This window comes from Suncus etruscus, chromosome 13 (assembly GCF_024139225.1).
Source record: "Suncus etruscus isolate mSunEtr1 chromosome 13, mSunEtr1.pri.cur, whole genome shotgun sequence".
Lineage (NCBI taxonomy): Eukaryota > Metazoa > Chordata > Mammalia > Eulipotyphla > Soricidae > Suncus > Suncus etruscus.
Window position 1 is genome coordinate 77,591,075 of NC_064860.1, and position 72,089 is coordinate 77,663,163.

Here is a 72,089-nt window from a genome sequence, read left to right on the forward strand (position 1 = left end):
TACTCCTAGCTCTGTACTCAGGAGTTACTCTTGCAGGCTCTGAAGACCATATGAAATGCTGCGAATGAACCCACATTGGCTGCATGCAAACAACTTACCAAAGTCTTCCCTATTTTTTGTTGATAATTTTTATTATTGAAGAAACATTCTATACAATAGCATTAATAGTCATCTTTCTTTTTTATCTGCCTATTGATTTTTAGGTAAACACATTTAATAGGTGATCTAAAATTAAATGTAGATAAATTGAGTACACTGATGCAATCCAAACAAAAATAAAAATACAACTGAATAGGAGAGAGATTTTATTGGTGAAATACAAAGAGCTGGGGAACATAACTACTAGCCAGGCTATAAAATAAATCTCAGAAAGAGTAAATGAAAGTGTTGTTTACTACCTGTTAGAGTTACAGTATCATTAACAATGTCTACAAAATAGCTTAAAAAAGTAAAATTAAAGAGAATTGAATAGAAATTTTGCCAGAACCCAAACAAAGAGTGAAAAGTTTCAGGATGTCTCCATCTAATGCTATTTCTACTTTTAACTCTCAACAAAAAATAAGTAATTTTCATCATACCCTTCATCCACAAAAGTTAAAAGTAAAACATTTGTGAGAGATTATTTACTTTAAAGAGGCATAGAATTATTAAAAATAATAAACAAGAAAATAAAATTATCTCAGAATAATATACCTCAATATAAAACTATCATGAGTTAACTACAATCCAAATTAAAAAGTGCAATAGATAAAATATGTCAATTATGAAGAGAATTACTATAGTTGATAAAATGTGAAGTTATGTAAAATGTAAATAGTAACTAAAACATTCTAGAGTAAAGCAAATAGAAAATAAAAATTATTACATTTTACTAAGCAAAAATAGCAAAAATCGAAAAACAAAATTCCAGACTAGAAATCGAACATCAATATTTTAAAAAGTGAAATTAAATATAGTAACAAAATAGTGTGATGGGAGAAATCCAGTATTTTTAATAAGTGAATTTTTCTATTTTATGAACCAGCAAGTATACTGTTAGATACACTAAAGAACAATATAAATACAATTATTGAGGTCTCTTTCTATGTCATCCAGAAAATAATTTAAAATACATCTAGTAACTTAAAGATATCAAAACACTATAATGATATATGAAAATTTAGTAGACAATTACCATTTTATAATATTTTATTGATATATGTAAGTTATAAAATGCTAATTTTAAAATATTTTATCTATAAATGATATTTGAATTTCAGTATATCTCACTTAGCTTATCACATAACTTAATTTTGCTATCTTTAAGTATGTGTTAAATGGATACCTTATTTTTTAATTTTCTTTAACTATTTAAATAAATTTTTAAAAAGGCTACTATAGTTCAAATCTGAAAAGTGAACATGATTATGGGATCTGAGATTAAGTTTCACTAAAATGTTTCTAAAACTGTATTAAGGTTCAAAATTAAATAGCCAGAGAAAAATATTACAAAACAATCCATTGGTTAAATAGTGTCACTAACTTATATTCTAATTACCCTTACTTTTGAGCACATAGATAAATACAGAAATAAGAATAGTGGGGGCCAGAGAAATACACAATGGTTAGGGCATTTACTGTGCACATAGCTGACCTGAGTTCAATCCCAGGCTTTCAGGAATGATTTCTGAGCACAGAGCCAGGAGTAACTCCTGAGTATTGCTGGATGTGGCCCACAAATCTAAAAAAAAAAAAAAGTTTAGTGAACTGGAGTAGTAAATAGCAATAAGTTCTGACAGCTGTCTTCTTGCACTTCTTAATCCTTTTTTCTCTTCCTTCTTTGGGCATTTCAGCCAGAAAAACAGCAAAAATCTAAAGATATGGATAAGGTAAAAAATTATGTACAGAATTTAAAAATTAATGCTGCAGGGTTTAAATAGATGATAGTTTCCTTTCAGTTAGAAGAGAGTATGATATCCTTAGTTATATGTTTAATTAATTAGAATGTATCAGAGACATCTTACAAGGCTTAAGAAACATTTCTTTGCACCTTGCTGAGTGCAGGTCTATCCCTGACACCACATATGCCCTTCAATCATTTCCATGAGTTTTTTCCTGAGCTGTGAGCTAGAAGTAACTCTGAGCACTATCAAGAATTCTTCCAAATTAATTATATTGAGAACTGAGTACTTAGGACCATATGACTTAGTAGAAAAATTAAGTGCTTTTTGACACTTTCTTATTTAAAATTGCTCATATAATGTTGACATTAAAATCTCTCCACTAAAAATAAATTATGCTTATAATTTGAATTTGTTAACAAGATAATAGAGCCAAAATTAAGGAAGATAGCACTGTCAACTAATTTTACTTTATCCTAATTGTTAGCTCTTTAAATATACTTGTGAAATATACTTGCATGGGGCCAGAGAGATAGCATAGCACTAGGGCATTTGCCTTGCACATGGCTGACCCAGGATAGACCTGGGTTCATTCCCCAAGCCAGGAGCGATTTCAGAGTGCAAAGCCAGGAGTAACCCCTGAGTGTCTCCCAAATATATACAATTATTAGTTTTTTTAAATGTTAGATTACGATACTTGAAATTATTTTATTAATAACACACACAGAAAATATAAGTCCATGTTAGAATAAGTATTTCGACAAGTCTGAGGTATAATTATTTATAATTGCTGCATGAAAATTATATAGCTTTTAATTATATAAAATTATCATTGATAACTATATTAATAAACAACCATAAAACAACACAATTATATAAACTTTGTCTAGAAATTATAAACTGCCCAAATGAAATTTTTCATCATACAATCATGTCCTATCCATGTCAGAATTTTCCATTATGTTCTGGGATTCCAACATTGTTAATTTGTCAAATACACGTAGTGATTGTCCTTTCAGTATTGGTTATGGAAAAGGTGAATAAGAATGTGCCGAAGTATGTTGAAAATGTTGAAGCCAGGTAGAAATCTATTTGTAATTATAATGAATACATCACTACATCTATACCATTCTTTGTATATGTCTTGTGAATATGATATAGACAGAAACTATATGTATAGCCTACATAAGACTTAGCTGTAGATTGTAGTGATAAAAATTCAGTAATAGGTCTTTGCACAAAGTGTTTAAGCCACCTTGGGGTGACTGGTCAAGCAGCTAGTAATTCAGTGCAAGCATAAGAGAACTGACATGCTTCTCTGATCTTGTGGTGAGGGGAAACAAGGAAAATCTTGACAGGAGTAAGGGCTATGACAACTGCACACAGCTGGACTTGCAATACAACCACCTAAAATATCTCTCAATACTTGGACTTAAAAAATACTATAGGTAATTTCTAAATACAACATTAAATAAGTACAAAGACACTTTGTGTGAGTAATTTTAGAATAAAAACGACACTGAATTGTGACAAATAAGTATCTGTTTCTTAAAATTGTTAATTTTATTTTAAATGTGAGAAAGAACTTTAAATTTATAATAGAAAGACCTTTGCATTCTAGACTTGAGCATGGTGTAGCACTATGGCATAAAAAATATCTTACTGGTGCTGTGATAAAATATCCAAATGAATGAAATAGAAAAACATTGAAGTTGAATTTTAATATTAAACTTAAGTGAAACATAGAATGAAAGTATATATATATATATATATATATATATACATATATATGTGTGTGTGATATAAAATCTGTATTGTGATATTTGAGTTTTTGCATTCATTTTTGATTTTTTAATATTTTATTTATTATCTTTATGGTAGAACTTAATGGCTAGGGCTGACAGCTTTCTTCGGTGTGTATAAGATCTACAATAATCATATCCAAACGCTGATTGATAGTGCCATTTCAAGATAATAAAACCCGCTTATCTTCCTCTAATCTGCTACACTATTCTCTTTAGCAAAAACCATAGTTTTCACTGGGCAGCATTTTGCCTTTTTTTTTTTTTTTGCTAGTAGTACATTTGCTTTAGTTATGTATATTCCATATATGCGTGAAGCCATCTGGAAATAATCATTCACTTCTTTATTTTACACAATGTATTCACCACAAATTCCAATTCCTTTTTCTATTAACAATGATTTATTAAAGGTATTTCACATTCCACTAATTAATGACTGAAATTGAGTTCAGTTATGAGGACTATAGGAAGTTTATTTTAGTCTCTCTTGAGTATTCTGTCTGAAGTTCATTACTATTCTATCTAGCTGTGAAGTTATTTTACTTCAGAAGGGAGTCTCAGAGTTATCTATTGCTAAAAATACTTATGTCTTAGGTTATCATCCTTTCTGAGGAAGCAATTGTCTTTTCTCTTATAAAAGCGAACCTATTGTTAACATGTCTTTTAATTTTCACTGAGTCTTTTGTCAAATTACAAATTACAGGTAAAGACTGAGACTTGCTAATCAAGCTGCTTACCTCCAAGGAGACTAACAACATGTAATGAGCAATGCTTACTCGTCTGAAGAAAAATTTCTGAGAAAAGCATTTAGAGTAAAAATCCATACTTACTTCACTTTTATTTTATATTTTTCATGTTAAACATTTGGTGATTATAATCATAATAAATCCCAATGAATTGAAGAGTAGCTCACATCTAAGATTGAGTAAAACAGGTACTCCTCTCCTACAAAGGGGTTCATAATATGTTTCTAAAACCCACATTAGTTTCATCCTTCTTCAAAATCTCATATAATCAATACTATTCCAAAATGAAATGGGCATCAAAGTCTCTGTCCTTCAAGAATCACAAACATCATATAAATATAGCAGCTTAGGAGACAGAAAAAATTTACTGTTGAGTGAATTAGCATTAATGAAGAATGTTCAAGCAGTGGAGTTAGAAATATCAAAAGAAGTTTTCAAACAAAAAAAAATCAAGGCCAAAAAATGGAATCATTATCAAGTAGGCTAATCAAATAAAGTTCAAGAAAGGACAATCAATAGGTAGACCAGAGAGGAATAAAATTGGTTGTATCGAGCAACATTTTTTAAAGGGTACATGTGTCAATGCTCAGTGGTTACCACTGGCTCTGTATTCAGGAATAATTTCTGTCATTACTGGGGACCATATGTGATGAAATAGATCAAACCCAGGTTAGATGCATGCAAGGTAAAATCCCTTTAAGCTTTGCTATCTCTCTAGCAACTATTGAGCTATTGAGCACTTTTTATGAACTTCAGAAACAAAATCAGTGATTGAGGAGAGACTTTAAATGTTTCGACTTGTAAGTTGTTCTACTCTGAGTACTAAGCTAAATACCTCAATATTTTTTCTGAAAGTTCATCCATACAATTGCCAAATGATTGACTAATGTTTCTGACAAAAGTTATTCAGTACCCAACATATGAGTTATAAATGCTTACATCCTTTACAAAGAATACTTGCTGCAGAGAAACAGTGTCTATCTGATAGGTTGTTACTGTCATAAAACACTGCTTCCTATCAGTGAAAGCCAGTATAAATAAATGAATCGGAAAAGGAATCAGTGCAGACTACTGGGAAGTTTCAATTATCACTGTACTTCAAAGGACAAATATACAAAATCCACTTAGAAGCAAACAGGTCTTTTTTTTTTACATTTTATTTAAAACATTGTGATTAAAAAGTTATTCCTGATTGTTTATAACTTTTTTATATAAATATCTTTATTTAAAAACTTTGATTACAAAAGTGATTGTAGTTGGATTTCATTCATGTAAAGAACACTCCCCCACCACCAGTGCAACATTCCTATTACCAATACTAGTAGAACTTCTTAAGAAAAATACAGGTCTTTTTTTTTGGGGGGGGGATACACCATGCGACGCTCAGGGGCTACTCCTGGCTCTGAGCTCAGAAACAGATCCTGGCAGGCTCAAGGGACCATATGGGATGCTGGTCCGTCCCAGGTAGTCTGTGTGCTAGACAAATGCCCTAAAACAATGCTATCATTTGACCCCTTTTTTAATTTTTTTCCTGATAAAAAATTGGCTTACTTTCTTATCTAGATTTTTATTGATTACTAGTTATCTCATTCTTTGTAGCAAAATATGATTTTCTAGAAAATGCATGTACAAACCCAGTAAATAATAATATGTAATTAATTTTCCTTTTATCTTTTTAACATATCCTCACTTAGACTCTTACCAGGAAATATAACTAAGTTTGATTTGAAATGGTACACATTACTTAATAGAATGAAGCATTACCAGCAAAAATGAGAGTAGTCAAGACATAGGGTTTATATATTAGGGTTTTGGAAAATTGTTGTCATTAATTAGTCATATCAATGAGTAGTATCAATATGTTCTTCATTGTTGTGTATGTAAATATTTTGGGGGATTACTATGTTGCTCACCCTAAACTGATTAGGTGATTGTGCCCTACCCTAGGGTGTGACCTGGCATTCTGCCCCCACCCTAGGGTAGGACCTGATTCTGCTTTCACCATTGGTTGATATCTGATCCCACCATTGGGTGGGACCTGATTCTGGAGTATAAAAACAGGAGTCTGTGGAAGGCCGGGAGCTTTTTGGCTGGCTTGAACTGAATCTGAGTCTTTGGACTCCAGTTTTGTCCATACGAATAAAGCAAATATTTCCACGAGCCTGATTGTCTGCGAGCTGTTTATCCGCCGTTTCACCTCAGAACCGTGGGCTAGACTGGGTGGCAGACGCGTACTCCGAGCTGAAAGAAAAGGGCCTCATTCTCCATCCCACCATCAGTCAACCTCTTCAGGGGCTGACTTGCTACATAATGGCGCTCGAACAGCCTGAACCTGGACCCTCAATAACTGTAAGTGAAATACTTCATTGGAAATTTCCTATGCTGACCATCAAATGGTTTCTGTGGTTAGTCATGTGGATTTTACCACCCTTAGTCTTACGCATTGGTGCTCTAGTATACAAGTGGATCATTCCATTTTGTTTAAAACTAATTGGTTTTGATCTAAGGACAATCACTGCAGTTGGATGGTTGTGGTCTATATTTCAAATGAAAAGTGTAGTGTCTCTAGCCATCATAGTTTGTGGAATTTCTGTGTTGACTAACGTTATTATTATGAGCATAGTTATTTGCTGGTATTTAGGAAATAGAAAGTGTAGAAATGGTGAGGCTAAAACCAGTATAGATAATAAGGAAATTTATCTGACAAAAACTCAGACAAAGGTGCAGGCTGACGAATCCAGCCCCACCATCAACAATATAGAAATTTTTGCTGGAAGAAAAACAACTCAGAATGTTAAGCCTGATTCTAGTGAATTGCTTGACAGTAGTGACTCAGATAATGATCAATCTCCAGTGCTAACTCCACGAGGAAGGCCTCCTTCTAGTCACAAAATTGAATCGCAGAGCAGAGCAGATTCAAACGATGAACCACATGCTCAGTCTCAGAGCTCTATTCAGAGTAATTTTGCTAATCAGGCCTTATCCCCTATAGATGGGGTAAATGTTTCTAACTATGTACCCTATCAGATGGAAGAATTAGATCGGTTTAAAAGAGCATGTAAAGAACATGGGCCAAAATCGCCATACAGTGTGGAGTTATTAAGACTTTGGAGTCATAACTCATCGTGGACTTTGTATGATTTTAAAAGAATCGCTGAAATATGCCTGTCATCCAAACAGCGAACTGAATGGGAAATGTACTATTCAGAAGGCGTAAAAGCTAAATTATATAGTCCGGATGGTATGAAAAAGCAAGTGGCAGGTGTTACTCTATCGTATAAATTATTGATGGCAGAAAATCAATTTGCAAATATTCAGACACAAGCAGCTTTACCTAAGGAAATCTTAAATTTAATTAGGGAGATTGCATTGTCATCATGGGAAAAAATTGATTCTAACAGCATTGTTAGAGGAAACTTTTTTTTTCCATATCTCTCTCATTCTCACCTCTTAATTTTTTTTTCTTCTTTTTTTTTTTTTACACCACCCATCACCAGTGCAACATTCCCATCACCAATGTCCCAAGTCTCCCTCCTCCCCACCCGACCCCCGCCTGTACTCTAAACAGGTTCTCAATTTCCCTCATACATTCTCATTATTAGGACAGTTCAAAATGTAGTTATTTATCCAACTAAACTCATCACTCTTTGTGATGAGCTTCCTGAGGTGAGCTGGAACTTCCAGCTCTTTTCTCTTTTGTGTCTGAAAGTTATTATTGCAAGAATGTCTTTCATTTTTCTTAAAACCCATAAATGTGTGAGACCATTCTGCGTTTTTCTCTCTCTCTCTGACTTATTTCACTCAGCATAATAGATTCCGTGTACATCCATGTATAGAAAAATTTCATGACTTCATCTCTCCTGACAGCTGCATAATATTCCATTGTGTATATGTACCACAGTTTCTTTAGCCATTCGTCTGTTGAAGGGCATCTTGGTTGTTTCCAGAGTCTTGCTATGGTAAATAGTGCTGCAATGAATATAGGTGTAAGGAAGGGGTTTTTGTATTGTATTTTGTGTTCCTAGGGTATATTCCTAGGAGTGGTATAGCTGGATCGTATGGGAGCTCGATTTCCAGTTTTTGGAGGAATCTCCATATCGCTTTCCATAAAGGTTGAACTAGACGGCATTCCCACCAGCAGTGGATAAGAGTTCCTTTCTCCCCACATCCCCGCCAACACTGTTTATTCTCATTCTTTGTGATGTGTGCCATTCTCTGGGGTGTGAGGTGGTATCTCATCGTTGTTTTGATTTGCATCTCCCTGATGATTAGTGATGTGGAGCACTTTTTCATGTGTCTTTTGGCCATGTGTATTTCTTCTTTGTCAAAGTGTCTGTTCATTTCTTATCCCCATTTTTTGATGGGATTAGATGTTTTTTTCTTGTAAAGTTCTGTCAGTGCCTTGTATATTTTGGAGATTAGCCCCTTATCTGATGGGTATTGGGTGAATAGTTTCTCCCACTCAGTGGGTGGCTCTTGTATCCTGGGCACTATTTCCTTTGAGGTGCAGAAGCTTCTCAGCTTAATATATTCCCATCTGTTAATTTCTGCTTTCACTTGCTTGGAGAGTGCAGTTTCTTCCTTGAAGATACCTTTAGCCTCAATGTCCTGGAGTGTTTTACCTACGTATTGTTCTATATATCTTATGGTTTTGGGGCTGATATCGATGTCTTTAATCCATTTGGATTTTACCTTCGTACATGATGTTAGCTGGGGGTCTAAGTTCAATTTTTTGCAAGTGGCTACCCAGTTTTGCCAACACCACTTGTTGAAGAGGCTTTCTTTCTTCCATTTAGGATTTTTTGCTCCTTTGTCAAAAATTAGATGATTGTATGTCTGGGGAACATTCTCTGAGTATTCAAGCTTATTCCACTGATCTGAGGGCCTGTCTTTATTCCAATACCATGCTGTTTTGATAACTATTGCTTTGTAGTAAAGTTTAAAGTTGGGGAAAGTAATTCCTCCCATATTCTTTTTCCCAATGATTGCTTTAGCTATTCGAGGGTGTTTATTGTTCCAAATAAATTTCAAAAGTGCCTGGTAACTTCTTTGAAGAATGTCATGGGTATCTTTAGGGGGATCGCATTAAATCTGTACAGTGCTTTGGGGAGTATTGCCATTTTAATGATGTTAATCCTGCCAATCCATGAGCAGGGTATATGCTTCCATTTCCGCGTGTCCTCTCTTATTTCTTGGAGCAGAGTTTTATAGTTTTCCTTGTATAGGTCCTTCACAGTTTTAGTCAAGTTGATTCCAAGATATTTGAGTTTGTGTGACACTATAGTGAATGGAGTTGTTTTCTTAATGTCCATTTCTTCCTTATTAGTATTGGTGTATAGGAAGGCCATTGATTTTTGTGTGTTAATTTTGTAGCCTGCCACCTTGCTATATGAGTCTATTGTTTCTAGAAGCTTTTTGATAGAGTCTTTGGGGTTTTCTAAGTAGAGTATCATGTCATCTGCAAACAGTGAGAGCTTGACTTCTTCCTTTCCTATCTGGATTCCCTTGATATCCTTTTCTTGCCTAATCGCTATAGCAAGTACTTCAAGTGCTATGTTGAATAGAAGTGGTGAGAGAGGACAGCCTTGTCTTGTGCCAGAATTTAGAGGAAAGGCTTTCAGTTTTTCTCCATTGAGGACAATATTTGCCTCTGGCTTGTGGTAGATGGCCTTAACTATATTGAGAAAGGTTCCCTCCATTCCCATCTTGCTGAGAGTTTTGATCAAGAATGGGTGTTGGACCTTGTCAAATGCTTTCTCTGCGTCGATTGATATGATCATGTGATTTTTATTTTTCTTGCTGTTGATGTTGTGTATTATGTTGATAGATTTACGGATGTTAAACCAGCCTTGCATTCCTGGAATGAAACCTACTTGATCGTAGTGGATGATCTTCTTAATGAGGCATTGAATCCTATTTGCCAGGATTTTGTTGAAGATCTTTGCATCTGCATTCATCAGCAATATTGGTCTGTAATTTTCTTTTTTCGTAGCATCTCTGTCTGGTTTAGGTATCAAGGTAATGTTGGCTTCATAAAAAGCTATTTGGAAGTTTTCCTGTTTTTTCAATTTCATGAAAGAGTCTTGCCAGGATTGGTAGTATTTCCTCTTGAAAGGTTTGAAAGAATTCATTTGTGTATCCATCTGGGCCTGGGCTTTTGTTTTTGGGCAGACATTTGATTACTTTCTAATTTCCTCAATAGTAATGGGTGTGTTTAGATATGCTACATCCTCTTCATTCAATCGTGGAAGATTATAAGATTCCAAAAATTTATCCATTTCTTCCAGGTTTTCATTTTTAGTGGCATAGAGTTTCTCAAAGTAGTTTCTGATTACCCTTTGAATCTCTACCATATCAGTAGTGATCTCTCCTTTTTCATTCCTAATACGAGTTATCAAGTTTCTCTCTCTTTCTTTCTTTGTTAGTTTTGCCAGTGGTCTATCAATCTTGTTTATTTTTTCAAAGAACCAACTTCTGCTTTCGTTGATCTTTTGGATGGTTTTTCTGGTTTCCACTTCATTGATTTCTGCTCTCAGCTTTGTTATTTCCTTCTGCCTCCCTATGTTTGGATCCTTTTGTTGAGCACTTTCTAATTCTATGAGCTGCGTCATTAAGCTATTCAGGTATGCCCCTTCTTCTTTCCTGATGTGTGCTTGCAAAGCTATAAATTTTCCTCTCAGTACTGCTTTTGCTGTGTCCCATAGGTTCTGATAAATTGTGTCTCCATTGTCATTTGTTTTCAGGAAGGTTTTGATTCCTCTTTGATTTCATCTCGGACCCACTGATTATTCAGTATGAGGCTATTTAACTTCCAGGTGTTAAAATTTTTCTTCTGTGTCCCTTTGTAGTTTATATATAATTTCAGGGCTTTGTGGTCAGCAAAGGCAGCCTGCAAAATTTCTATCCTCTTGATATTATGGAGATATGTTTTGTGTGCTAACATGTAGTCTATCCTAGAAAATGTCCCATGTACATTAGAGAAAAATGTGTATCCAGGCTTCTGGGGGTGGAGTGTCCAGAAAGGGAGGAGCCACTGAACTTCGCTGGATCTCAGATGCCAGCACCCTTCTGCCTCTCTACTCTGCTGTCCTGCATTTTTGGCCTGATTTCATCCTGGGTGCAGCCCATCTGCCAGCCTGCCTTCATGTGAGCCTTCTGTGGAGGTGAGTCGACACGCCCAGAAAGGGAGAAGCCAGAGGAGCACGGTTGCTCTGCTCCCCTTCGCGACGGTGCACAGCATTTAGCCAATGAATACAATCACAACACGTAGAAAAACACGCAGTACTAGTGTGACAATGGGGAAACAACATGGGCCAGTGCCAGACATAGAGAATGAAGATGGCAACTCTGATGACTTGAACATGATCAACCACCTAGTCAGTCTCTCAGATAAGGAGTTTAGAGTTGCAATATGGAACATGTTCAAGAACTCAAACAAAGTATAGAAGAGAAAACTAAAAGAATCAGGAGAATATGAAGATAGAAATGAGAAAACTCCAAACGGAAATTTCAGATCAAATAACAGGTCTGAGAAACTCAGTAGATGAATTGAAGAAAAAACATGTTTGAGATTTCCCACAGGTTAACAGCAGCTGAGGATAGAATCAGTACACTGGAAGATGAGATACATAACAATTACATACAGCAGAAGAAAGTGGAAAAAAGCCTCAAAGCAAATGATCAAACAATGGAAAAATTACTCAAAGAATGGGAACAGATGAAAATAGAAGTCTATGATAAGCTCAATAGAAACAACTTAAGAATCATTGGAGTCCCAGAGACTCAGGAAGAAAATCTCCGGGAAGAATCAACAGTCAAGAACATCATTAAAGAGAAACTACCAGAAATAATGAATACATGTGATCAAATCCTGCATGCCCGAAGAGTGCCAACTAAAAGAAACCCCAGAAAAAAAACACCCCAAGACACATTCTAGTCACAATGACGAATCCCATAGATAGAGACAGAATTCTGAAAGCAGCAAGATCGAAAAGAGAAATTACATTTAAGGGAACATCCTTGAGATTTACTGCAGACCTGTCACCAGAAACACTCAAGGCCAGAAGGCAGTGGTGGGACATAGTGACAAAACTCAATGAAATAAATGCTTCGCCTAGAATACTGTACCCAGCAAAACTCACTTTTAGGTTTGAAGGAACAATACATAGTTTCACAGACAAACAACAGCTCAAAAACTTCACAGACTCAAAACCATTCTTAAAAGAAAAACTGAACGGCATACTTTAAGACAAGGCTTACCAACAAACACACCAAACTTTAATATAAAGATGGCAATAACTCCCAGGACAATTCTTTCTCTCAATGTCAATGGACTAAATGCACCAGTTAAGAGACACAGAGTGGCTAAATGGATCAAAAACTCAATCCAACCTTCTGCTGCCTACAAGAAACGCACCTGAATAGTCAGAACAAACATAGACTCAAAATAAAAGGCTGGAGGAAAATCATCCAAGCAAACAACACCCAAAAAAAAGCAGGAGTGGCCATATTAATATCAGATGATGCAAACTTTATACTTAGGAAAGTAGTAAGGGACAAAGATGGACATTTTGTATTAATCAAGGGATATGTACAGCAGGAAGAAATCACCCTCCTAAACATATATGCACCGAATGAGGGGCCAGCAAAATATTTAATACAACTGTTGACAGATCTGAAAAATAATATCAATAACAACACAATAATTGTGGGAGACCTCAACACGGCATTGTCAACACTAGACAGGTCAACCAGACTGAAACCCAACAAGAATATACTAGACCTGAGGAGAGAAATGGAAGTAAGAGGCCTAGTAGATATATACAGGAAACTTTTAAAAATTACCCAAGGCCCTTATGAGTCATTTGCAGAGTTTGTAGGTAAGATTAAAGATGCTCTGAAGTTACACGTGGAAGATGAGGAGATGAGAAACTTCCTAGTAAAATCTTTGGCCTATCATAATGCAAATTCAGCCTGTAGATTAGTATTGAATACATTAATGAAAAGTCAGATCTGAATGATTACCTTTATGCCTGCCGGAATGTCTATGTGGAACCCCAACCCCCACCCCACTTAGACTCAGTACAAACCTTCCCAGTTACCAAGGGAACAATGCCTTACTCCCCTCGGGGACAGAACACTTTCCGGAAACCAGGTCTTTGCCCAAAATGCAAAAGGGGTCACCACTGGGCGAAAGATTGCAGATCCAGAAACCTCATTAATAATAACCTAAGTAGAGGTTTCAACACAGTCCCCAAGAGGCAAATTGCCTGCTACCATTGTGGAAAACAGGGACATATCAAAAGAAATTGTCGTCTCCTTATAAATTCAGCTCCTCAAGAACACACATACCAGATGCAGGGAAACGCCCACAGGGCCTCCCCCCAGGCCCTTCCTAATCAGGGGCAAAGTTCACAGACAATAATCCTACCAAGCCCAGCCCGAGAAAATTCATCACGATAAGGGAATTAATCCACTCCACTTCAGGAAGTGCCGGATTAGACATATTATGCCCAAGGACATTACTATTTACCCAGGAGCATGCCCTTATATGTTAGAAACTGGCATTGTAGGCCCGCCACCCCCAGATACTATGGGTTTGATTCTTGGCAGAAGTTCCCTCAACATAAAGGGTACATCAGTAATCACTGGTGTCATTGACTCAGATTCCATGGGAGAAATCATTGTAGTTATTACTGTACCAGTTACATGGACCTTTAAAAAAGGAGAAGCGATTGCCCAGATAGTAATAGCGCCTTATGTCAAATTTGGGACTTCAGATAAGACTAGAATTGGAGGTTTTGGAAGCACAGATCCGGATGCTGCTCAAAACCCAATCGTGGCTCTGGTTACTAAATGTAAAGATGAACACCCAATGATCAAACTTCACTTGGAAGGCAAACCCTTTGATGGAATGATAGATACGGGTGCTCAGGTTACCGTGATTTCTGATAAAGAATGGCCAGAAAATTGGCCTTTTCAGGAAATCCCATATTCCCTAGAAGGAATAGGAGGCCTGAGTTCCTGTCTGTTGAGTACGAGGACTATACTATTTTACAGCCCAGAAAATCAAAAAGCAATAATCAGACCTCACGTGGGCCCATTTTCACCATCCCTGTGGGGCCGTGACCTACACAAACAGTGGAAAGCAGAATTCCAAATCCCATTAGCTCCAGAAGAGCCCGAACCTTCTTTTGATTTAAAAACCAAAAAGTTTTAGTGGGGGCCACTACCGTAAAAACACCAGCACCAATAAAAATAAAATGAAAATCTGATGAACCAATTTGGACAGGTCAGTGACCCCTTAAAACTGATAAATTAAAGGTGCTGACAGAATTAGTGGAGGAACAGCTAAGTTTAGGACATATTGAACCATCTTTTTCTCAATGGAATTCACCTATATTCACTATAAAAAAGAAATCCGGTAAATGGAGACTTTTGATGGATCTTAGAGCTATAAATTTATCCATGATACCTATGGGCATATTGCAGACTGGTTTACCATCACCTGTAGTTATTCCAAAGGAATGGCCACTAATTATAATTGATCTGAAAGACTGCTTCTACCATATTCCTATCCACCCAGATGATAAAAAACGTTTTGCATTCTCAGTTCCTTCTCTCAATAATACCCATCCCTGCAGACGTTTCCAATGGACTGTTCTCCCCCAAGGCATGCTGAATTCCCCAACCATGTGTCAGTTTTTTGTAGATAAGGTTTTGAGCCCTGCTCGTGAAAAATTTCCTCAAGCCATGATATTTCATTATACAGATGATATCTTGCTCACAATGAACAATGAAACAGATTTACGGGAATTATACTCTTATGTTACTGACTGTTTACAAACATCAGGACTGAAAATAGCTTTAGAAAAAATACAGATAATGCCACCGTATCAATATTTGGGTTTTATTTTGGACCGGACGTCTATACGTCCACAAAAATTTTCTATCAAAAAAGAAAACCTCAGAACGCTTAATGATTTTCAGAGACTTTTAGGTGACGTAAATTGGCTCCGCCCTGCACTAGGAATCCCAAATGCAGAGTTATCTAATCTGTTTAAAACGTTGGAGGGTGACCCTGCTTTAGATAGCCCGAGAAATTTAACAACAGCTGCAAAAAATGAATTGGACATCTTCTTGAGCAGATTACAAAAATCGTTTCTCTCAAGATTCATCCCAGGAGAAAAGGTATTACTGTTAATCTTCCCTACTATAGAAACCCCCACAGGGGCCTTGATGCAACAGTCAGGACCTTTGGAATGGTTGTATTTACATAACAAACAACCTCGCTCAGTTGTCCCCTACTTGCAACTGATTTCAGAGATTATTATCAAGGCAAGACTCAGATCTATATCTTTACTAGGTTTTGACCCAGATATAATAGTTTTGCCAGTACCAAAAAAGGAAATTGAGTCAATATTGCCAATTAATGAATCTCTACAAAGGGCCCTCTCAGATTTCACAGGAGAAATATCCTCCCATTATCCAGCAGGAAAAATTTGGGACTTTTTAAAGAAAACTCAGTTTGTTATTTCTTCAATTGTTCGGGTTTCCCCTATTCCCAATGCCAAGGTTTTTTACATTGATGGATCCCAAAATGGAAAAGGAGGAATAACTGGAGACAACATTAATATGACCATAGATACCAAATATAAATCTGCACAGAAAGTTGAATTAGCAACGTTAATTTACCTATTAGAAAATGTATCTGAAGCCATGAATATAGTTTCTGATTCTTTGTATGTGGTAAATTTATGTCATGTGATAGCCACTGCATCACTTAATGCTAATAACCCGATCATACAGGACTTACTTAAACAATTACAGCAGCTTCTTCAAAAACGAACTGAGCCCATCTTCATCACGCATATTAGAGCCCACTCAGGTCTTCCAGGACCTATGGCTCAAGGAAATAAAACTGCTGACTTGCTAGCAATGCCTGTATTTAAATCACCTGTAGAGGAACATTCAGCCCTACACACAAATGCTCGCCGTTTACATGTGAATTACCAAATTCCATGGAGGCAAGCTAGAGAAATCGTAGAAAACTGCAACGTATGTGCACCGTTAACAGAAAAGACTCACATAGCAGGAGCAAACTCAAGAGGCTTACAGTCTAACGAACTTTGGCAAATAGATATAACTCAAACATATTTATTTCCAAGGAAACCTTATCTTCATGTTGTGGTGGACACTTATTCTCGGTTTATGTGGGCAATTCCCATGTCTTCTCAAAAATCTAAGGCTGCTTGTAGTTTTCTTTTACAATGTTTCTCTGTGATGGGTATTCCATATTCTATAAAAACTGATAATGGGCCAGCCTATGTTAGCAAAACTTTTGAATTTTTTTGTAAGGAATGGCAGATAAGACATCTCAGAGGAATTCCTTACAATTGTAGGGGACAGGCCATTGTAGAAAGGACTCACAGAACCTTAAAAACTCAATTGCAAAAAAAAATAGAAAAAGAGGTTTACCACCAACAGATTTGCTATCTTTGACTCTTATCACACTAAATTACTTTAACTTACCCCAAGGGGAAAGTTACACTGCAGCGGAAAGACATTTTAAAGAAGATATTCAGAGACAAGAAACAACCCATAAACCTATTTGGATCAAGGAGGATGAAAAATGGATAGCTGGCTATCTTCTCCTAAGAGGAAGGGGTTATGCCTATGTTTCTATAAATGGTGACCCTCCCAAGAAATTTTGGGTTCCATTACGTCTTGTTAGAAATCGGGCTAGCACAAATGATCAGGTTCAGACTACAAACTCCCCTTCAGAGAAAAAACAGAATACTTCAGACACTAACAGCAGTAATATTACTGAGGTCTCTGGGGCAGGGAACGATTTAGCTGTCACACACCATACAATGAGTGAGACTGATGGTAGTGATAAACCCTTACACTCCGAGATGCAAAAGGAAAGACAGGAACCTGTCTTAACTGGGCTCCAAAATATAGGAAACTCTTGCTACATGAACTCAATATTGCAATGCTTGTATAATATTTCAGACTTAACTCAGTATTTTTATAAAGATTATTATAAAAAGGATATTAACAAGAAAAATCCGATGTGGCATGAAGGTAAATTAGCCGAAGAATTTGGTCGGCTCATCAAAACCATGGGAAATGGATTTCATAGATATATTAACCCTGAAAGCTTCAAAGTAACAATTGGTTTACTTAATGACCAGTTTGCTGGACACAATCAGCAGGATCCTCACGAACTACTGATGTTCCTAATAGAGGTATTACATCAGGACTTGCTTACTGTAAATCTAATGACAGACAAAACTACACATCTCATGGGAAATGAAAATTATGAACAATTTAGTCCAGAACACCAAAAGGCTCATAAATCTATTATTTATGATCTCTTTCAAGGACAATTCAAATCTATACTCCAGTGTCTCACTTGCCACCAAAAGTCTGAAGTTTATGAGACATTTGTTCATTTGTCTTTGGCTGTTACATCTACAGATAAATGTACATTACAGGAATGCCTCTCTGAATTTTTTAAAGAAGAAGAATTAAGAAATGACAACAAAGTTCTGTGCAACAGTTGCAAAAATAGAAGGGATTTTTCAAAGAAAACGTACTTATGGAAACTGCCACCAGTACTTATAATACACTTGAAACGTTTTGCTTTTGATGGCAAACAAATAAAAAAATTGCATACTTATGTAGATTTTCCTTTAGAAGACCTCAATTTAGAGGAATTCACTTCAGAGAATAAAAGCAAGATTAAAAAATACAACTTATCATCGGTGTCAAACCATTATGGTAAAGTTCACTATGGGCACTGTACTTCATACTGTAAAATTGCTGCAAAACAACACTGGATCAATTTTGATGACAAGAAGATCAAAAAAGTCCCTAATACATTGGTGAAATCCACAGCAGCATACATCCTGTTTTATACTTCTTAAAGATCTACAATGAACACCAGATAATCATTTCACTTCCTTATCAGTTGCTATTAATGCTCTAGGATTCTTTCCACAGGCATGATCAATGAATATAGATTGAAAATCATGAATCCCCAATGTGTTTCCTTGTAGGATGGATTTATGTCTTAATTTCATTATTGCTCTATGTCTCAGTTAATCATGAAATTTTACAATTTAATTTAGTCAAGGTTCACCTGAAAGAGAAATTTCTCATCATATTAATGTTGTTTTTCTTTCTAGGTATACTCATTTAACGACTTTCACTCTTTTTATTTTAACATCATTGCTTTATTTCCCTCAATTTAGGTTTTAAGACGCTGACATAATGATAATTTTAGGTGGACTTTCTTCACAGTGCTTCTTGCCTATGATTGATTATCATAAAGTTACTGTTATACAATAACTTTGTATATATACTGATATACACGTATAATAGAGTTGTCCATGTTTGTATTACGCATGAAATTCTCTTTCAGATCTGCTAGGCAAAACCATAAAAAAAATTTTTTTTTGTGAATTTGAAATGATTTATTTAAACAGTTGCTGGCTATTACAATTTAAGGCGCTTTTAGTTGATTCAGCTGAATTCTCTTTTATTTTGTTCTATTTTGGATCCTTTCCAACAAATATTTTTTAGTATGAGTGAGTGTTATGGCCATATTTTTTGTGAAGTCTGTGTGTGTATGTCTTGTTTAGTGTCTGTCTGTTCTGCATATTTTGTATATAGTTTCTTTTTCATAACTTTATCTTCCCCAAATTAGTCTTTCTTATCCTTCCTTCTCTCTTCCTAGTCCTTAACATTTTAATTTTCAGGATTTCACATGTGCAACCCATCTCCTTCACCCACAACTACAAGCTTCCTGATCTCGGCTGAAAGAAGAAATCCATGACTGTTGGAGTTTTACACCATATATGCTGCAAACTGGTTGGAAATGAAGCCACCTGGAATTTGTGTCACAATGTAACCCCAGAGAAATGATCCATGGACAAGACCCACAGTCTCTGGATCCCAGTTAAATTGTGCTATCTAAATTTCTGGTTTTCCATCCACATACACAATGCTATTGTTGACCGTTTCTACAATGGCTACCCCAAGATTGCACCGATCCCAAAGGAAATACAGAAGCCCAACCAACTTATGATGTAATGATGTAATGCTTGGGGATGCCCCAACACATGGATGACTGTACTGGCCTTCCTTCTTCATTCAACTTGATGTTATCTCCTGTACAAGGCTTCAACCCGCTTTTCCAGACCCATCAAGTGTCCTGCTGGTCTTTTTGGAGTTCCAGACCCCTCATATTTACAGATTGGTATTGAAATCTGTAGAAATTTCATCTGTTGTTTTTCCTATAACTGTAATCCTTTGAAGTTATATTTGGTACTACACTTCTTTTGACTATCGTAATTAATGTTTTTCTATTTTAGTTTTTAATATTAGGAATCGATGTTGTATTACATTAAGGTTTTGCTTTCTTGACTTTAGGTTTGTGAGTTAGATATTATTGTCTATAATTTCCTAAATGATATTTTTGTCTGTTCTCAGGGTTTTTTTTGCGTGGGCGCATCATAGGCAAAATACTAGGTTTATAGAAGGTTCCATCCATTTTGGATGGGCCCTCAAGTTGTTTATTTATACAGGGAGGGACTCTGCCTTAAACATTTTGTTTTGGTTTGTGACTTAAGCTCCCATCTATAAATAGTCGACATCAATTTCAGACATCTTATCGACTTCAGACAGGATTAAGAACTTGGACTAAGTTCAGATACCTATTGATCATCATTGCAGTGGCTCCCCACTGTGCAGAAGGTGTATGTGCCTCTTCTTCCGAAATAAAGGCCTAGTTCAATGCCCTCAAAGATGGGCTTTCTGGTCTACCTGAACTTGAATGAAAATGGAGCTGGAGAGAGAGCATGGAGGTGAGGCGTTTGCCTTTCATGCAGAAGGTCATTGGTTCAAATGCCAGTATCTGCCAGGAGAGATTTCTGAACGTGGAGTCAGGAGTAACTCCTGAGCACTGCCAGGTGTGACCCAAAAACCAACAACAACAACAACAAATAAAGAAAGGGTGCTTCTCCTTGCCTGCTACACAACCTTTCTGGTGTCTCTTCGAAAGATCTATGTACGTCTTAGATTTATCTTGTCAGGAGCTTGCAGTTGATTCCTTGATACATGTTTCTGGTTTTAGACACCCTGTGCTTAGGTTAGAAGTTTTTCTTTACATTTTCCTGTGATGCGCTTATGCAAACAGCCGCTCTTTTATTAGTGACTAATTTTTCTTTTAATAATTGTAGACAATATTGTTTGTTTACTAAAAACAAAAGGGGGAATTGTTGTGTATGTAAATATTTTGGGGGATTACTATGTTGCTCACCCTAAACTGATTAGGTGATTGTGCCCTACCCTAGGGTGTGACCTGGCATTCTGCCCCCACCCTAGGTTAGGACCTGATTCTGCTTTCACCATTGGTTGGTATCTGATCCCACCATTGGGTGGGACCTGATTCTGGAGTATAAAAACAGGAGTCTGTGGAAGGCCGGGAGCTTTTTGGCTGGCTGGAACTGAATCTGAGTCTATGGACTCCAGTTTTGTCCATCCGAATAAAGCAAATATTTCCACAAGCCTGATTGTCTGCGAGCTGTTTACCCGCCGTTTCACCTCAGAACCGTGGGCTAGACAGGGTGGCAGACGCGTACTCCGAGCTGGAAGAAAAGGGCCTCATTCTCCATCCCACCATCAGTCAATCTCTTCAGGGGCTGACTTGCTACACTTCATGTCTTCTTTGATGTTTGCAGTCTTCAAGATTATAATTAGACAAAAAGATGCTGGATAGGAAATAGAATGCTGAAGAGGCTGTATTCAAAGCTCCCTGCCTCATTGCAATTAAAAATATCTATTTTGGGGACAGTGCGATAGCACAGCAGTAGGGCATTTGCCTTGCACGCTGTTGACCCAGGACAGACCTAAGTTTGATCCCTGGCATCCCATATGGTTCCCCCAAGCTAGGAGCAATTTCTGATCACAGAGCCAGGGTTAACCCCTGAGCATCAGTGAGTGTGGCCCCAAAACCAAAATATATACATTATATCTTAATATATTATAATTAATTAATATATATTTTATAATATAGTTATATATTATATATTCAAAAAAGAATATTTATTTTACTGGTGTTATAAGTTCAAATCATAGGAATATTTTTCAAATAAAAATTAACTAGTGCCAATCAATTTCTAATTCTCATTTACTTAAAAAAAATCAATGATCCTATGATTTTACTTAGGTGTTTATATTAGAAAAATTTTGGTGTAACTGGGAGATGAGAGTGTGGCCAGAAATTTCACCAACAGAGAGAGGACTACAGCAGTAAGTTGAAATATATAGCAAAAGCTAAATGATATTACATATCAAAACATAATTAATGGACATAATATAAAAATTTAAAAATGCCACGTTAACAAATTATTTTCATCAACTAGGAGAGGTTTTGTGATTTAATTTAAATTTACTCTTTTCGATTACATTGTCTAAAATATATTACATGAGGATCATAGGACATAAGCTTTATTTACATAAAATTTCTATTGCAATAAATGATAAATAGCATAACATAAAATTTAGCTAAAACCAAAATGATATACAAAGGGATAGAGTGCATGGCTTGCCTACATAAAGATTCAAGTTTGAGATCCATCACAACAATGAACTATAGACAAGCATCAACACAACTGTTTATGAGCAGCATCTCTATTCCTAGGTTGGAACAAAATATGAACCACTAGACCCAGTTGGTGGAATATCATTCAGAATGAGCCCTGTAGCCCAGGAGCATGGTATGCAAAGTCATCTGGATTCCTGTAAATTGAAGTTCTTTCAACAAAAATTAAAAAATATATATAAAACTTATATGCAAATCAAACTTGTCAAGAAATCAGAATATTTCAAAAACTTAAATATATATTTTTTATCTTAAGATCTTTCTAGTTGCATGAATTCTATTTAAAATGTAGATAATCAAGTAAATAATAATATAGATTCGTTATGATCTTTAAAAATAAAATTTAAGATAAGTTGATGTTATTAAAATAATCAGATTTATGATGTAATATAACATAAATCTATGTAACTTTATCCTTAAAGGAAAATACCAAATTTTGAAATCTTAGAGAAAATCAAAGTTCTGGGCATCATAAAATTGATAGATTCTCACTAGCTAATTTTGGAGCTAAAAATGTGATCACTATTTCAAAAAATACATATGCTATTTAACATTTGCTATTGCTTTTACACCTTCTATTAAGAAAATTAAAAACACACCGAAGGCATTTTTAAATTGCTTTCCATGTTCAGCCATTCTTATGTAATTAGTATGCAAGTTCTTTACTGAAAAGTTAAAAATCATTAGGCAGAAAGTGCTTTACATTTTAGAGGGAGACAATGTTAAATTTTAACCTCATCAGGCTAATGTTAGACCCATTAAAAACCTATTGGAACTTATACTTATTATAATCAAAAATCATATTGTGTATATAATACTTGTAAGTTATTAGCTTACAAAATCTATAATAGCTCTTAAATTAACCCTTACCATTTTATATGTAATATATGTTATTATTTTCTAACATCACTAAACCAAATATGTGAAGTATGATAAATTTTATACATCCTCTGTTTTGACCTCTAGTGACAAAAAATAAATAACATAGAGATCTGTATACAAATTAATCTCAAAACCTCAACCGTAATTTTAATTATTTTGAACATTGAAATGTGTAGACATTTTAGGTATTTTTACAGTACTAAAACCTTCAATAAAATAATCTTATTTTAACTTGAAAATCTCTAGCCTTCATATCAATAATATAAAGCATATATGATTAAACCTAATTGTTAAAAATCATAAATATTAGGGGTCGGAGAGGTGGCATGGAGGTAGGGCATTTGCTTTGCATACAGAAGGATGGTGGTTCGAATCCTGGCATTCCATGTGTTCCCCCGAGCCTACTGGAAGTGATTTCTGAACCTAGAGCCAGGATTAACCCCTGAGCACTGCCGGGTGTGACCCCCAAACCCTCCCCCAAATATAAATATTATACCTCTTATCAGCCACTTTCGACTGAGTTCACAGAAACAACTTGTAGTAAATAAGGTGTACTGCAATTTTTATTTTAATAATTTTGAGAGTCAGAGAATAAAACAGCCATATTTATTGTCTATGTACTATTTTCCCTGAAATTTTTACTTTATGCATTAAAGTGTACTTATCTAGTAAGACCAAATTACTTAAAATTTTATCATTAAAAACATATGCTCTTAAAAGTTATAATCCAGGTCCAATATAGTACTTTACCTTAAAAACCAACAGTGAAGCATTTGACTACAATCTGTGAACAAAACAGTTCTTTCTTTTTTCAGAATGGGATATTATATTATTCCAAATGTTCTTCATTATGTTAATTCAGGAAGCAATAGATATCTTCTTTATGGAAATCCACATTGAAGTCAAATTTACATTAATAACTTGGTTCAGAATAACTGGCTTTCATGAAGCATGCTAAAACTTTGAATATTTTTGCATTTACAAATCTAGATGCTCAATTGCCTTCCTCTTTACGGTACATTACTGTAACTCATTGTCCTTTAAGAGTTCATTTTATAATTTTATTGATATGTCATGAAAAAACATTATAAAACTCTGAACTTTTGAAACTATATAAACACATGGACATTAAATACTTTATTTTTACATTCTGTTGTAGAAATAGTTTATATAGTAGGAGAAGTTAGTTTTTATAAGGTTACTTAGAAAAAATAGAGTAACTTAAAAGAACTATTATTATAGTCCTAACACCTACAAAATTATTTAAATACATCTGCACAAGAAAATTTCATCTCTCATATAATTACCATTTCTTTTGCAAATTCACTTTTTAAAACTGAGAACTTAAATGATATAAACTAAATGATATGTTCTAAAATCTGTTTGAATTTAACAAATCTATGCTTTATAATTTCACATTTTACAATATACATAAGTACTTCCAGAAGATTTAGAATTCAAATAGCTAATATTTCAAACAAATATTTGAAGTGTTTTGATTATTAGAGGTAAAGGAAAACAAAAATAACATAATGGTATAATTGGTATAATAAAATTGTAAAATTGGTATAATAAAACTTATAAAACAAAACAACTGAATCAATACATAGTATATAGCATGTTCCTAATTTAATATAATCTATATATTATATTTGATATCTAAAATAATATTTATTGGGGCTGGAGAGATAGCATGGATTAAGGCATTTGCCTTTTATGCAGAAGGTCATCTGTTCAAATTCCGCATCCCATATGGTCACCCGAGCCTGCCAGGAGCAATTTCTGACCATAGATCCAGGAGTAACCCCTGAGTGCTGCCAGGTGTGACCCAAAAACCACCAAAAAAAAAAAAACAAAAAAATAATATTTATTTATAGGTATTTATTTCATTTTATTTTTAGTCTCTGAAGCCAATAGTGGTTTAGTAGCATATTCTGGATTTTCCTTTTGTCACTTACATTTAGTTGAATTTTAGTTACTTTAATGCCACTAAGTTACAAAAGATGCCTGATATAATTATTGTTTATATAAATTGACAGTCCTTTTATTCCAAACCTATAAATTTTAATACACCTTTGAAAGAAAAGTGGGATTTTTGTAATGTTTACTAAGTATATTTTATCTAAGTATTTTCTAAATAACAATGAGATATCTCGCTTTATATGTGAAAATAACATATAGCAAATAGACTGGAAAACTCATCAGTGTTGTGAGAGATGTAGTGAAAGGATTCACTGTTGGTAAATTCATTGTATGATTCAGTCTACAGAAAATATTATGATTACTTTATAAAAATTTTTAATATGGATCTCTATTTCTTTTTATCATAACCAAATATAAAAACATTGAGTATAAAGTTATATGCATACTTATGTTCATTGCAGCACTTACTGCAATAAGCAGTTTTTGGAAATAATTATATTTGTGATGAATAAATATATATTAACTTATAGTTATTAGACTGATGCACTGCCTACTGTATTGAGGCAACTTATATTAACTTATAGTAAATAAAATATAGAATAGCAAGCAACCATAAGAAAATATGAAATCATAAGATTTGCAGCAGCTTTGAGGAAATTGTAAGTACCATGTTAAGTAGAGTAAATTGAGGGAGAACAGAATTCTTATAATTGAATAAATCTAAAATGTATAGAGAAACAAAGATGGGAGTAAAAGTAATGAAATGATGGGAAATTTGTGACTAAGATTATAGAACTCAGTAAGAGATTGAATGGGGGTTGATAATGTAATTGACTTTATATAATATAAGGATATTGTTTGAATGACTTAGATATTTTTAAGTAGTGTGGTAGCTGTATACATAAAAACTGTTTGTCATAACACTATTACAAACATGTAACACATACTGTTATACATATAATTAACAAAAAGAGTTTGCCAAAGAAGTATGTTGGAGAGATGGGAGATGTCAAACCATTGGAGAAGCTACAATGATACCAGTGGTAGAAGTGAATAAGGAACATTGTAAATGAAATTCTTTTATTTACAGTAATATCAATTATAGTAAAGTAAAAATTTATAGAAAGACTAATTACAGTTAGAAACATAATTTTGGTATCTCCAATGCAAGAACTCTTCCAAGACCTCCCTGCCGCAAATCTTTTGCCAATCTGAAGAAGGTCAGGGGGTGTGATGGAAAGGTGCCTGGGAACCCACACACCACAAGAAAAACCCAAAAGACAATGGGAAAACCTGTACTTCCAACATAAGTATAAGACCTGTACTACACCACCTCTTTACCTGCTTTTCCCCAAATGTAAGGTTGTCTTTTGCATCACTTTGGTCCTTTAAATACTTCGTTAATTTATTTTTTGTAAAAAAGTCTGTTCTACATATACATATGTGAGCACATACATTTTTATTCCTATTTTTATCTTTTTTGGGTATGTGACCTATTTCTGTTTTCCTCTCTGTCCACCCCCAAATTCACTGACAATATAATGTAGCACCATTTCTCCCTGCAAAGGCACACTAAAAAAAAAGGGAAATCTTACATATAAAAAAGAGCTCTTATCTACTAGGGATAGGAACTCATAGTTGTTTACAATACTGGGATATCTCCTACCTTGAAAATATGTCATGTGGAATCAACTTAGACCTCAGGTGATTAGACACCATCCGTCCAGCCTTTACCCCTGGATCCCAGACATAGAAACGGCACAGTTCTTCACAACAGCTGCAGGAAACAAATCCCATCTGGGACAGCCTTAATACTGCTGGGTCACCAACAAGTGTCAGCTATAATATGATATCCTGACAACGAGGAAAATGGGAACAACCTGACCTAAGAGCAGGTTATCCTACCTTACCAGCTAACGATAAGACAAAATCAGAAGACTTGTCACCCTTTGGTAGGTCCAAAAGCCAAGATCGCGAGTTACAGATGACTGGCTGCTAGAACCATGACCAGACTGTATATATCTTGAGACCAATAAAAAAGCCTTAGTCTAGGGTTTGAACTATGACCTGCACAATAACCATGATCCCCAGTTCCAAAGGTCTGGCAGAGACAATTGCAACAGAATGGGGCTTCTGGAAACACAAAAAAAGACGCTATCCTAGGTGCCATCCTAGGTTCAGTGCAAAGACCAAGACCACCAACCACAGAAGATGGATTAAAATGACACTGAGGGAACAAATTTCTAGAACCATAAAGACTGACTTCATCCTAAGTCCCACTCCTGGACTTGTGCAGATACTGAGATCTCTAGATACAGAGGTCTGACTTTATCACCCAGGATGGAGCAGAAGTCTTCCAAGCACCACGAAAGCACCACCAGGGGACTAAATTATCCTGAACAGAATCTATAATTAATCCCATGACAATATACTCCAACGGTGGAGAAATCCTATATCTCTTAGGCCAAGTGAATTCCTTTTCGAATGACCCCTATATTTACTGTGCCAGGACAGGAAGGAAAAAAAAAAGCAAAAAGCACAAAACATTGTTTATTTTTATATATTATTTTTATCTTCATTTATTATTATTATTATTATTATTATTTACCTATCTATTTTTGGTAGATTTCTTTGTTTTGGTGTGGTTATTGAAGTTGTTATTCCCATTTATACTTTTTTTTTTCTCTTCTTTTCTTTCTTTATGTGCTCTGCCATGTTTCTTATCTCAAGACAATGGCTTTTTTTTTTTTTTTTTTTTTTTAGTGGTGGTGCTTATCATTATTGTTGGAGTCCTCACTGGATATTTGACACTTTCTTTTTTACTGATGGAGTGTTTGACTTTCTTTTTCTCCTTCGTCTCTCAAACCAATGATGAAAGCCTCTAGAAGGATTCCGCCCATTTTCGGCGTATTAGACTTTTACCCCAGTTTTCTCTTCTTCAAACAAAACCACATAACTTGAACTAGTTAGTCCTGCCTCCCAGTTAGAGGGGGAAATAAGGGAGGCACCAAGACCAAACTGGTGCAAAACTACTAAGTAGTAGGCTAGGTACAGAGGGTACCACATATTCTAGCAGCCCCGGGGGTGAGGGAAGAGAATATGGGAGGTAGGACGAAAACAGAGGTGTAGGGAAGGACAAATTGGTTATGGGAATCCCCCCTGATTTTATGTAAATATGTACCTAAAATATTATTGTCAACAATACGTAAGCCACTATGATCAAAATAAAAATTATATTAAAAATAAATAAATATTTCTTTGTTTCAAAAAAAGAAACATACTTTTGGAGTGAAATATTTTAATTTTTACATATCTATGAATAAACATGCAAACTAAAAATTAATGCAATGCATTATTGTTGTCATGGAAGTATATATATAATCTGAACTATAACACAGATAACAGCCAAAATAACCACTTTTTATTTATTTGGGTTTAGATTCCAGGTTATTCATTTTTTTATATTCTTCTAAATTTGAAATATTTTTAAAAACATTTCTTTATCTAGGAAACAGTACATGTCATTCTGAAGACTTATATCAAAGGACAGGAACATAAATTAGTGTGAATACTCCAATAAATACTGTGTTCCAAGTAACAGGAAAATATCACTGAGATTAATATAATAGTCCTTAAATTTTTCCCCTGCATTTAGTGGAAAAAAATAAATTATCCAAGATCTTCACCTGACAATAATTTCAATTAAGATTCCCAAGCTATAATTTTTTTCAAACTTATTTGATATGATGTAATTTACACAAAGCAAACCCAGCATTTATTTTCTATCAGCCAAAATGTGTCTTAGGACCCGAGAGATTGCACAGCTGGAGTGGGTTTGCCTTGCAAGCTGCTGACTGAGGTTCCAATCCCTTTATCCAATATGGTCCTCAGTGCCTGCCAAGAGCAATTTCTCAGCAGAGCCAGGAGTAACCACTGAGTGCCACCAGGTGTGCCCCCCCCAAAAAAAATAAAAATACAAAAAAAATAAATAACCAAAAAATGCATCTTTGGCAGCATTATAGCAACAAATGTACACTCTCAGATGTCAAATATTTCAACCAGGCAACCCATATGCAAATAATACACTTTATTTTACTGAGGTATATCTCTGTTTTCTCCAACCTGTGTAGAATGAAAAGTTTATTCTAGTACCTAAAATTATGAAGAACATTTTATTTTATAGTAAGATTATATCATTGCTGAACTAGATAGTTACTTATGCAAAACCTTTACACATATTTATATAAAAGTTACAAACTATGCCATTTTAGATTTATATTACTAAACAATAGAAATGTTGAAAAAGAAATGTATTGAAACAAATTTCTTTTCATAATCTAATGATGCCGATCTCAGATTTCTGAGATGATAATAAATTTATTCAAAGTTCTAATGTTACAGTTTTCTTTGATTTTTCCAAATGCAGGGAGCATGTTATACTGTCAGGAATATTCAGCTATATTACATTTTAATAAACTAAATAATATATGCTACTGAACCTGTTTTAACTTTGATATAAATAATTTACTTTATTTTTTATATATGCAACGCAATTTTATTATCTACTTTAAATGTCATTATTACAGCTAATTTTACTGGAAGATAGAAAATTAGATTGAATTCCTTTAATATTCATCCACTGGAAATTATATGAAAAATTAATAATAAAGATTAAAAGTACAACGATTTTTTCTGAAGAAATGTATATATTCAATGTATCAGATGAAAATATTTACTAGAAGCTTATATTTGAAAAAAACTATAAATTTGAGATTAAACATTTAATAAAAGAATACATAATGTTAAATTATCTTATCTAAAATTCCTAGTAATACTGATTAAAGTTTTTCTTCTGAAATTGAAGATCTATAAATAATAGTGTCTAATTACGTCTTGACTATATATATCTGTATATCATGTCTAGGTATTAAGGCTGGCTAACACTGCCTCTTATCAGACCAAAAAAAAAAATGAAAGAAATATTAGTTCCTGTTAAACTTCTTGTAATTATTTCTTGATACTATTACAGAGGGGTGAAGTTGAGATTTATCAAATATATTGTACATTTTAGACAATAAATTGATCATTTGAAATCTTACCAAGGTGAAAGTTAGCCAGTAGATATATAACAGACATGTCTGAGGGGGTAGTAATGGTGACATTTAAAATGGGAACATAGATTAGGTAGTTCTGCTTTGAGCTTATACCTGAATGGAGAGCACTGCCTTGGCAGATCATATGTTGAAATAGTTTTATTGAAGGAGTGGAAGGATGTAGCACCTAGTTAATCTAGTCACTTTAAGTCTTACACATACCCATTAACAGGTAACTAATAATTACAGATAATGGTGTAGTTGGAAAAAGACATGATTATACTACACAAGAGGTAAGTAAAACTGGAGGGATTGGTCTTAGAAAGTTAGAGAAAGCCAAAGAGGTAAAGATCAGCAAACACAGCAAGAAAAGTTAAGCTACAAGTTCTCAGCAATAAACCAGCCCAACTTCAATACATCTAGAAGCAAAGCCAGTGAGAGGATATATTGGAACAATGTTCAAGTAAACCACCCAAAAAATAATATGAGGTTTGAACATAGGCTGTCAAAACATAGGCTCAAATCTCCCTTCTTTAGCTGTAAAATAAATATACACTTATATATATGATTATAAATCATACATTAACATCCAATTATAAACCTGAAAATTATTTATTTAAAAGAATCAGAGATATCTAATGGAGCCAGAGACAAAACAGTAAGATTTCTAAGCTACTTTTGTTGTTGTGGCTATGCTGTTATCCTTTTCAAGTTAGGGGACAGAAACTTGAACTTGGTCAATGAAAATTGCTCAGAAAATCCAGATATGTCTTGCCTGGAAAGGAAGCTAACATAGGAACTTAACAGCCCATACTTATTTTATTTCAGCTAGTTTGTGTTGAAGTATATTTCATGCTACCTATTTTAGTGATTTTAATTTGGAGATGCAAGTACTTATTTAAAAGAGAATTTCCCTTTCTAAAACATGACATGTTCATATACTGGGACCAGGAGACGGTTTATTCTGGGTAGGATCCTCCTTCTCAGCCATTATTTATGAATGCAGTTCATCCTCCAAAAATAGAGTCTGCACTTAATGAGAAGTGTATGCCCCTTCTTTAAAAAACAAGCAAACAAAAACATGATAATGGCAAAAATGATTCCTTGGGTTCCTGGGGTTTGGGGAAGTAGGACTCTTAGAAGAATTGCAAAAATCTGCTATTATATCAATGATTATGCCAAGCCATTGGGATAGAGAAACAGAACATTTATTTAATTCAGAAAGTGAGGAAAAACTTTTCCTAGGGAATACAAGCCATTAGACTTCAGATTACGATCGTAACGGTTTTCAGTTTCAACCTCACAAAGCTGGGGACCCAGGGAAATATGTTTTCAAAGAGGACTGTTTTTCTGCCCTAGTGAAAGTTAATGACTTGACGTTTTACTCTTCAAGAGAGTGGCAAATTTTGCCTTCATTTGTGCAAAGGAGAGAAGGGAATTAATATCTACTCTGGTACAAAATATATTGAATTTTGGTTCCGTCTTATGGTGAAATGATTTCCCAAAGCAATGTTTTGTTACACTTACCAGTTTTCTGGCATATGTCTCCTTCTAGTCCCACATTGATGAGATGGTTTACAAGGGCAAATGGATTTTGAATAGTTTAAAACTCAGGAGGAAACTCTAACTCTGACCAAAAGTGCAAAAAAGAAAACTTAGTGTTCCATGCTGGATATTTGGCAGAATGACCGGGAATAGTAGTGTTGGAAGATTCACCTAGGGAGGGGAATACTTTTTATAGTGGAGGCATAATTTGAATACGCGGATTATTTTTTAGTGTACTGGGTCACCCTCAATCCCTTTCCAAGAAATCAACTTTTTCCTTAAAGCAATGGAAAGGTGGTGAATTTCAGGTTCAGTACCCAGATGTAGTGGCCTCCAGGCATTTCAAGAAAAAAGAAATATTTCTGCCCCCTCTACTTCTGCTTTGGGAGTAGGTCTCAGGCACTTTGGTTTGAATCATTTGGTCTTTAGCCACATTGTCAGGGAAATTCCCTAGGTATGAGAGATCAAGTGATCCTTGAATATAATGTCAAAGTAATCTCTGAGTATCATTGGTTGTGTTCCCAAATAAAAAAAAAGAGCAAAGAATCAAAATTTGAGAATTTACCTATTAATATGATTTAAGTTGAAAATTATTAACCTTGAAGATTGCAATCATGAAGACTTCTGTCTATATACTTCTCTACATAACTTATGGTGTAGACTCAAACTTTTTAAACAGGGGGCCAGTTCACTGTCCCTCAGACCATTGGAGGGTCTGACTATAGTAAAAACAAAACTTATGAACGAATTCTTATGCACACTGCATATATCTTATTTTGCAATAAAGAAACAAAACAGATACAAATACAATATGTGGCCCCCGGGCCATAGTTTGAGGACCACTGGTAGAGTCTAATATCAAGGTCCTTAATGCATTTTTTTGGGTGGCAACACCTGGTGACTCTCAGGGATTACTCCTGGTTATGCACTCAGAAATTGCTCCTGGCTTGGGGGGACTATATGAGACACTGGGGATCAAATCGCCGTCCTTCCTAGGCTAGCGCCGACATGACGTCAACACCTTACCCCTGTGCCACCACTCCAGCCCCTCTTTGATGCATTTTGACTTGATTTCTATGCAAGGAGTTAAAAAGAAGGTACTGTGAGGTCTGCAAGGACAGTATAGCCCTGGTACAGAAGTTAATCCTAACTTATATCTATTGTTTATTTTGTGTAGCATCACTCAGCCCAGTAAGGTTTAGAGACTGGGAGCAGAGTATGGCGAATAAAGAGTTAACTTCAAAACAGACACTTCCCAGTGCTCTGTAAAACACCCCAGGAGCAATTACCCTTGAGAAAAGTAATCTCTAATCATTCTCATTAGCATTAGTGTTGAGTTAAATAATTAAGGATGGGGCTGGATGGTGATGGATGGAGGTGGATTTCTCTGTCTGCCATCCCAGGCCATGTGGCTCAGCAACCCCCATGCAGCCGGCGGGTTCCAGGCCCAGGTAATCGGCGTAATCAAGACTCACTCACAGGCAGGCATTAGGAACCATCAACTTTATTCATGCCCTAGCCACCACGTGTGTGTGGCCTATCTCATAACCTTTTAAGCATTCAGCCATTCCAGGCTACCCTGCGTCTAAACTCTTTCAGCCATCTTCCTCAGAGCGCCCAGCAGGGCCAAAAGGCAAAAACCCTTAATCCCCTGGCTTCCGGGTTTATCTACCTATTCCAAGACCCCTCCCAGGAATGGGCCGGGTCTTTCAGGTAAAGTCACACCTATTATCCAGTTCCCAAGACCCCTCCCAGAAATGGGTGGGTCTCAGATAAGTACCCTACATTTCCTCCTTTTTTGAAATATAAAAAGAGCCTTTTGTAATTTTGACTCCACCGTTAGCCAAAGGTGGGTTAATATTTTCATGCCGCAACATAATAAAGTGAAAATTAATATACCAGCCCTTTTTAAAAAACATAACATTTTTGCAAAATATACTATACACCTGTAACCTAAAATTCTATTAATGCTTTTTTTTTACCAAGCACTATTCCGGAACTTTCATGTTTCTATACTTTTAAACTATATTGGGGGAACTTTTTTGTTCCTATACCTTTTTTATACACAAGTACTATAGCATAAATGCTTAACATACATTTTAAAAACAGGCTAAGTACATTAAAATACACACAGTAAAACATTTTGCAATTGAAAATATTAACTATGAAAGACAACAAAACACATTTAAATTATAAAGAAAATGACTAAGACAAAGATGCAGGTGGTTAGAAATCAGATTTTTAAATGGGCTAATTTGTATTACCTCCCTTTATTTTTATTTTTTAACCACTAACTAACTAAAATTTATCCCATCACCAACTATGAGTAAAATATAAGACTACCCGCTTAGTTCCTATACTTAAAATCATAAGTTTAGATGCTGGTTTGTCCCACGCTGATTTCACCACGTGGCTTCCTTTTAGTTTCAGGCCCCGCTGACGGTTCTGTAGACCATGAGGTTGCAGGTTTTCAGGCTTGCCACGGAGCAGAGCTGAGCTGAGGCGTTTCTGCTTCTGGGCTGATAACTTTTCGCCGCTTTTCCCCTCAGGGCAGCACTTAGCAAGCCAGTTTTTGGCCACAGTTTTTTTGCAGAGGGCTTTTGGATGTTCAAAGTTCAAAGTTATTTAAACTAAAAGTTCAGTCCGAAATTTCCAAAGTTGAAATCCAAATTCAAGCCGCAGGTTATATTCAGAAAATCAGTCTACTTTAAATACAGTCTTTTTTCTCCTCCGTTTCCAATTTAAGCTTTTAATCAGTTTTTGTACAGGCCGAGGTTTTTGTTTCTTGTAACAAAGTCTGAGTTCTGGGCCTGGGCCTGGGCTGGAGGTGATGCAAGCTTCCACATCTCTTCTTTCAGTTGCCCTTCTTCCCCTGGAAGGGGTTGCAGCCATATTTGAACATGGCTTTATGTGGTCAAACCTTTTGGGCTGACTCCATCTGAAAAGAGCCAAAATGAAACAGAAGAGCAGAAATCTCACCATATTCACTGTTTTCTTGGGTCCAGGATTCAGGTCAAAGTTCGGAGCGCCAGATGTTGAGTTAAATAATTAATGATGGGGCTGGATGGCGATGGATGGAGGTGGATTTCTCTGTCTGCCATCCCAGGCCATGTGGCTCAGCAACCCCCATGCAGCCGGCGGGTTCCAGGCCCAGGTAATCAGCGTAATCAAGACTCACTCACAGGCAGGCATTAGGAACCATCAACTTTATTCATGCCCTAGCCACCACGTGTGTGTGGCCTATCTCATAACCTTTTAAGCATTCAGCCATTCCAGGCTACCCTGCGTCTAAACTCTTTCAGCCATCTTCCTCAGAGCGCCCAGCAGGGCCAAAAGGCAAAAACCCTTAATCCCCTGGCTTCCGGGTTTATCTACCTATTCCAAGACCCCTCCCAGGAATGGGCCGGGTCTTTCAGGTAAAGTCACACCTATTATCCGGTTCCCAAGACCCCTCCCAGAAATGGGTGGGTCTCAGATAAGTACCCTACACATTAGAATACCTCATAAGTGGGATAACATGTCAAAAAGCTCACTAGGATATTTCCAGTACTCTAAACTTGTTTTTATTTTCTGTAACCCTACCAAATATCAGTGATGTAGGAATATGGCCTTGTCTCTGCTCTCTGACTTTGTATAAGAAAAATATACATAAGAAATGCAAAAAATCTACCCGAGGCCACTGGTGCCACTTTGGCCCAGGGATTCTCAGTACTGAGAGCTTAATAAACTTTCTTTAACTATCTTTCTCTGGTGTCTCTGTGTCTCTCTGATTCTGGCCTAATAGTATGAGTTCATTATTTTGCATATAGCTGACCAGTTTTCTCAACACCACTTGTGGAAAAGACTTTCTTCCTCTATGTTATATTCCTTTTTCCTTTATCTAAGATCAATTTAGATCATATTCCTGAGAGTCTGTCAAATATATTCTGATGGTCTTATATTGTTTATTCCAATACATGGTAATTTGATTACTACTATATTTTTACACAACCTCAAGGATAATACATCCAACATCAAGGAAGTGGAAGCAAAGATGAACAAATAGGACTACATTTAACAATGCAGCGTCTGAACATCATAAGATATAGTGATCAATAGTAGATGGGAAACAAAGATTGCCCCCAAATTGGGAGAAATTATTTCCACCAATACCCATTTGATAAGTGGGCATAATATAAGATTTATAAAGCACTGTTAGAGCTTAGCAAAACAAGCAAAAACACCAATCAAACCAAAACCAAACATTTAGCCTTACCAAAAAGATCAACAAAATAAAACAAAAAGGAAATACATTAAATGAAGTTTCCAAAGAGAAAAAATACTGATGACCAAAAGTTAGATAAAAATATGTTTCATGGGGCTGGAGCAGTGGTATAGAGGTAGAGCATTTGCCTTGTATGTGGCTGACCTATGACGGACCATAGTTCAAATCCCCAGTGCCCCATATAGTTCCCAGGATCTATTTCTGAGTACATAGAGGGAGCAACCCTGAGCATCACTGGGTGTGGCCCAAAAACAAACAAAAAATAAAGATTCATATCATTAATCATCATGAAGATGCAAATAAAAATAACAATAGATATATCACACCAGTAAGAATGGCACACATCGAAAAGAACTGAACAACCAGTGATAACTTGGATGCAGTGAAAGCAGGACTCTTATTCACTGCTATTGGGAATGTCAACTGGTCTAGATTTTTGAAAATCAACATGGAAATTTCTCAGAAAACTAGAAAGTGAGCTTCCATATGACATAGAAATGCCACTCCTGGAAATACACTCAAGGGATTCAAAATCAAAATGTGGAAAAAACATCTGATCATTTGCTTATTGCTGTATTGTTCACAATAGCTAGAATCTGAAAAAAAAACTCAAGTGCCCAAGAGCAGCTGAGTTGATAAAGAGACTGGTGCATCTACACAGAGCAATGCTATGCAGGTATTAGGAAAATTGAAGTAATGAAATATGTTTAAACATTATAAAAATTATAATATGGTAATTATATCCAAAGGCAATACAGATGAGGGCCAGAGGGAACTGTCCATGGTAAGAAGTTGGCCACAAAGAAGGGTATAGTGCAGTTAGGACAGAGAAAGAACCACGATGACAACAATAGTTGGAAATGAGGACTCTGGATAAGAACTGACTGCTGAAAAGATTAAAAAGTTATATTCAAGTTACCCTGGCAGTAACAATGTCTATAAGGAAAAAAGGAAGAGACAATGTTGTTGAGAAATATGCATTTATAAGGGGATGGGTGTTAAAATATTACATTATATGACTCTTTTTGTAACTGTTTCTAAGTGATAACTTTTGTAACTGTATATTGTATCAATCAATCAAATTTTCTTAATTAGAAAAATTTCAATGTGATGTGTTTGCATTTCTCCCTTACTGGAATTAGAAATCTCATCTTTGGTGCTGGAACGGTGGTGCAAGTGGGAAAGAGTCTGCCTTGCACGCGCTAGCCTAGGAGGAACCACGGGTGGATTCCCCGGCTTCCCAAATGGTCCCCCAAGCCAGGAGCGATTTCAGAGCCTATAGACAGGAGTAACCCTTCAGTTTTGGCCGCCCCCAAAATAAACAAAACAAAACATAAAATAAATCTCATATTTTCAGAGATTTATTTTGATAGTACCTAAATGGTGGAACATTACGGAGGTATGTGTTATTATCAGTGTGTTCTTGCTTGCATTATTAATTACTTTTCCTTTATATTGTAGAATGTGGTATATGTGGAATGAGTGGAAAATTCAGTTTCTTTGCTTGAATTCTGTCTTGACTGGCCAATACAGGACTTAAGAGAACATAAGAAAACACACTAGAAAAGCTATTACTTTCTATGACTTCCTTTCTGTGTCTTGGATTTATTAAACTGCACTATCTGCAGGGAAGAACCCTGCTTATGGGAGCCTAAGGGAATAAGTGAGCAGAATTCAAAGTTCCAGGGAGGGGCATCTTAATTCTCCCTCAAAAATAAGATTCCTAACTTTTTCATTTTCCTCAGATTTTAATATATAAGAAAGAAAATTCAAAAACTTATTTTATGTTTTAAAGGAACATTATATGAACATGTATTATGGCTACCAATACCTTAGTTTACAATTACAATCATAATTTGTTTATCATCACTATTATTAAACTCCCTTTAGAGTTTATATTATTAAACTCCCTTTAGAAACATATATTTTTGAATGAGTACTCTGGTAGAATTTTTGCCTTCCCATGAGAAGAAAAAAATGTTCTCTCTCTGCCAGATAACTGGTATTAATCTAAATAAAAATTAAGTATGAACATTCTCTTTAGTCAAAATAAAAAGCAACATTTTAACTTAATATTAATAGCAATAAATGTTAATAAATATGTGTACCTCATGTACCAAACTTCCTCAGCAGGTTCTAAAGAAATGAAAAAAATTCATTTACTATACTTTATTTCATTTATTGTGCTGAAAAGAAATTCTAAAACTAGAGTGATGTGTTATTTTATATGAAATCTGTAATTTGACAAACACAGTTACCATCAGCTCAGCACTCATCAATTGGAGAATATGAAATATTACCAGTTATATATTACTTATAATAAATAATCAATAAATGGCATGGATATAAAAATGCTGGGATGGCTGGTAGTAAAACTAAAGGTTTTACAGAGAAAAAATAACCTATAATTAAAGACAATGCAGAAAAATGACAGTAGTGAGTGCAATTATACACTTAAACTATCTGCTGAGACTTAGGCTTTGGTTCTATTTTGCCTCATTAACTCAAATAGCACCACATTTCAAAACTCTAGCAGAGATTGAGAAATCTTGTACACTAGCAATTCTGATTTAATTTTTCTTGTGCTGCCATGTTTACATTATATTTTTTGTTCATGATTTAGAGGAATATTGATTTTTATATTTTTAACTCCATTATAAAATCATGACAAATGCCTCAATAACACTATTATTTGGGGGGTGGTGGTAACAATACAATCTTCTTTCTTTAATACAAAATTCATTAGAAAAGTACAGATGAAAATTTCCAAACTGTCCATATAAAAATAAATCATTACAAAAAAGCTTTACTTTATATCATTTCTCACCTATACTATTAGTTTTTTTACCACTGTTCTTGATATGAAACTTTTAGTTTCCTTTGGTAAAATCATTGACAGTTGTCTATGTAACAATTCCTCTGAAAAATACAATGATAGCTATCATTTTTTATTGATCCTGTCATGTCCTTTGTTTTTCTACTATACTCTATTCAAGTTAACACTTTAGGCCTCTCTTATGGGACAGAGTCTTATGGACTTCATTTTAAAGAAAAGATGATCTCTATCTGGCGAGATAGTATGGTGCAAAATAAAGTATAAGAGCAGCAAAGATTTGAGTTAAATTGTTAAAGAGTGAGAGGACCAAAAGCTCTAAATGTACCAAAAAGTGATGCTTATTTTCTCTGAGTTTTCATACACTGGGGGAAGATAAATGATAGATACTGTGCTGAGCTCATAATGGTAGCTCTCTTTTACCAAGGCATTGCCTTTGGGTAAAGTTTGAACATGCTTTGATACTATATTCCATCATTCGGAGTTCTTTTATAAGGTTCTTAATCTTTTTCTCAAAGAGAGTCACTATAACATATCTGTCCCCAGTGTATCTGCATGAAAAAAACAATTTACATTAGATATATCTACATGACCAACTCTCTTTTTTCTTATTTTTCTCTTATGGGAAAAAAGTCATATGAGTCATTTGACTCACTTGATTTATATTTTACGCATTGTGATTTACAATGTTGTTAGTATTAGTGTTTCATTCTTGTCATATGACTCTACATGCTTCCTTTATGTCCACTTCCTTTTGCCATTTATCAGTATTCCCTCCCATCCTATACTCCATTCATTCCTTATGGGAAATTCCTTCTAAGGACAAGTTATCAGATCTTACTTATTTGGTCATTTGATATGCCCTTATTATTTCTTCATATTTCCAATATGAAAGAGAATGTTCTCCTTCTGTCTTCTGTGAGTATAATTTAATTAATTTTTGGATACATTCACTTACCCTCTATATTTTTTCAGAATATATATGCATTTGTAAATGGATACATACACATATGTGTGTATATATGTATATATATAAATTCAAGATCTACCACTGATTACTTCCAGATACTATGGGATTCAAATGCAATGGCTTTGGAAGCTGTGCACTTGTATTTTTCTAGTAGCCTGGTCATCAAAAATAATTCTAATACAAGACTTAGATTTCCTAGCTGCGTTTTTTACTCAGAAAATTTATAAGTCATTTCCAAGAGGAGAATAACACTCTTCAGAGCAATTACTAAACTTTAGAGCATATCTACTTCACAAATACCTGAAATATGGTGAAAATTGGCTGGGAGGGAAGGAGAGAAGCAAAGAGGAGGGGAAAGGAGAAGAGAGCACAGGAGAAGAGGAGACCTTACCATAGAATTATTGACTTTGGTGATCAAGACATAATATAACAGCTGCACCACATTGGGGCAAGATAGAGTATTATTGACATTTAGACTAGTCTGCTAGAGTAAGTTCTCTATTCTGCCTTTTGATTTTGTTGTACATTATTCTCTAGTTTTTAATGAAATTCACATTTTTGGAAACTTTAAAAGAGTCCTGGAAATTTTACCACATAAATCTGCATAAGCAAGCTTTCATGTAGTTTTTTCCCACTAAACAAATTTTTAAATAATATTTAAGACACCTTGCATCTTAGTGTTTTTCTTGCTATTTCTCAGTAATTTTCAATTGTGGTCACATAGTAGAGCAGCCATAGCCTTTGGAAACAGTGCTGATTAGAAGTTCATGTATGGAGGCCAGAGTGATAGCACACAGTAGGGCCTTGCAAACAGATGACCCAGAATGGACCTGGGTTTGATTCCTTGCATCCCATATGTTCCCCTGCATTGCTAGGAGCTATTTTTGAGCATAAGACCTGTAGTAACACCTGAGAGCTATTAGGTGACCCAAAAACTAAAAAAAAAGAAGCTCATATACCAAACTGATAAATTTTAAAGTCCTCCACCAGGTCAGCAGATAGATGAAGGTAAGGAAAATTTATATTTGATATTAGAAGAATGGTTTTTCTTAATAAATTTGTATCAGTGAGGGCTACAGTTTTCTCTTTAACTATTTTTCCTCCAGAATAAAGAATCTAACCAAATATTTTAGGTGTTTTTCTAAATGTTTTGAAATTAGTGTATTATGCAACTCAATTTATATGGTATAAATGGTGGACTATATATATATCCTTGTCATGTTACAACTAGATTTGGGGAATCTGGCTCAGAGACAAGCACACATAGTCTATACATTAAAACTGAGTTTATTAATGTACCATCTACTGTCCCCCAAAAACTCTGCTAATATTTTTCAGAGCTAACATTTACATGTCCCAGTTTCTGGGATTATTGTTTATTGAGAGCACACAACTGTTTACTCCTTAGGAAGTAACAGTGGATTAATGACTGCCTTCTCCCCTGGGGTGACTTGAATTAACAGTCTACCATCTGATTCTAACAATTTCACATGATTGTGCCATTAGAAAATTATCATTTTGCTTTATAAACATTTCTGGTAGAAATATGCCTGACAGTGTCTACAAGAATACAAAATGTAATTACACTGAACTTCTGAGATTGCAAAACTAATGAATGTATGCGTTACACAAAGCATATCTGTATACAGGTATGACTAGTAGTATTATATTAATCGCTGTACAATAAAATATTTAAAATGTTATTGCTTATAATACTTATAGTTATTTAAAACACTATCTTAAAAATGTTGCCAACCATTGCCATATTCAGGGTCTAATTTCTCTCTGTGTTCATGAGTGATCTTGTAGTGCTCATTAGACCATATGCAGTGACACAATTAAACTGGAGCTGACTGTTTCCAAGCAAGCACCTTCATTCCAGGACTCTCTTCAGGCCTTACAAATCTTTACAATGTTGGGGCTGGTGCAATAGCACAGTAGTAGGGCATTCAGCTTGCACTCAGCCAATCAAGACAGACGTTGGTTTGATCCAGGCTTCCCATATGGTCCCCCAAGCCAGCAGCGATTTCTAAGCACATAGCCAGGAGTAACCCCTGAGCGTCACAGTGTGTGCCAACCCCCGAAAAATAACAAAATAATAACAAAAATTTACTATATTTTACTTGTTAGTGATATTGTAAGAAAATTGTATGCCTTCCTATTTTATCTTAAATTATGGAAGCACACTGATAAATATAAAATCAATATAATTAGCATAATGATTTACTAGCTTGATCATTATATCACATTGTGATATTTTTTCTTAAAAATACTCATTGAAATCTCAGCAGCAAAAAATACCCTCATGAACTGAAATAAGTTATCAACAACATACCAGTTTTTGTTTGTTTGTTTGTTTGTTTTGAGGTCACACCCAGTGACATTTAGAGTGTACTCCTGGCTATGAGCTCAGAAATTGCCCCTGGCTTGGGGCAAAATATTATACTTAATAATAATATATAAGAAAAATATTGCTGTAGGCAGCTTCTGTCCTATAGCCATCAATGAGATTTCGGTGAATCCACTTTAGGGAGAGTGGGTTGCACTGACGGCGAAATATGAAATATAAAATAATGAGATCATGCACAGAGAATGTGGGGTCAACACGTCTCTAGCAGGAGTTGTGACAAGTTTAAGTTTTTGAGCAGGGGAAATTATGGGCTAAAATTAGCCACAGGTGAAGAATAATTGTAAGCACAAAGCCTAGTATAACAATAACAATATCTAAGTTATGGGTGTGACTGTAAAAATTCTAAATTACAAGAGAGAAGGTCACAACTCAAGGTAACTCCTTGCAAGCTTACTTTAAATGCAAAATCAGGATTAGGAGAAAGTAGGAAATATCTAGAAACTTGATCTTTCTAGGCTAGACTCTATAGTTTTAGAGGTTAAGTGAAGGGAGGAACCAAATCCCCAACAATGAGTTTCCCTATTTCTAAAGGAGGGTCAAGATCTGTATTCTGGTTATGCCCTTGATTACCAGAAACTGCAGTAGCAAAGAGAAAAATTGTCTTTGCTTTTAGGGTTGGCTATATCCAGAAAAAGGGGTTCTCAAACTTTGGTGCTGGAATTTCTGAGCCAAATTATTTGATAGAGACCATTATTTTGCCTGATATATACAAAGGAGAGATATTCAAATACTGGCTGAAAATGTAATGCCAGGTGTTTCTTTGGAAATTCCTCAACCATCCATGCAGGAGAAAAAGACGTCCACAGCGGGCCTTTTGAGGAACCCCATGGGGGTTAAATTAGTTCTACCCACAAGGAAAATCTGAGGATACATCTGGTGGGTTGAGCCCCCCTAAAAGCTTAGGTATGCCCTGGCAAAATATATTTATATATATATATATTTATATATATGTATATATAAAACACTCCCATTTATATGAGTATTCTTTGATCTTCCTGCTAACACATCTATTTAAGTTGTGCTCTTAAACTATTTAAACAAAATGATTAATAGCTAAAAAATTATGATTCTGTAATGACTCCATGTTTAGCAAAGGTGTCCTAAAATTTGAAAAGACACTTTCTAAATTTTTAAAACTTTTCAATATTTGTGTTCTATTGAGTAATTCTTTTGTGGCTATTTATATTAACTTTGACTTTAGCATCTGCACTTAACATAAATTAGCTTGATATGTGGATTTTGTGTTACTTGTAGAGTTTCACAAGGAAGAAACATTAATCAGTAAATATAGCTGGTAGAGTTAAGTAAATATAACTACAGCATGATCAATTTATGTTTGAGATTCAACAAATATGTATATATGTATTGTGTTTGAAAATGTTCACCACCTTAGGTCTGACTATTTAAAAATCATTAATTTTGTAGTATAAATACTATGTACAAACTATATTATAATGAACTGAATATTGGCATTAAATATAGCATTCTTTTTGTATGTATATCTTACTTAAGATAAATCTAATTGTCATTATGAAGAAGAATAACATTTAAATTTGAAAGCAAGTAAAGCAGAGGAATATAAATTTAAGGCATTGAAGTTAGAAAAGAATGTTATACCTGTTATTGATATAAAGATGAAAATTCAGGTAAAATTCATATATTAAAATGTATGTACAAGAAAATGAAAGCCTTGTATTTTAAAAATTCTATTAGATAGAATATAAAATATTTAACAATGTAATAATTCATAAAGTGACTTTACAGAGAGGATACTGTTGCCTTATATTTTCTAGGGAAAACGGGGAAGAATTCACCAACTATGATAGTTTTTCATCCAATAGTTGATAAATGAGGTGTCTGTCAGGTAAACAAGCAAAGACAGAAAACACAAATATAGAATGCTTTCGGAAAGGTGGTCACACTTGCTTGATTTCAAATACTGAAACAGACCTTTGTCATGGTAGAGCAATATAAAATAAAGATGAACAGTTTCCCTAAGGTTTTCATTGATACATACATCAAGTACCTTCTCTTTGATTTCAAGTGAATTCCAACTTATCATAGTTTAGGTTAACTTTTGTCATGTATTAGAGGTTTATATGTGTTTCTCTTCTCCATTACACAAATTAGATTACATAAGAATTCTAGCTTTGCTTACTGTGAGAGAGAATCTAGTAACTGTCAGATACTGTATTAGTAGGATTCAATTAACTGTTGATCCAAATCTTACATTGAAATAATACATATAAAACTTGAATTGAACTGAAGCAGGAACTGACTCAACTTCAGAGGTATAAAATTTGAACCTGGTGCTATTAACTATAGATGAAACACAAGCCACAGATTCTAATTTTGTTGGAGTAGTGAAGCAAATGCATCACTGGATTACCTAGTTTTTCTTCCAGTATGCTGTATTTCTTCCCTAGACTTAAATGCTGCCTACAGCATTTGAATGACTAAAGCACTCCCTTCCTTTTTCTTCTTTCTAACAGTCCTGTATTTCCAGCATGGGTCATTTAATCTAAATTTTCACTTTATCTCTGATTTTGGATTGCTCAATTTATGTTTAACAATTTATTCCATTAAGCCAACAACTCTGATCAAGGTTATTCTCATTTCAAGGTCAATTCCATTTCTGCATCAATATTTTTAGCATAGTCTTGCTTCCTAAAATGCAATGCTTCCATTTACTAAAATGAATAACATGACACGCTCTTAGAAATCTTAGATGCCAGCAAATTTTCACTTGCATTTGAAGATAAATTTCTCACAACAGCAGCCTGACCCCTTGCTCTGAGCCTGCAAGAATGACAGAGGAACCTGTGGTTCAATTCACTCCATTCTTCAAGCACACAGATCTACAGAAGCCAAGAGTAGGTATCCTCTCATATTGCTGTGATGATGTACCACCTACATATGAATACATTACATTATTAAAGACATATTTCACCGATAAAATGATCACAATGTCTTTTTCTTTTGAATTATAATGACTTCCACATTTAAATTTTTAATCAATAGGCTAAATCTTTTATTTCCTCGATCTTTAGAACACTGTAAATTGAGGTCAAGTATATAATACCAAGACTATGACAAGTGAGCAAAGAGATTTAAGAAAATATAATCTGGAAGAAAGAATAACCATTAATTAGAGATTAAAAGAGATTTCATAGTTCTATGTATAGAAGATACAATGTTTAGAAAACATTGCTCAGGAACCAGAATTTCCAAAAATTGAAGACAGGTTAAATTCAGGCTGATTCCATTTTGGCCCTGGATTATCCTTTGAGCATAAAGTCGAGAGTATGGTCTGAGTATAGGTGGTCTGGGGAAAATATATTTACAAAATACAAATAGATAATTTGAGGAACAAAATTCTTAGTGGAGGTTAAAAGATTTATGATGGAAAGGTTCATGGAAGCCTTGTCAGATATTTGTTGTTTAAAACTTCTAAGAAAATATATATTGATTTTTCAAACTTAAATTTTGTGTTTGTTTGTCAACCATACTCAGCTGTGCTCATGAAGGGCTTATTCCCTGTTTGGTGCTAAGGGTGATGTTATGAGATATGAGACATTGAACTCAACATGACTGTATGCAAGGCCCTTTCCACTGTCAATTCACCCCTAAAACTTGGATTTTTTAATATCAAGTATCACTTCATTCAGAAAATAATGACAGCCAGATCCCCTACGAGAGAGCCATCATGGACTACCCTATATATACCAATATACCCTATATAATGCCAATATATAAATTCATACAATGTTCTGAGTCTTATCTCATGTTTATAAGTATATCATGTTTAAATATTCAGTATGAGTCACTTATATATTTGAGAAAATGTGCATTTTTATTAGCCATAATGGACTCAATCATTAATAGTGGCTTATAATATGAATAGGTTGAAAATTAAATATAAATATTTATTTGTAAAAATAAAATATTTTGTCTGCAAGTATCAAAATGGTAAAGTATAATTTCTTGAATCTTTTCTCCAACTTAATCCACTCCATATTTCAGACCCTTCAATTCATTTTCTAGTTATCTTTTTATTAATATTAAATGTGAAGCTGAGAGTGGACTTTCGAATTCCCTGAACACACAAGACATTATTGTTTTTGTTTTTTCGGACACACCCAATGATGTTCTGTAGATACTCCTGGTTCTGAGCTCAGAAATCAAGGCTTGGGGGACCATGTGGGATGCTGGGGATTGAACCACAGTCTGTCCTATCGCAATGCCCTACCCTGTGCCATGGCTTTGACCCCCTCCCACTTTTTTTGGGACACACAAAATTATTTAAGTTAGATATCTTCAAACATTTTAAACAAAGTACCATTATTTTTTTGTCCTCAGACTGTTGGAGGGCTGGACACACACACACACACACACACACACACACACACACACACACACACACACATAGACTATAATATATGCACCAATATGCATACTGCACATACCTTATTTTGTTTTTGTTTTTGTTTTTGTTTTTGGGCCACACCCAGTGGTGCTCAGGGGTTACTCCTGGCTGTCTGCTCAGAAATAGCTCCTGGCAGGCACGGGGGACCATATGGGACACCGGGATTCGAACCAACCACCTTTGGTCCTGGATCGGCTGCTTGCAAGGCAAACGCTGCTGTGCTATCTCTCCGGGCCCTGCACATACCTTATTTTGAGATTAAAATGAGAACTATTAAAATATTGAAAATTAAGAAAAAATAAAATTAATTTAACAAATTTAGCATTACTTCATTAAAACTATGGGCCTGCTTTTGGCTAATGGGATGGCCAGTGTCTGGTTTCATATTCATCACTTCTAGTCACAGTAAAGGATGCATGTGTGCATCAATTAGTCAAGATATGTTTGGATAGTGCAGATGTTTTATTCTGGAAAAGTCTATTCAAAAACATAGCCTTGACAAAGATGGTTACCATTTTGATTTCATGGAGCTTGAGATTGTTTAGGAATGCAATCAATGTTTTTTCCATGGATAGAATTTGAATTGTGGGTAGATGGCAGAAATTTTCATCCACTTGTTTGATGTGGAGGCCGAATTTTATATCAGATACTTTCACATGTGAATTGAATATCACAAAAGAGCTTTCCCTTTCCTTCAAGTTGCAAATTGAATCTGTTGAGCAGCTCATTTGGAGCTGTCAGAAATGCAAGATGCCATTTCCATTCTGCATCATTGAGCTCTGGTACTTCTTTGCTTTTAGAAATTAGAAAAACTAATCTGTGGAAGAAGTAAAAAAAAGTTTGAAGACTCCCCTTTGTCTCAGGCAATGGACTTTTGTGTGGTACAGAGTATTTTCTTAGGCAACATTTAGCTCTGACAAAAATTTCTGGTTTAGTGCATTAGCTCTAATAAAGTTAACACAGAATATTCAATTTTCATAACAGTCCCACTTAAGTGTTTACTACATAGTGATTATTTATGGAGGTGCAAGTGTATGGCTCTATGTTGAGAAAGGTTATGTTTGTTCATGTGTTGGTTAATACAAGCACTTACTCCTTTCTTAGACACCACCAGGTTAGGAGCATCATTAATAGTCACACTGCCTTCATTAGCCTAATACAGCCCCAAACCATCCACAATCTGGAAAACTTTTTCATATATATCTTCCCCTGTAGTTGTTCCTTTGGTGTTTGGTAATCAGCAAACCCTTTTGTGACTAAAATCAGAAGTTGTGCAAGATCAGAAATATCATTGCTTTCCTTGAGTGCCAAGGAAAAATAGGGAAATTTTTTTTGCTGAGTTTGGCAAATGCTGATGCAAATTGTCTCCCATTTCTTCAATCTTACATATGCAATTGTAGATCAAACAGCAGCAGCAAAAACACTCAGTGGGCCAGATCAATAACCTCATTGGGTGGCCTGTGGCCCATGTGCCATAGTATGAGGTCCCCAGAACCATGTATTTAAAGCTATGTTTCATTTATTAAATTGATATAAAAAAGAATTTATTTGAGTTATTTTCTCTAAATGCTTCTGAATATGAATAAAAGAAACACCAAATTCCTAAAATACCATAAGATAATCACATTTAACCCAATACTAAATACTGTATTAATCCCCAGCCATTAAAACTGTATTGTAATAACTAATTATTACAAATACTAATATATTTTCTTGGTGTTTCTTGAATACCTGAAGGTCTCCTCAGAGGCCTAGGGAGCGCACCCCGAAAAAACTGTATTTTGAAGCTGCCCAGTGAGTAAACTCTGGCTGTGGGGGTCGCCATCCAATAAGCTAAGCTCTCTGGCCTGCGCATGCTCCGCCCTGCTCTACCTGTGATCACGCTGAGGACTTCAAGGGAAATTTCTCCTGTGCCTGTGTGTGTTTCTTGAATACCTAAAGGTCTCTCAGAGGCCTAGGGAGCGTACCCCCAAAAAACTGTCAACTAGAGGCAGCAGAAGAGCGGCTCCACTTCGCTTTGCCGTTGCGCACTCTTTCTAAGCAATGAACTGCACCACAACATGCAGGAAAAAACACACTACAAGCATGAAATGGGGAAACCTCGCAGGCAAACACCATGCACAGAGAATGAAGATGAAAGCTCGGATGACCTAATAAATTCCAACCACCTGATTTACCTCTCAAATAAGAAACTTAAAATAGCAATATGGAAGATGTTTGTAGAACTCAAAGAAAGCATAGATTGATCTGAACAGAACACAAAGACAGAAATTAAAAAAACTTCAAACTGAAATAACACATCTGAAAAACACAGTAGCTCAACTGAAAACCTCAATTGATGGCCTTGACATCAGGGTAACAGTAGCTAAGGAGAGAATCGGAGTACTGGAAGATGTGATGCAGAAAAACTCAAAACAACAGAAGAAATTGGAAAAGAACCTTAAGACAAACGAACAGGCAATGGAAAAAGTACTCAAGAAATGCGAACAAATGAAAATAGAAGTCTTTGATAAACTCAACATAAACAACATAAGACTCATTAGAGTCCCAGAGACCCAGGTAGGAGATCTCCAGGAAGAATCAACTGTCAAAAATATCATCAAAGAGATACTCCCAGAGTTAAAGACTACATGCAATCTAATCCTGCATGCCTGAAGAGTACCAGATAAAAGAGACCCACAGAAAAACACCCCAAGACACATCCTCGTTACAATGACAAATCACACAGATAAGATAGAATACTGAAAGCAACAAGATCAAAATGGAAAATTACACTAACAGGAGCATCTCTAAGATTTACAGCAGACATGTCACAAGAAACTCTCAAGGCCAGAAGACAGTGGTGGGACATTGTGACAAGACTGAATGAAATGAATGCCTCACCAAGAATACTGCACCCAGCCTAATTCATGTTCAAGTTTGAAGGAAGGATAGCTTCATGGATAAACAACAGCTTAGAAACTTCAAAGATGAAAAGCCAGCCTTAAAGGAAAAACTGACAGGTCTACTTTAAGACAAGAGAGACCAACAAACACAGCAAACTTATCTTCAAAGATGACATTAAATCCTATGACAATGATCTCCCTCAATGTCAATGGACTAAATTCACCAACTAAAAGACACAGAGTGGCAAAAAGGTCAAAAAGATGAATACAACCTTCTGCTGCCTACAAGAAACACATCTGAATAGTCAGAACAAATATAGACTCAAAATCACAGGCTGGAGGAAAATCATCCAAGCAAACAACAACCTCAAAATAGCTGGGGTGACCATATTAATATCTGATGACACCAACTTTATACTCAGAAAAGTGGTAAGGTACAAAGATGGACAATATGCACTAATCAAGGGATATGTGCAACAGGAAGAAATCAAACTATTAAACATATATGCACCCCATGAGAGACCAGCAAATAATCTAATACAATTACTGACAAATCTGAAAGAAGAAATCAATAATAACACAATAATTGTGGGAGACCTCAACATGGCCCTATCAACACTTGATAGGTCAACCAGACTGACACCCAACAAAAACATACTAGCCCTGCAAAGAGTAATGGAAAAAAGAGGACTAGTAGATATATATAGGACACTCCATCCAAAAAACCTGGATACACATTCTTGTCCAATGTACATGGGTCATTCTTCAGGATAGACTACATGCTGACACATAAAACAAACCTCCATAAAATCAGGAGAATAGAAATCTTGGAGGCTAATTTTGCTGACCACAAGGTTCTGAAATTAGATGTGAACTACAAAGGTACACAGAAGAAAAACTTTAACAATTGGAAATTAAACACCCTGCTACTAAACAACTAGTGGGTTCAAGATAAAATCAGAAAGGAAATCAAAATTTTCTTGGAAACAAATAATAATGAAGACACAAACTGCCAGAATGTATGGGACACAGCAAAAGTGATCCTGAGAGGAAAATTTATAGCTCTCCAAGCATACACCAGGAAGGAAGGAGGGGGATTCTTAAATAACTTAATGATGCAGCTCAAAAAATTAGAAAATGACTAATGAAAGGAACCAAAAATAGGGAGACAGAAAGAAATAACAATGCTGAAAGCAGAAATCAATGTAGTGGAAAACAAAAAAATAATCCGAAAGATCAACGAAAGCAGAAGTTGGTTCTTTGAAAAAATAAAGATTGATAGACCATTGGCAAAACTCTCAAAGAAAGAGAGAGAGAAATCTAATAACCCATATTAGAAATGAAAAGGGGGAGATCATGAAAGATATTGCAGAGATCCAAAGGGTAATCAGAGACTACTTTGAGAAACTTTATGCTACTAAACATGAGAACCTAGAAGAAATGGAAAAATTCTTGGACACATAACCTTCCACATTTAAGTAAGGAGGATGTAGCATATCTAAACACCCCCATCACTACAGAGGATATTGAAACTGTAATCAAACATCTGCCCAAAATAAAAGCCCAGGCCCAAGTGGATTTACTAATGATTTTTTTTTCAAATCTTTCAAGAGGAGCTACTACCAATCCTAGCCAGGCTCTTCCATAAAATTAAAAAAAAAAAAAAGAAAAACGGGAACACTCCCAAAAAGCTTTTATAAAGCCAACATTACCTTGATACCAAAACCAAACAGAGATATTGCCAAAAAAGAAAATTACAGACCAATATCCCTGATGAATGCAGATGCAGAGATCTTCAACAAAATCCTGGAAAATAGGATCCAATGCATCATCAAGAAGATCATACACTACGACCATGTAGGTTTCATTCCAGGAATGCAAGGATGGTTTAACATTCATAAATCTATCAAAATTATACACAACATCAACAAGAATAAAAATAAAGATCACATGATCATATCAATAGACACAGAGAAAGCATTTGATAAGGTCCAACACCTATTCTTGATCAAAACTCTTAGAAAGATGGGAATGAAAGGAACCTTTCTAAATCTAGTTGAAGGCATCTACCACAACCCAATGGAAAATATTATCCTCAATGGAGAAAAACTAAAAGCCTTTTCTCTAAATTTTGGTACAAGTCAAGGCTGTCCACTCTCACCACTACTCTTCAACATAGTACTGGAAGTGCTTGCTATAACTATCAGGCAAGAAAAAGGTAACAAGGGAATCCAGATAGGAAAGGATGAAGTCAAGCTCTCATGGTTTGCAGATGACATGATATTCTACTTTAAAACCCTAAAGACTCTACCAAAAAGCTTCTAGAAATAATAGACTCATATAGCAAGGTGCCAGGCTACAAAATTAACACACAGAAATCAATGGTCTTTTTATACACCAATAATGATAGGGAAGAGAAAGAAGTCATGAAGGCAATCCCAGTTACATTAGTGCCACACAAACTAAAATACTTTGGAGTCAAATTGACCAAAGATGTGAAGGACCTATACACAGAAAACTATAAAGCCCTGCTCCAGGACATAAGAGAGGACACACGGAAATGGAAACACATACCCTGATCGTGGATTGGCAGGATTACCATCATTAAAATGGCAATACTCTCCAAAGCATTATACAGATTTAATGCGATCCCCTTAAATATACCCATGACATTCTTCAAAGAAGTGGATCAAACACTTATAAAGTTCATCTGGAACAATAAACACCCTTGAATAGCTAAAGCACTCCTAGGGAAAAGAAAATGGGAGGCATTACTTTCCCCAACTTTAAACTGTACTACATAGCAATAGTTATCAAAACAGCATGGTATTGAAATAAAGACAGAACCTTAGATCAGTGGAATAGGTTTGAGTTCTCAGACAATGTTCCCCTGTCATACAATTACCTTATTTTTGACAAAGAAGTAAGAAATCCTAAGTGGAGCAGGGAAAACCTCTTCAACAAGTGGTGCTGGCAGAACTGGTTAGCCACTTGCAAAAAAGCGAACATAGAACCCCTGTTAACATAATGTATGAAGGTAAAATCTAATGGATTAATACCTAGATATCAGACCTGATACCATAAGTATATAGAACAGAACAGCATGTCAGTATAACACTCCATGACATTAAGACTAAAGGCATCTTCAAGGAGGAAACTGCACTTTCCAAACAAGTGGAAGCAGAGATCAACAGATGGGAATACATTAAACTGAGAAGCTTCTGCACCTCAAAAGAAATAGTGCCCAGGATACAAGAGCCACCCACTGAGTGGGAGAAACTGTTCACCCAACACCCATTTGCTAAGGGGCTAATATCCAAAATATACAGGGCACTGACAGAACTTTACAAGAAAAAAAATCTAATCCCATCAAAAAATGGAAAGAAATGAACAGATGCTTTGATAAAAAAGAAATACAAATGGCCAAAAGGCACATGAAAAAATGCTCCTCTTCACTAATCATCAGGGAGTTGCAAATCAAAGCAATGATGAGACACCATCTCATACCACAGAGATTGGCATACATCACAAAGAATAAGAACAATCAGTGCTGACAGGGATGTGGAGAGAAAGGAACTCATCCATTGCTGGTGGGAATGCCATCTATTTCAACCTCTATGCAAAGCAATATGGAAATTCCTCCAAAATCTGGAAATTGAGCTCCCATTTGACCCAGCTATTCCACTCCTAGGGATAAACCCTAAGAACACAAGAATGCAATACAAAAACGCCTTCCTCACACCTATATTTATTGCAGCACTATTCACAATAGCCAGGCTCTGGAAACAATCAAGATGCCCTTCAGCAGACGAATGGCTAAAGAAACGGTGGTACATATACACAATGGAGCATTATGCAGCCGTCAGGAGAGATGAAGTCATAAAATTTTTCTATACATGGATGTACATGGAATCGATCATGCTGAGTAAAATAAGTCAGAGGGAGAGAGAGAGATGCAGAATAGTCTCACTCATCTATGGGTTTTAAGAAAAGTAAAAGTCATTTTTGTAATAATCCTCAGAGACAATGATAGGAGGGCTGGAACTTCTAGCTCACTTTATGAAGCTCAACACAGAGTGGTGAGAGTGGTTATAAAAATAACTACACAGAGAACTACCATAATCATGTGAATGAATGAGGGAACTGGAAAGCCTGTCTGTAGTACAGGTGGGGGTGGGGTGGGATGGAGGGAGATTTGGGACATTGGTGGTGGGAATGTTGCATTGGTGAAGGGGGGTGTTCTTTACATGACTGAAACCTAATCACAATCATATATGTAATCAAGATGTTTAAATAAAGAAAAAAAATAAATCCCCGGGCCACACCCCTGGGCAAGCCGGTGAGTTGGGTCCCTTGGTGGAGCTTGAAGGACCCTAGGCCTTCCCCCACTATCCATGCGGCTCCTTAGGGAGGGTCTGGGTGGGGCTCTGAACTTCTGTTCTCCCAGCTTCTTGAAGGATCTCTCCTTCCTGGGAGCCGGGAGTCAGGCAGGAGGAGGTTTGGCAGGCCCACGCCATGCCGGAGGCCTGCTTGGCCAGGCCTAGGGGGGGTGCGGGATTTGGGTAACCCCAGCACCCCTCTGCCGCCTTGCTCCAGATCTCCAGGGCTTCCCCGGGCCACACCCCTGGGCAAGCCGGTGAGTTGGGTCCCTTGGTGGAGCTTGAAGGACCCTAGGCCTTCCCCCACTATCCATGCGGCTCCTTAGGGAGGGTCTGGGTGGGGCTCTGAACTTCTGTTCTCCCAGCTTCTTGAAGGATCTCTCCTTCCTGGGAGCCGGGAGTCAGGCAGGAGGAGGTTTGGCAGGCCCACGCCATGCCGGAGGCCTGCTTGGCCAGGCCTAGGGGGGGTGCGGGATTTGGGTAACCCCAGCACCCCTCTGCCGCCTTGCTCCAGATCTCCAGGGCTTCCCCGGGCCACACCCCTGGGCAAGCCGGTGAGTTGGGTCCCTTGGTGGAGCTTGAAGGACCCTAGGCCTTCCCCCACTATCCATGCGGCTCCTTAGGGAGGGTCTGGGTGGGGCTCTGAACTTCTGTTCTCCCAGCTTCTTGAAGGATCTCTCCTTCCTGGGAGCCGGGAGTCAGGCAGGAGGAGGTTTGGCAGGCCCACGCCATGCCGGAGGCCTGCTTGGCCAGGCCTAGGGGGGGTGCGGGATTTGGGTAACCCCAGCACCCCTCTGCCGCCTTGCTCCAGATCTCCAGGGCTTCCCCGGGCCACACCCCTGGGCAAGCCGGTGAGTTGGGTCCCTTGGTGGAGCTTGAAGGACCCTAGGCCTTCCCCCACTATCCATGCGGCTCCTTAGGGAGGGTCTGGGTGGGGCTCTGAACTTCTGTTCTCCCAGCTTCTTGAAGGATCTCTCCTTCCTGGGAGCCGGGAGTCAGGCAGGAGGAGGTTTGGCAGGCCCACGCCATGCCGGAGGCCTGCTTGGCCAGGCCTAGGGGGGGTGCGGGATGTGGGTAACCCCAGCACCCCTCTGCCGCCTTGCTCCAGATCTCCAGGGCTTCCCCGGGCCACACCCCTGGGCAAGCCGGTGAGTTGGGTCCCTTGGTGGAGCTTGAAGGACCCTAGGCCTTCCCCCACTATCCATGCGGCTCCTTAGGGAGGGTCTGGGTGGGGCTCTGAACTTCTGTTCTCCCAGCTTCTTGAAGGATCTCTCCTTCCTGGGAGCCGGGAGTCAGGCAGGAGGAGGTTTGGCAGGCCCACGCCATGCCGGAGGCCTGCTTGGCCAGGCCTAGGGGGGGTGCGGGATTTGGGTAACCCCAGCACCCCTCTGCCGCCTTGCTCCAGATCTCCAGGGCTTCCCCGGGCCACACCCCTGGGCAAGCCGGTGAGTTGGGTCCCTTGGTGGAGTTTGAAGGACCCTAGGCCTTCCCCCACTATCCATGCGGCTCCTTAGGGAGGGTCTGGGTGGGGCTCTGAACTTCTGTTCTCCCAGCTTCTTGAAGGATCTCTCCTTCCTGGGAGCCGGGAGTCAGGCAGGAGGAGGTTTGGCAGGCCCACGCCATGCCGGAGGCCTGCTTGGCCAGGCCTAGGGGGGGTGCGGGATTTGGGTAACCCCAGCACCCCTCTGCCGCCTTGCTCCAGATCTCCAGGGCTTCCCCGGGCCACACCCCTGGGCAAGCCGGTGAGTTGGGTCCCTTGGTGGAGCTTGAAGGACCCTAGGCCTTCCCCCACTATCCATGCGGCTCCTTAGGGAGGGTCTGGGTGGGGCTCTGAACTTCTGTTCTCCCAGCTTCTTGAAGGATCTCTCCTTCCTGGGAGCCGGGAGTCAGGCAGGAGGAGGTTTGGCAGGCCCACGCCATGCCGGAGGCCTGCTTGGCCAGGCCTAGGGGGGGTGCGGGATTTGGGTAACCCCAGCACCCCTCTGCCGCCTTGCTCCAGATCTCCAGGGCTTCCCCGGGCCACACCCCTGGGCAAGCCGGTGAGTTGGGTCCCTTGGTGGAGCTTGAAGGACCCTAGGCCTTCCCCCACTATCCATGCGGCTCCTTAGGGAGGGTCTGGGTGGGGCTCTGAACTTCTGTTCTCCCAGCTTCTTGAAGGATCTCTCCTTCCTGGGAGCCGGGAGTCAGGCAGGAGGAGGTTTGGCAGGCCCACGCCATGCCGGTGGCCTGCTTGGCCAGGCCTAGGGGGGGTGCGGGATTTGGGTAACCCCAGCACCCCTCTGCCGCCTTGCTCCAGATCTCCAGGGCTTCCCCGGGCCACACCCCTGGGCAAGCCGGTGAGTTGGGTCCCTTGGTGGAGCTTGAAGGACCCTAGGCCTTCCCCCACTATCCATGCGGCTCCTTAGGGAGGGTCTGGGTGGGGCTCTGAACTTCTGTTCTCCCAGCTTCTTGAAGGATCTCTCCTTCCTGGGAGCCGGGAGTCAGGCAGGAGGAGGTTTGGCAGGCCCACGCCATGCCGGAGGCCTGCTTGGCCAGGCCTAGGGGGGGTGCGGGATTTGGGTAACCCCAGCACCCCTCTGCCGCCTTGCTCCAGATCTCCAGGGCTTCCCCGGGCCACACCCCTGGGCAAGCCGGTGAGTTGGGTCCCTTGGTGGAGCTTGAAGGACCCTAGGCCTTCCCCCACTATCCATGCGGCTCCTTTGGGTGGGTCTGGGTGGGGCTCTGAACTTCTGTTCTCCCAGCTTCTTGAAGGATCTCTCCTTCCTGGGAGCCGGGAGTCAGGCAGGAGGAGGTTTGGCAGGCCCACGCCATGCCGGAGGCCTGCTTGGCCAGGCCTAGGGGGGGTGCGGGATGTGGGTAACCCCAGCACCCCTCTGCCGCCTTGCTCCAGATCTCCAGGGCTTCCCCGGGCCACACCCCTGGGCAAGCCGGTGAGTTGGGTCCCTTGGTGGAGCTTGAAGGACCCTAGGCCTTCCCCCACTATCCATGCGGCTCCTTAGGGAGGGTCTGGGTGGGGCTCTGAACTTCTGTTCTCCCAGCTTCTTGAAGGATCTCTCCTTCCTGGGAGCCGGGAGTCAGGCAGGAGGAGGTTTGGCAGGCCCACGCCATGCCGGAGGCCTGCTTGGCCAGGCCTAGGGGGGGTGCGGGATTTGGGTAACCCCAGCACCCCTCTGCCGCCTTGCTCCAGATCTCCAGGGCTTCCCCGGGCCACACCCCTGGGCAAGCCGGTGAGTTGGGTCCCTTGGTGGAGCTTGAAGGACCCTAGGCCTTCCCCCACTATCCATGCGGCTCCTTAGGGAGGGTCTGGGTGGGGCTCTGAACTTCTGTTCTCCCAGCTTCTTGAAGGATCTCTCCTTCCTGGGAGCCGGGAGTCAGGCAGGAGGAGGTTTGGCTGGCACTGGTAATCTCTGTCCAGTCTACATTTTCAAAATCGCGTGGGGGCTATTGCCCCCGCGCGCACAAGAAACATTAATAGTACTCTCACAAGAAACATTACTAGTACTCACTATCATTGAATTATGTTTTTATGTATGCAGAATGTCCATTTTGTACTCTGCCCTTTTGCATACCCCTTCATAAGTTCATATTTCTCTTTAACTTCTTTAACTCCTATCATCATTACTCCTTTTTTACCCTTTCTAACTTAAGTACTCTTGAGTCCTAATTCACAGACCAAAGTGGTGCCCTAGAGTTAACACCCACACAACTATTTTAAAAGGCATAAAAAGGACACATATCTTTTCAACATTTTATGCGTGTTTTCTTTGACGGCTATAACTTTTGCTAAATACTTTCTTATACAGTGATGATCCCCCCCCATTTTTTTTTATCTTCTCTTTGTGAACTACTCAATATGGAATTTGGTGTGAAAGAATCCCTCAGTTTAATACTTATGTTTGAACCAAGTCATGGGTCTTGTTGGAAATGTTCTTATGCCCCCATATATCTGATAGCACCACGTGGCTTTATATCTTGTTTGCGTAGGCACACTGACATGGGAAAATACTATACATACCAATAAGTTCTTATCTAATAGAAAGGGGAACACACAAATCTTGTAGTACAATGAGACCTTACACCCTGAACATTGACATAAAGACCTGGCACAGGCCTCAGAAGAATGGACATTCTCCATTTACCCCTTGATCTACAGAAGACATTTACAAAACATCCAAGGTTGTATATAACATCACCCGGAGGCATTCCTGTACCAGGGACGACCCTACAGCTGCTCTGACATCGATCTACTCAAAAGAGACATCCCTTAGCACTGAGAAGACAACAAGAACAATGACCTGTTTACTGGACAGGGCTTGCTGTATTGCCCATTTATGGTGAGGTTTGTCTATAACATCACCTGGAAGCAATCCTCTACCACGGAAGACCCTACCACTGCTCAGACATCGTCCTGCTCAAAAGAGACTTCCTTTAACACTGAGAAGACTTAACAACAACAACAACCTGCTTATAGGACAGGGCTTCCTGCATTCCCCTTTCATGGTGAAGTGAAACGAGAAGGCACTCCTCATCATGACTTCAATGTAGGACATGCAGATTCCAGAATCTTTAATACAGAAACATGAGACCAACAACAGAGACTCTGTGATAAGTGTGTTGGCGCTACGGACAATGTCTTGGAGCGAACGATAACTTTCCTGAGGCCTAGAGCTGGTCTTATGCCAGGAAACTTCAGGGGTAGGATCTCTTTGTATTTAGGCCAAGGCTATTCCTTTCCATGCCTCTCATATTTTGGTGGGCCTATGCAAACAACAATTGCCACTCTAACACCGTTTTTACTGTGCTCCTTTGACTCTAATCCTTAAAACACACCCACTTAAAATTTGAGGTTAACTTAAGCTAATATGCATGTACATGGAAATGTAAAAAACACTATGCCTCTAATGTTTAAGGAGTTACGTAAGCTTGATGGCTTTAGATTGCCTTGTGTGCTGTTAAGAAATATTATAATGTGCTACAATCTGGGGACTTGAGGGAAAAAGTAATTGCACATGGATTCTGTTTTATTTATCTTAACTTTTTTTGGTGAAAATTCAAAGTTAAGATATCAGCAAGGGGACTTCTTCTGATAATTATGTTATGGGTGATTGTCCTTCCACTGTAACTTTACCTTATCCTCTTTCTTTGCATCTTTTGTTCTCATAATTCATAATAAAAAATTATAAAAAAAAAAAAAAAAAAAAAAAAAAAAAAAGAAAAAAATAAAACAAATACTAATAAATTTTCTTATTTTCATTTCATAAGTATTTGATAAAAATATGATCCTATATTTAAGATTAGTTTTAAACTTCAAATGCTCCAGTTGCAAACTATTTTTACATGTTTCATAAAATTTACAAAATACTAAAAATGATTTAAATTTTATAAATTCTATTTTTAAATTTTTGATACAACTCATTAAATCACTCTAATTTAAATATTTTAACATTTCCTTTTATTCTTAACTCTGACTTTCCATAAAAAATGTATCTGTCAGAAATACCTTGTGTCTTCCATTAAGAAGGACAATATCTTATTTTTTTTCATTGCTTTCCCCCTTCCCATTATTTTATCTTTGTTTTTGGCCACACCCAGTGCTGCTCAGGAGTTTCTCCTGGCTATGCACTCAGAAATTGCTTATGGCTTGGAGGACCATATGGGATGTAGGAGATGACACCAGGGTTCATCTAGGTCAGCCATACCCTACTGCTTGCACCACTGCTCCGTCCCACACCCCACTCCCCATTTTAATGTATCAAGTAAATCATTATCTTACATTACCAATAGAAGTCAAATTTTGTTAATAATACACTAAAAGGACACCAAGTTATAATTCACAAAAATTTCAGTGTCCCTTAATTCTGCTATTAACTACCATTTAGCAGCGACTGAATTAAATAATTTTCTGATGTTTATATGAAAACTATATAATGTTATACCAAAAATGTTATAGCATGTTATGTGTTCTTTATATTTTAAATATTAAAAGTAGAATTTTATCAGGCTTATTTGTTTTATGCTCTTTTCATTGTATGGATATTAGAATAATTATTTAATATTCTGAACTGAATAATAATGGCAAAGCATACTTTTCTACTATAGTAAAGTTTGATACAAAATGTGAAATATCCTAGCTAAAGCAAAATATGTGCTACAGTTGTTATAATACATAGTAAAATTGAGTATAGATAGTCTATAAGTTTCAAACTATAAACATTAATATGAATGCAAATGATTTATTTGTAAAATGACTTTAATTTAAGTCAGTTTTTGTAGGATGGATTGATTTAGCCATACTGCAGACTCTGATTATTGTTTATGTAACCTCCATGCTTAATGTTAGAGTCACCAAAATGAACCTGAGATGCTGTGAACAAGACTCTAAAATGCTTTTTTTAATTTGCCAACACATCCTCCCACTTCCACATTCAATCTAATGCATTTGCCTGACTGTGATTTACCTCACCTGCATTCTTTATAAAATTAATAATATCTAAAACAGAAAATCACTAAAATTATTGGCAAATTTTAAGTTACATATTATAAAGTCTCATCTTAATTTTTTCATTATTTTTATGGTAATGTCATAGTGTTATGACTACCTTCAATTCATAGTAACAATTCTTAGTGAATCAGCAACTTCACTTCTAAAATAAAGAGAAGAGACTTACACTATTAGTTTTGAAAATAAAATAACTTTAACAAGATTATTTTAACAACAATTTATTTTTTGGGCCACACTTGGTGATGCTCAGGATTCTATGAATCTATGTTCTCAGAATCTCAGAAATCATTCTTGGCCTGGGAACCCTATGGGGCATCATGGGATAGAACTGCATTCTGTCCTAGGTTAGCCATGTGCAAGGCAAAATCCCTACAAAGTGTGCCACTGCTCTGGCCCCAACAACAGTTATTTTTTAAGAGCTATTCAGTTACACTAATATTTTGTCTTCTAGTCCAGTGTATAAAAAACTGAGATCAAAGTTCAGGTCAACTCAATTTAAAATAATTTAAAAGCACAGCTAACTAAGATAGATGTCTTAATTTTGTTTAAATGAAGAAATCGCATGAAAATTCATGAAAATTTATTTCTAAAGTAATCTAAACCATGAATTACTGTTTTAAGAATGTTTTAGAGCATGGAGCAATAATAGAGTGGACAGGGCTTTTGTCTTGCATGTGGCTGATCTGGGTTGGATCCCCATCATCTCATAGGATTCCCTGAGTTCTCCACAAGTATTCCTGAGCACAGAGCCAGGAGTAACCTGGTACACTGCTGAGTAGCCCAAAAACCAAAACCAAAAGAATAAAAAGGTTGTTATCTATTACTATTACATTTGTACTGTGTGTTTGCAAGAATCTTTACTTAATAGATTCCCTTAGGGGTATTGTTTTACTGCTTAGATAAAAACTATTTAAGATTAGCATTTTGATTATTTGACTGCAAATGAGAACTTCAATGTACTTTAAAAGCTCTACAATACTTATCTAAAGTGGTTTGAAAGACCTCCACATTATGTATACTTTTAATGTGATTAACAATTCCTTTCCTTATGAAACTCAAAGTCTAATGCAATGCTGAAGTACTGCAAATTCTTAAATGAACAGCAGTAACTAATGAAATGGTACTATAGAGCTTTTCTACATGCACAGATATATCTATTGGCATACTGAGTCATTATAAGAGATTTCAAGTTATTTCAAGATTATTTCAAGATACCTTTTATGTTTTATCATTTGCATACTGCTTAAACATACCTTGAATATGTATATAATCAAATAGGGACTTAGAAACATTGTCAAGTGTCAGCCAACAGTGCTAAAGTTAGGAGGAAAAAGACAAAATATTTACTTAGTACAAAATGCACGCAGCAGGAGACTTAATTCTGTGTAAAATACAACCAAAGAAAAAGATAGATATTTCAAATGAAGCCATGCAATTTTAAGTCTATGATTCAGATTTTGAAATTAAAGCATATTTTAAATTTACCAGTAGAATATTGATAAGGAAATGTTATTCATTAGAAATATGCCATATTCGGGCCGGGCGGTGGCGCTAAATGTAAGGTGCCTGCCTTGCCTGCGCTAGCCTTGGACGGACCGCGGTTCGATCCCCCGGTGTCCCATATGGTCCCCCAAGCCAGGAGCAACTTCTGAGCACATAGCCAGGAGTAACCCCTGAGCGTTACTGGGTGTGGCCCAAAAAACAAAAAAAAAAAGAAAGAAATATGCCATATTCAATGTTAATATGTATCTAAAATACTACTGTGAAAGATATGTAAGCCATTATGAAAAATATATTTGTGTTTTTAATCAGAAAAAAAGGAAATAAAAAATAAGACAAAAAAAGAAATATGCCATATTACCAATTCATACGTGTGACTGGATGCTTAATTTCCAAAATAATTTCCAAGTTATGGTGTCAAATTTGATTTATATACATGTTGGAATAATAAGAAATTTCTATTCCAAGATTTTACTTCAAGAGCCTTACCAAGTAATTTATATAACAAACACAGTGACTAAAATAAGTAATTTTTATTTATTTACAATAGTCAGTGGAAAAATAATGCATTAGTGGAAACAACAAGCCTCTGATCTTTATATACACTTCAACTAATGTTTCACTGTCCATTATTATGTTTTACTGAGGCATGCATAGACTTTGCCAATAAATTTTTGGAAGCAATAAAAAAAAGTAAGATCTAAAAATAAGTTCTTGTCTCACCCACTCAAAAGCATAAAGAGTGGAAAACCTTGCAAATGCAGGATCTTAGTCCTAATAAAGACTGAGTTAACTTTAGAGTCAGTTCAAAGAAGGGTAGCCTGTCTTGGGACAAAAGAAACTTGCTGCGGGAGCAAAAGGTCATAAAAAGGAAAAGGTCATATGAAAAAGTAAAACAGTAAAAGTTCCAATCTTTCTCCTTGAAAAAACTCTAAGAACTATTCTCAACATTGAAAACTTCAAGTACAGTTTCCTAGAACTCTGTAAAACCAAGTTAGCTAGTAGTTATACCTGAGTAAATCCTAAGAACTCTTAGATATAGCCCAACAGAAAAAATGAAAGAAAATGAATTGAATACATTATATTTTGGAATTGACATCATCTATTGTTGTGATACAATTATATTTTGTTGCTTTAAGTATTATTTCTTTCTCCCTCTAGTCTTTTAATTTTCTCTAATATATTCTAAATAAAATTTTAAACTTTGTTTTTAAATATGATTTTTTTAATTTAAACAACTTTATTACATACATGATTGTGTTTGGGTTTCAGTCACGTAAAGAACACCACCCATCACCAGTGCAACATTTCTATCACCAATGTCCCAAATCTCCCTCCTCTCCACCCAACCCCCGCCTGTACTTTAGACAGGCTTTCTATTTCCCTCTTACATTCTCATTATTAGGACTTCTTTATATCACAATCGTTTCCTTATGTAATTCAAAATTTACCCAGACTTCTCACATGCAAAACATGAGTTTAGCCCTTTGAGATAACTCTCTAGTCTGTCTCCTCCTAAATTTTTCTTTAAAGTAACAATACACAAAGCTATAAAGATGGGAATAAGTCAGGACTAACATATCTTTTCTGAAAAAGTAAATGTCTTGTTCCTGCATGAAGCTACAGTTTAATCCAAATTTGATGTGATGGTAAGAATCAGTGGATCTTAGGTGCAGCTTGAATACCCATAGTCTTATAGTGGACCTGATAGGTTCTTACGTTTCATACAGTCTATGTATTCATAGAATATTTTCATCAGTGCAATCCACAACCATACCTCTTCCACTCTACTGATCCCTGTTGGGTTAGGGGGCCTGATGTGGGTTCAGCAGAAGGAGGGTAGTACTGTGTCTTTACTTGCCTAGCTCCTTAGACATATCACCAATATCATTGCTAAGAGCTTTTATTTTGTTTGTTTTTTTGTTTCCTTCTTTTACTTATCCTTGTTCCTGGTTAGTTTCTAGGTCTGTATATAATATATACCACTCCATGAAGTCTTTCGTGGCTGGTTACCTCAATGTCCAATTTATACCTAAACACTTACTTTCTTTTCTTATGTCAAAGTATTTCATTAATAACAAAATCGAACTACTTATGTGTTAAATTGTATTTAGACCCGAATAAGGTCATACATTTTGTTAATTTTATTTCTCATCATTTCATACCTCATTGGTTTTTATATAATTATTGAAATTTGAGAGGCATTATTGGATTTCTTCTGTGTTTCTTCTGAATCAGTACACTAATGTTCTGTGTCATAACAGATGACTATAATCTTTCTCATGCAAAAGAGCCTATTGGAGTGATTAACTTAAACATTGGCACTCTTCCAGAGGATGTGGCCTTTTTTTCCATAGGAAATTTTAAACGTTTTAAATTGTCTGTAGTAAAAATTGACAGCTTTACTTTTAACTTATAGTTTAGGACATGGCTGTGATTTGACATTATTTCTTCAGGAGAAGACTTCACAGGTGAGACTCTGTGACTTACCTATTTAAATACGCTTGTCATGGATTAAGCTTAATTACCTAAAATTAATGTTCAAAGGGCTAGTGCACTTGCTTTGCATGTAGGATGATTGGATTCAATCCCCAGCACTACACAGTAATCTCAGACAACATTAAGAGCAATTTCAAGTACTGTGCTGGAAAAACTCCTTGGATACATCAGTTTGACCTTTCAAAATAACCAACAAAGCAAAGAAAGTTGCATATAGAATTGAAATGGTCTTTCAAAATATATTTTCTTAACCTGAAAATAGTACCATATTTGTTTTTGCAGTATGATCCTTCTCAAATTGATAGCAACACTGTTCGATAGAATAAATTAGAATACTTTTTTATTAATATCCTTATTTAAACACCTTGATTACAAACATGATTATAGTTGGGTTTCAGTCATGTAAAGAACACCACCCATCACCAGTGCAGCATTCCCATCACCAATGTCCCAAATATTCCTTCTCCCCACCCCATCCACGCCTGTACTATAGACAGGCTTATAAACCTTATGGATATGTTTCCTTGACACCTAAAATACAATTTTATAAGGATCACAGAGTTGGAAAATGTGTCATCTTAGAAATGATGACACAGTATTCTGACTGCATATGTCTATGGAGTGTTCATTTAACTGAGATCTATATTTGTATATAATGCATCCCATATACAAACATTTCTAACTGGAATGAAGATATTCATATTTTCCTTAAGCAATTAGTTTCACAATCTTTAAAAAATCACATTTAGGGGCCGGGTGGTGGCGCTGGAGGTAAGGTGCCTGCCTTACCTGTGCTAGCCTTGGACGGACCGCGGTTCGATCCCCAGGCGTCCCATATGGTCCTCCAAGCCAGGCGCGACTTCTGAGCGCATAGCCAGGAGTAACCTCTGAGCGTCAACTGGTGTGGCCCAAAAAACCAAAAAAAAAAAAAAAAAATCACATTTAAGAAATAGTAGGTAAAACACTCCTTTATTTGATATTGATGTAATTTACATTACAGTGATAATTACTTCAGTGTTATCAGGGATTCAACTTCAACGGCAAAGAAAACATACACAAATTACACAAATGCCATTACTTCAAACTAAAATGCTTATTTCAGACAAAGAATGTTTATGTATAGTAGTTGGATTTGGACATGCCCCTTGAATAACCCCACTATAACGACAGGTGAACCTCGACTTGCTCCTGGACACCCTGGAAACCCCTTTATAACAAGCCAGGTATCAAAAGAAAAACTTGGACAGTTTCAGGGCACCCCAGGATAGTGACCAGAGTAGTGCCTGCTGGTCCACGGGAGGCCAGAGCTAAACCATTAGAGACATGATTCCTGCTTTGTAGCTTTTTCTTTTTTGCTTGAACCTGGATCTCCACTTCCACACACTCCCCATTCCCCATCCTACCAACCCCCCAAAAATCCCCTCCAACCCACCCCAGCCAACTCTGGCTGGTGAATTTCTATTTCTTTCTGTCTCTTCCTCTCTCAGAAACCCTCAGGTGGAGACAGCAGGCTTCAGACTCCAGGAGGAATACAAAAGATATTTGGTTTCACTCTCTCTCTTCTCTTTCTCTCAGTCTTAGGTGGGCAGGTCCCTACATGTTGGCATCCCTAGGTGGACAGAGTCTCCACCCCACAGTTGGGCCCCAGCGACCCCTGTAAGCCTGCAGTACTGGGCCCTGTCAACCTTGGACCACTGCAGCTTTGCAGCAGCCAACAAACAGGTAGACTGGAAGTTTACTGGAGTAACCTGCTAGATAATAGTGAATTTCTACAAAAGAACATGTCCTTAATAAAAAGATATCTCTAAAAATAGGATACATGTTTCATAAAAATTATATGAAAGATCTGAGATTAGATTAAAAATTAGCTAGTAAAGACCATCGCAAAATGGGGAGAATTGACTGACATTTCTCCAGATAAATTGAAGGATATCGGTGACCAATAGGCACAAGACTAAATGCCTGATTGTATTAATTAATCAGAAAATGAATGCCAAAACAATGAAGAAATATCACTTATCATCAGTGAGAAAGGCCCATCGCAAACACATCAGAACAAAAGTTAAGGTGTAGATAAAGGAAAAAAGCCCTCATTCACTATTAGTACTAATAGGAATCAGTCCGGGCTCTATGCAAAACTGCATGGGTGCGTCCTCCAAAAGAACTTCTTATGATCTTGCAATTCGTGCCCTAATTTACTATTCCAAGAATACAAGATAACTAATTTGAAGATACTGAAAATCACTATCCATTGTGAAATTAACAGTTCCCAAAACAGGCAGTAGTATGAATCTTCAAAGAAGCAGAGTCAACAAAAATTTTTTAAGAACTATGCATGCTTAAGTTTTAAGAATAAAATATCAACACACAAAATAGGGCATCTTATAAAGTAGCAATCAGAATTGGAACTGAAATTATACACTGAAGAACATTAGTAACTATTCTGAACATAATTACACAGGTATAAATGTGTATGTGAATGAGGTTTCTTCAGGAAACTAAAAAAAAGGTCAAATAATGTAAATTCTATAAAGAAGAAAATGTACAAAATAAGTCACATATACTCTGACAGAGTAGATGTTAGTCATGTAAAAACAACACAATTCTGGTTTTCTTGCCTGAGATTCAGTCCTCTGAGTGTCTCTGCTTGTAAATAAGGAGCTATCATATTTATGAGTATTTTAACTAAATTGAGTATTTTGACTAAATTGATTTTAATGTCTGTTTGCCAGATTACATTTTGCTACTCTGTGGAAAGTGAATTTAGAGAAATACTTATACACTATCTGGTACTCTTATATAGTTTTCTGTTATATTTTGTTTAATTATTTTTTAAAATTATTTTAAGACACAAAGAAAAATAAATGGACAAAAAACACTAACATTTTATTTCAGAAACATGAAATAGCTAATCACATATAACAAGTTAGAAGAAACCAATTCAAGGTAGAAAAACCAGTAAGTCTAACATTGTAATAAACTTTATTTTACATCCCTTTAGAAAAAAAATATATTTAATTACAGTTCTGACCAAAAAGTTTCCATACATTTTCTCAAAGAAGAAATACTGATGACCAAATAAAAAATGCTCCACATTACTAATCATAAAGGAGATGCAAATCAAAAGAGCAATGTGTAATCTCACACCAAGATAGCACACATTACAAAGATAAAAGAACAACCAGTACTGCTGCTGTATGTAGGGAGAGAAAGACATCTCATTCACTGCTGGTGAAAAATGCCACCTACTCCAGCCTTTCGGAAAAACAATATGTATATTCCTCAAGAAACTGGAAGTTGGGCTTCCATATGATCCAGGAGTACCATTCCTAAGGATATATCCTAGAATCACAAAAAGTAAATACAAAAAATACCCTCTGAATTTTTATGTGCATCTCAACTCCATTTACAATAGCCAGAATCTGGAAACAACTCAGGTGCCTGAACAACAGATGAGTAGCTAAAGAAACTGATATTTCTACACAATGGGATGCTATGCAGTTGCTCAGCAAAATGAAACAATGAAGTTTCCTTATACAGATGAGTAGGAGATTATTATGCTGAGTAAATGAGTCAAAGGGAAAGGGATAGGCATAGAACAATCTCAATCATTTTTAGGAAAAGAAAAATATAATTGTATAGTAATAGTATCCAGAGATAATACAGATGAGGATCAGGATCACTAGTACATGAAAGATAGATTGCCCCAAAGAGCAGTGAGTGAAGTTAAAGTAGAGAAAGTCCTATTGTGACAAAGATAGTTGGAACTGTTCACTCTGAACAAGAATTGGGCTCTGAAAGAAGATAAAGTGACCTACATGGCATCCCCTCATTGACAATAGTGAAAGCCACAGTTTCAAAAAAAGGAGAGAGAAAGAGAGAGAAAGAAATCAGAAAAATGCCTACCTAGGCAGGAGAAAATGGGTGGGAGGGAAACTAGGGCCATTGGTAGTGGGAAATGTGCGCTGGTGAAGGGTGTTGTATTTTGTATTAATGTAACTTAATTGTAAATAACTTTATTTGTAAAAAATCGTATTACTAACAACCTTGTAACCATGGTCTTCAAAAAAAGTCTGTATTCAAAACATTTTAGAATAAATGTAAATACATATTATATTAAATCCATGTGACCTTCCCTTTTCTTTTAAAATTCTGCAAGAATACATATATGTAATCTAACAGGGAAAACAACTGTAACTGATGTCTACTAAGATCTCAAATGGATTTATAGCCTGTTTTATTAAAAATATCTATAAACTATTGGCTATTTCTTTATATATATATATAAATATATAAAATAATGGATTTCACTCCCCTAAACTTAATGACTTCTCATAAAGTGGAAATAATAGTGCAAATGTCATTTTAATGGCATTCAATTTTTTTTCTAGTCTTTTTTTCTTAGATTGTTTAGTCAGGGATAAATTGTGTATAATTTTCTAAGATTTTTTCAAAGTTTTCTAAGTTTTGTAAGGTTAGTTTTGTGAAGAGGCCCATGTAATAATGAAACAAATTTCACAGTATATAGTCAAGTGAATAAGCTTTCTTGTAAGCAAATTCTCCATCATCTCTTAAACCTTTAAATTACTGGAGTCCAAGAATAAAAAAATAACATCTTGGCAGCTTGCTCATTAAAGATAATAACCTGGAATAGTTCAGATAAGCTATTTCAGATTGTTGACCTAGAAATAGTTGAAGTGCAAATTTATGAAAGTTAGCATCTCTAACCAGGCTCAAATTTCTAGTAGTGAAAAGTTAAACAAAAGAACTGTAAATTTAATATGACTTGCCTCATAGGCATAGATTTTTAAGATACAAGAAAAACTCTCTTGAACTGACTACCATTATCAGATAATTATAAAAATATATTGTCAAAACAAAATGAGTAGCTATATATAAAATATTTTGAAGTAGCTAACTAATAAGATGCCTGGGTTGAAAATGAATATAAAGTAACAATAATAGAACTCTAATTATTATTTATTTTGGAATCATCAGAAGTAAAATATGGAAGAAATAAAAACATCATAGCCTATATATATCTATATAATATATATGTATATATATATTATATAGATATATATATATATAGAGAGAGAGAGAGAGACAGAAAGAGAGAGAGAAGAAGATAGCCTAAGATTTCAGGATGCATACCTAAATATATAAAAATCTTAATTCTATCTCAGATACTACATTAACCCTAGAGCACTTCCAGCTATGGCTTCAGTGTCCCTTGGGCAGCACAGGACCTAAGTAACTTTGTTCACTAGACCTTAGTAATAAAATTGATGGCTTTGTAGGCCAAGCACTGCTTATAGTCTTTATCATGAGCTTTCTGCTTGCTGCCCCTCCACCTCAAAAATGTAATTAAAAGACAATATGAAGAAAAATACTAGTGATTAAAAGGCAATTATAATTTTTAAAAAGAGACAAATCTAAATTAAATTAACTAAAAATTTTTTTTTTGTTTTGGTGCTTCTCAGGGTTACTTCTGGCTATGTGCTTAAAAATCGCTCCTGGCTCTGGGGGACCATATAGGAAGCCTGGGATCAAATTCACATTTGCCCTGGGTCAGCAGTGTGCAAGGCAAATGCCCTACCACTGTACTACCACTCTGGCCCGTAACTGAAAAAAAAAATTTTTTTTTTTTGTTTTTGGGCCACACCCGGTAACGCTCAGGGGTTACTCCTGGCTATGTGCTCAGAAGTCGCTCCCGGCTTGGGGGACCATATGGGACGCCTGGGGATCGAACCGCGATCCATCCAAGGCTAGCGCAGGCAAAGCAGGCACCTTACCTTTAGCGCCACCGCCCGGCCCCCTGAAAAAAAATTTAAGGGCAAGTGTATGATTAGATTTAACTACAGGAGGAAAAAAAGAAAAAGACAAATAATTCAATTGTTGATTAGTAATGTTCTAATATCCTGTAAAACAGAAAGGAGAAGGTAAAGGGTTTAATATAAATAAATTAGTAAAATGATTTAACACATATTTTTGGGGTAGAGTTTAATAAATCTGTCCATCTAGAGACTACTCCACAACAGAAAGGAAACATTTCTATTATTTAAAACATTTTAAAAATTATGTAATGCTTGCAAATATAGAAAGCAATCTCACTTTTTTAATACAAAAACTTGAATCTCTGACCTCCGTGTAATGTATACAGTAAATAAAAGTTACCTTTGTTTTGAGAAATCGCATTTATTTAGGTGGAGGAAAACTGTAACATTAAACAGATTATTTTTCCAATGTCATCAAGAGAAACTAATTATATAGATTTTGGCTTTAGACTTTCTTCTTTGAAGTTTGCAAGACAATTTCTACCCTTTACATTTTATAGTTTGTAGCATTTGTTTTGGGTGGGTTTTATTGTTTGCTTGATTAGATATTTGGTTCACAGTCACATATAAACTCAAGACTGATTCCTGGTTCTCATCCAGGAATCATTCCTAGAGATCACGTGATCAAATCCAACTTATCCACAGCAAGTGCCCAACCTGATGTACTATAGCTCCAGGCACAATTTGTAATATTGTTTACAGAAAATCTTAATAAAGCAATTAAAAATTAAAAAACAAGTTTTCATGCAACTTTGTAGCACTTTTCTATCAAGTGACTCATTAAAATTTAATCATCTGAAAATAAGGTGATCAAAGATATAACTAACATTCTAAATATAAAGAAGGAAATTAAAAGGGAATGAAGTACAGAATAATGTAAGGACACAGGTACATTTATTCTATATGCAGTTTTATGAATCAGTATTAACATAATAGGGAACAGAGGAGAGAATGAAAAAGAGCTGTGGGCCAGGGGACAAAATGTAGCTAATGTATTCAAAATTTCTTGTGAGAAGAAAAATATAATAATTAACTTTAGTCATAGGAAATTAAGTATGCTATTTGTGATGTCTGAATTAACCACAAAAAGAAAAAATTAAATACTGAAATCACATAAAAATGACTGGTAAGTGCAATTAACTTTTTCAACAGAATAAAGAAGACAAAATGTGATAACAACACATAATGTGAAAAAATTAAAAAAACAAATGTACAGTTGGGTGATAAATATATAATCATATATATAAAATAAAAATATATAATTATAGATAAAGAATATATGTTATAAATATTTTTATAAAATAATTATGTAAATGATCACGTTTTTACATTATAAAACAAGATTTTGCATGTTGCAGTAATATTTGAATACTTGAAAAACATAAATGATCAATTACAGAAATTGTAAAAATAATAAAAAAATAGATTTTTGGCAAGCATAAATTTTCCAAACATTAATATAAATTTTATTTTCCTGAAGGTCAGATATTTCTTGATTTAAATAAAAGATGCTTGTATAGTGCTTTAAATTTTCTATAATATATATTTATTTAAAATATAAAGGCAAGTCATAATAAAGTCTCAAAAATATATAAAGACAAATTTACATAATGCAATTGTAATTATTGCTATCAATGACCCTAATTGAAGCAAATTGTTTTCCCTGCAAATATCATGTAATTGCAGCATCTTCTATAATTGCATTTTATAATTACTGCTTGGGGACTCTTTTAATGCTTATAGTGAGGCCTAAATTGCTTATTGATAATTAAATATATTAGTGTTGGACACCATCTGGCTTAAGCCCCTCATTGAGCTACAAATGAAGGAACTGAGATTTAGGATATTAAGGACAAAGTGCCTAAATAGCTTTTAATGAAACAGCCAGAGATTAATCTTCTGACATTCCATCCAAAGTTCTGGCACAGTTTCACCATGTTTGCAGTTTTAATCATTCTTGCACTGAAAGGGAAAAAATAACATGCACATTTCATCCTCTTAATATTACAACTTCCATATAACTGTTTATCTTTGAAGTCATG